This window comes from Mirounga leonina, unplaced genomic scaffold, assembly GCF_011800145.1.
Source record: "Mirounga leonina isolate KUSES-001 unplaced genomic scaffold, KU_Mleo_1.0 Mir_53, whole genome shotgun sequence".
Lineage (NCBI taxonomy): Eukaryota > Metazoa > Chordata > Mammalia > Carnivora > Phocidae > Mirounga > Mirounga leonina.
Window position 1 is genome coordinate 27,602,863 of NW_023270807.1, and position 72,089 is coordinate 27,674,951.

Consider the following 72,089-nt stretch of genomic DNA (forward strand, 5'->3'; position numbering starts at 1 on the left):
ATACTACCTATTATCCATTCATTGTTATTTAGTTTATCTTTCCCACAAACTCTAAGGAAAACTCTGCAGTGAATAAAAACATGCCTTCTCTCATTGCTGAATGCTTTAAGGATAGAGTAAAAGTGGTCTTGTGAGTTTCTGAGTTGAAATATTAAATTGCAAAATATACTTTTTGTTTTTATGATGTCACAAAGCCAAAAATCATAATTTTGTGATTTCAAATAATCTTTCTGGGTAATCTTGTCAATGCATCTTGTTTCTTGAATTGTCAAAAACATTGTTCCAGAACATTAAATCCCTGACTTCTAATATTTAGGGTGACATATTAAGATTCCTTAAAATGGTCTGATAGCCAAAATACTGTTTTCTAAACTTTGATAATTTTCTTTCATTTCCAAAAAATAAATAAAGCGACATTATCATGCATATTTTAAAACATATTCAAATACTTTAACAGAACATGAAGGAATACTTTCTCGAGCCAAACACAATATGAGAATAGATTCAGAATTCATTAGTACTTTCTTCAAGTTGAAATATTCAGCCTTACAGTTTCTGGATAATATTCTTTTTTGATTTGTTGTTGTTGTTGTTGTTGTTGCTGTATAGAGTATATAATATGGCCTTTAGTGAAGAATTGCTCCTTTATCTTATAGTCTATATTCAATCCAATGGTCCACTTAACTGCTTTAAAAGCTCAAAATATGTTGAGTCAGCAATAATAGTTTTATTATTGAGTAGCAATAATCCAGTTTTATTTTACAACACTTATACTGAAATGAAACATACAAAATTACTGTGTCATTGTGTGGAATGAAGTTGCTCCATATAGCGTTTCTTTCAGGCAAAGGAATTATATTTCTGCTTATCAATGGTTAACTCATCATTTCATTTTCATTATAAATTCAAGATTGACCTGAAAACCCTGAAGCAATTATCTTCATCAATAATCATCATTGTTATTTTTACCATCCCTATTTTACTGGACACTTTTAATGGTAACTTTCCTGAGTCTTGACATGCATTATCTTATCTAAACAATAAACAAAAGAAAGAGGTCCTATTGTTATTCTATTTTGCAGAGGGAGATTTTGAAGCTTCAAATTAATGAGGTCTCAGAGAAAATAAAATAATTAGTAGAACAAGTTGGATTTCATGATCTTGGAGAAATCTGCTTCAATGATATATATTCTTGAAATTCAACTTCTTCATTAATTGTCATAGTTAGAAAAGTCATTTTCTTTTTTTTTTTTTAATTTTATTTATTTATTTGAGACAGAGAGAATGAGAGAGACAGAGAGCACATGAGAGGGAGGAGGGTCAGAGGGAGAAGCAGACTCCCTGCCGAGCAGGGAGCCCGATGTGGGACTCGATCCCGGGACTCCAGGATCATGACCTGAGCCGAAGGCAGTCGCCCAACCAACTGAGCCACCCAGGCGCCCAAAAAGTCATTTTCTTTTATTGAATTTACTTAACTTGCTATGTTAAGCTAATTAGTTTCCTAACAAAAATATCATGGATTTATCTCACGTTTCTGAAAAAAATTATTTTTTTCTCTTATTGAGCTGTGTTTTTATACTAAGGGCATTTATAGAAGACTCATGTTTTCTTGCAAAATATGAAGGATATAACTGTTACTTTCAGACAGATCAGTAGCACTTTACACAAGCTGGGGTCCAAGTATATTTTATTTTAAAACTTAAAGTATTCTTAGATCTAGGACTAGATTTCAAAGATGATCTTGCAATGTTCCTGCACACCAAGCCTCCTGACAGAATTGCTAATGTAATCATTTCTGTGGGACAGAGCTGGGGGGTTTAGTGGTCAGCTGAAAATACCATTATTCTCTTTCCCCATTACCTCTGAACTCTAACTTCTACACTCAAATGTTTGCAACTTGAACAATCATGTAAAAACAAGAACTGATTATGAGAGACTTAATAAAAAATAGTATTTATTGCATCTATAGTGTTCGCTAGGCCCTGTGACTGATGATGAAAGCAAAAATCTAAAAGGATGTGATCTTTAGTAAGAGTTTAAAGAGGGGTCTTTTCAGTTTATGATGTATTTTGCAATTTTGAGTAATTTTAAAATTGCAATGTATATATAAAAACTCTGGAAATATCTTGTTAAAAGCATATCATAGGTGATTAAGACAGGAGTCTTTTCGTCTGGATTTTGCCTGAGTCCCCAGATGCTGACTTAGTACTTTGTAAACACTCAAGCTACTAGAGTGCATCATGTAGCACACAGACACAGTGCGAGAGGAGATAGGTTAGCAAGGACCAGAGAAGGAGACAAACCATAAGAGACTCTTAATCTTAGGAAACAAACTGAGGGTTGCTGGAGGGGAGGGGGGTGGGAGGGATGGGGTGGCTTGGTGATGGACACTGGGGAGGGTATGTGCTATGGTGAGCACTGTGAACTGTCTAAGACTGATAAATCACAGACCAGTACCCCTGAAACAAATAATACATTATATGTTAAAAAAAATAAAAAAATAAAAAGGTTAGCAGGGAGCATCTCATTCTATAAAGCTAGACTCTGTAAGAACAGAGAGCCAAAAACTATAGAGATGACTCCCTCGGAAAGTGTAGTCAGTCTCCACAAAGGGAAAGGCAGTCTTTTCCAATCCATAGATTTTTTTTTTTTTTAAAGATTTTAGGGCACCTGGGTGGCTCAGTTGGTTAGGCGACTGCCTTTGGCTCAGGTCATGGTCCCGGAGTCCCGGGATCGAGTCCCACATCGGGCTCCCTGCTCAGCAGGGAGTCTGCTTCTCCCTCTGACCCTCCTCCCTCTCATGCTCTCTGTCTCTCATTCTCTCTCTCGCAAATAAAATCTTAAAAAAAAAAATTAAAGATTTTATTTATTTATTTGACAGAGAGAGGCACAGTGAGAGAGGGAACACAAGCAGGGGGAGTGGGAGAGGGAGAAGCAGGCTTCCCGCTGAGCAGGGAGCCTGATGCGGGGCTCGATCCCAGGACCCTGGCATCATGACCTGAGCCGAAGGCAGCCACTTAACGACTGAGCCACCCAGGTGCCCATCCAATCCATAGATTAAGTGAGGGTGTCCTGGGACTACTCACAGGTTTGTCCCCTCAAATGTGGATAACTGAATTGTACCCAGGTATGGCTAGGTATGAGTTGACCTGGCAGAACACATAGGAGACTGCATCTGGAACGAACTGCACTTCCACTGATGGGGGGGGAGTAGGGGGGGCGGCAAAGACATGTAAGCCTGAGAATTAGATAAGAATTCCAAGGAAAGAATTTTATTCTTCAAAAGGAATAAAATCACAAAAGAAGGGGAGGGAAACTGGAAACATAGAGGCTCAGGGTAACATCTCAATTAGCTAGATGGCAGAAACACGTTACTCCCATGAAGGAAATCCCATCAGAGATGCCCCTGGAGGACCTGAATACCCTGCAGAAGAAACCATGAAACAGCCTGAGGTATGCACGGACTGTAGAGAAGACCCCATACCGTGTAACAATGGTTGCATGCAGGCAGGTGTGGACTCCTTCTTTTGGGGGCTTGAGGCTCACATAATTTTGGAAACTCTCTTAAAAGATTACAGAATCCTTAACATAAAATCATGTATTAAAGGAATATCTGTTTAGAATGCAGAATCACAATAAATTATGTTTCTATAAATTGGTTCTCGTTTTTAACAAGATTGCTAGAGGATTTTTTATGTGCAGTGATATTTTAAAATCGCTGACTCAGAACAACAAAATACAACCCAAACTGAAGAATTACTGTAAACAACTTAATGGGATAGACCACATCCTCTCATTATTTTGCTTTTGTCATCTGTCATACAGGTTAGCAAATAATAGGCAGTTCATTGATAGCAGTAATCATTATGCAATTTCTCTAGCAAAGTTATTTTTCTTGAACAGTTTAGGTTGGAAGCATTAGAATAAGGAAGTTAGGATTTTGGTATCTTTTTAGAGGCTTAAACATAACAGTATGTTTGATCATGACACGACAGGTCCAAGCACTACCTCTGAAAAGTGAGGCCTCGCTTAATTTTCTAATTTGATAAGTAATAAAATTATATTATTTGTTTTAAATATACTACCCTGAAAATGCAAAGGAAATATTCATTAAATGAATAATTGAAAGTAATTTTACCTAAATTGAAAGACCTCTTTGAAAAAAGGCATAAAATAAAGTTGAATTATAACACAAATGAATAAGTGGATGAGTCTATATTTTTGAAATTTATAAATGTAAGCTATTCATGCAAACAGTGTATAATATACACAAATCTTTGTCATTAATTTTCTGGAAAATATTTTGTCCATAGGCTTTAATGGGCTATCTTTGTATATGATTTTATAGAGAGAATTATTTAAGGAAATTTTACTCACTTATTTCAGATCTGGAAAAACAATGTAAACTTTTTATTCACTGGGAAGAACCTGTAATCTCAGTAACCTTAAGATAATATTTTAAATTTTTATGAAATGTCTCCTATGTGCTTTAAATTCAAAACATACATATTCTCCAGATTGTTTCTTGCTTCTTTTCTTATTTTTTTAACTTTCACACTGCCTTTTACTTTTTAATTAAACTTAGTCTTTTGATATAATTATGGATTCACATGCATTTATAAAAATTAATACAGAGAGTTCCAAAGTGCACTTTAACCATTTTCCACCAATGATAATGCCTTGCTGCAGTGTAGTACAATGTCACACCCAGAATATTGGTTAATACCAATATAGTCAAGAACAGAAAATTTCCATCACCACAAGAATTCCTCAAGTTGCACTTTAATAGCTACAACCACTTTCTTTACACCCTACCTCCTCCATTCCCCATAGCAGATACTAATCCATTCTCCATTTCTACAATTGTGTCATTTCAAGAAGAGTGTATAAATACAATCATAGGATATGTAACCTTTTGTGATTAGCTTTTTTACACTCAACCAAAATGTATGGAGATTAAGATAGGTTGTTGCCTATATCAATAGGGCATTCATTTTTACTGCTGAGTCTTACAGTAACAGTCTTACACAATTCACAGTGCTCACCATAGCACATACCCTCCCCAATGTCTATCACCCAGCCACCCCATCCCTCCCAACCCCCACCACTCCAGCAACCCTCAGTTTGTTTCCTGAGATTAAGAATTCCTCATATCAGTGAGATCATATGATACATGTCTTTCTCTAATTGACTTATTTCGCTCAGCATAATACCCTCATTGCAAATGGCAGGATTTCATTCCTTTTGATGGCTGCATAATATTCCAGTGTGTGTGTGTGTGTGTGTCTCTGTGTGTGTGTGTGTGTGTGTGTATCACATCTTCTTTATCCATTCACCTGTCGATGGACATCTTGGCTCTTTCCATAGTTTGGCTATTGTGGACATTGCTGCTATAAACATTGGGGTGCATATACCCCTTCAGATCCCTACATTTGTATCTTTGGGGTAAATACCCAGTAGTGCAATTGCTGGGTTGTAGGGTAGCTCTATTTTCAACTTTTTGAGGAACCTCCATACTGTTTTCCAGAGTGGCTGCACCAGCTTGCATTCCCACCAACAGTGTAGGAGGGTTCCCCTTTCTCCGCATCCCCGTCAACATCTGTCATTTCCTGACTTGTTAATTTTAGCCATTCTGACTGGTGTGAGGTGGCATCTCATTGAGGTTTTGTTTTGGATTTCCCTGATGCCGAGCAATGTTGAGCACTTTTTCATGTGTCTGTTGGCCATTTGGATGTCTTCTTTGGAAAAATGTCTGTTCATGTCTTCTGCCCATTTCTTGATTGGATCATTTGTTCTTGGGGTGTTGACTTTGATAAGTTCTTTATAGATTTTGGATATTAGCCCTTTATCTGATATGTCATTTGCAAATATCTTCTCCTATTCTGTTAGTTGTCTTTGGTTTTGTTGACTGTTTCTTTTGCTGTGCAAAAGCTTTTTATCTTGATGAAGTCCCAATAGTTCATTTTTGCCCTTGCTTCCCTCCTTTGGCGATATTTCTAGGAAGAAGATGCTGTAGCTGAGGTCGAAGATGTTGCTGCCTGTGTTCTCCTTTAGGATTTTGATGGACTCCTGTCTCACATTGAGGTCTTTCAACCATTTTGAGTCTATTTTTGTGTGTGGTGTAAGGAAATGGTCCAGTATCCTTCTTCTGAATGTGGCTGTCCAATTTTCCCAACACCATTTGTTGAAGACACTGTCGCTTTTCCATTGGACATTCTTTCTTGCTTTGTCGAAAATGAGTTGACCATAGAGTTGAGGGTCCATTTCTGGGCTCTCCACTCTGTTCCATTGATCTATGTGTCTGTTTTTGTGTCAGTACCATACGGTCTTGATGATGACAGCTTTGTAATAGAGCTGGAAGTCCGGAATTGTGATGCCACCAGCTTTGCTTTTCTTTTTCAACATTCCTCTGGCTATGCGGGGTCTTTTCTGGTTCCATACAAATTTTAGGATTATTTGTTCTATTTCTTTGAAAAAAGTGGATGGTATTTTGATAGTGATTGCATTTAATGTGTAGATTGCTGTAGGTAGCATTGACATCTTCACAATATTTGTTCTTCCAATCCATGAGCATGGAACATTTTTCCATTTCTTTGTGTCTTCCTCAATTCCTTTCATGAGTATTTTATAGTTTTCTGAGTACAGATTGTTTGCTTCCTTTGTTCAATTTATTCCTAGCTATCTTATGGTTTTGGGTGCAATTGTAAATGGGATCAACTCCTTAATTTCTCTTTCTTCTGTCTTCTTGTTGGTGTATAGGAATGCCACTGATTCTCTGCATTGATTTTATATCCTGCCACTTTACTGAATTCCTGCATGAGTTCTAGCAGTTTTGGGGTGGAGTCTTTGGGGTTTTCCACATAAAGTATCATATCATCTGCAAAGAGTGAGAGTTTGACTTCTTCTTTACCGATTTGGATGCCTTTTATTTCTTTTTATTGTCTGATTGCTGTGGCTAGGACTTCTAATACTATGTTGAATAGCAGTGGTGATAGTGGACATCCCTGCTGTGTTCCTGATGTTAGGGGAAAAGCTCTCAGTTTTTCCCCATTGAGAATGATACTCACTGTGGGTTTTTTATAGATGGCTTTTATGATATTGAGGTATGTACCCTCTATCCCTATACTCTGAAGACTTTCGATCAAGAAAGGATGCTGTACTTTGTCAAATGCTTTTTCTGCATCTACTGAGAGGATCATATGTTTCTTGTTCTTTCTTTTATTAATGTATTGTATCACATTGATTGATTTGTGGATGTTGAACCAACCTTGCAGCCCAGGGATAAATCCCACTTGGTCGTGGTGAGTAATCCTTTTAATGTACTGTTGGATCCTATTGGCTAGTATTTTGGTGAGAATTTTTGCATCCATGTTCATCAAGGATATTGGTCTATAATTCTCCTTTTTGATGGTAACAGTAACCTTACAGGCAATACAATGGCACTAAATTCATATCTTTCAATAGTTACCCTGAATGTAAATGGGCTAAATGCCCCAATCAAAAGACACAGGATATCAGATTGGACAAAAAAACAAGACTCTTGGATATCCTGTCTGCAAGAGATTCATTTTAGACTCCTTTTCTATTTTTGAGAAAAGATTATGTAGAACTCTTCATTAAATAATTGGTAGAATTCTCCAGTGAAACTCTCTGGGCTTAGAAATTTCTTTTTTTAGGAATCTTTCAATTACAAATTTGTAGAAATTGCTACACATAGTATATGAAGGTGGCTATGTCACTGCATTCTGAGGATATTTATTATGATCATATTGTTTTTCATAATAATTTTACATTGAGAAAAATAGGTATCTTCTTATTTTGTTAACACACCTTTTTTTATTAACAAACTTAGATATTTTATGTCAGTTTATTTTTATTTTCTGCTGGTTTTCTATAAATTTCCTTTATATTTTATTAATGTAGTAGTAAATATTCCCTAATTAATTTATATATACCAAAGATAGAATATTTTGTTTCACTTATAGGACATATTTATTCACTTTTCCTTGTGTCTTTTAATTTATATTTTCTTTTTTTTTAAGATTTTATTTATTTATTTGAGACAGAGACAGAGAGAGCACAAGCAGGGGGAGAGGCAGTGGGAGAGGGAGAAGCAGTCTCCCCACTGAGCTGGTAGCCCGATATGGGGCTTGATGTTGGGCTTGATCCCAGACCTGGAGATCATGACCTGAGCCGAAGGCAGACACTTAACCATCTGAGCCATCCAGGTGCCCCTATATTAATTCTCTCTGACATAAAAATACATTTACTATATATCTAGTTAAATCTATTGTTTTTATGCTACTTTAAAAAGTAACTTATGTTTAGAAAGAGTATAAATTACTAATATGTAAAATAATATGAACACACTTCAAAAACATGCTGACTGAAAGAAGCCAGGCACAAAAGAGTACAAAGCATCCATTTATGTGAAATTCTAGAAAAGGCAAAACTAATCTGTAGTGACTGAAAGCAGATTAGTGGCTACTGGATCTGGGAATAAGTGCAGGCTAGATTGACTAAAAATATCATAAGGAATGTTTTTGGGGTGATAGAAATGTTCTGTATATTGGTTATAGTGCTGCTTACACAAATCTATGGATTTGGCAAAACTGATCCAATTGCAAGTGTTTTGTTGCATGTCAATTGTACTTCAATAAAACTAATTTTTAAAAGATGATAAATAAGGTGCCTGGGTGGCTCAGTTGATTAAGCGTCTGCCTTTGGCTCAGGTCATGATCCCAGGGTCTTGGGATTGCATCCAGCATCAGGATCCCTGCTCAGCGGGGAGCCTGCTTCTCTGTCTCCCTCTTCCTGCCACTCCCCCTACTTGTGCTCTCTCTCTGTGTCAAATAAATAAATAAAATATTTGAAAAAAAAAAGAGGAAAAAATAATCCTACAACAGGTAGAAGTCCTATAAATATAGCATGCATTCTATTTTTAAAATGCTATTTTAGGGGCACCTGGGTGGGTCAGTTGGTTAGGTGTCTGCCTTCGCTCGGGTCATGATCCCGGGGTCCTGGGATTGAGCCCCGCATTGAGCTCCCTGCTTGGTGGGAAGCCTGCTTCTTCCTCTCCCTCTGCCTGCCGCTCTGCCTATATGTGCTCTCTATCTCTCTGTCAAATAAATAAATAAAATCTTTCAAAAAATGCTATTTTACTCTTTAATCCATGGAATTTTATTTAATTTAACTTTTGGGATTAATATACCATTTCTTTTTTTTTTTCCCATATAGGTCAATATCTGATCAAAGTTTATGAATCCTCAATTAATCTATCATGAATATTAGTTTTTACTGTATAGACTATAAATTATATTGATCTATGCCAAAGTGGACTCAAATGTTTATGGTTTCCTTGACATTGAATAAAAGATTTTAGCATACAAAATTTGGACACGGGTGGCTGTGGGTATGTCTTTCTTCAGATTCTTAAGCAACTTCAAGATATGGAAAATATTAATAACTACTTCCTATAGGGGGTATGATAACTCATAGGTACTTTGTTTTTTTTCAATAGCATATAATGCTTTGACATTTCTTACATGTGGAATTTGTGCCATGATAACCACTGTATCTCTACATATAGTTCATACAGACATTAATGAAAATCCACATATTATCTGGAAATATATCTTTCAACAAAATATAGAATAAGAATAAAAATTAAACACTTCCTTCCCCTCTCTTCCTCGGCGCTGCCTGCAGAGGTGGCAGCCATCTGTTACTGGGCATCATGGCTGCCCTCAGACCTCTGGTGAAGCCCAAGATGGTTAAAAAGAGGACCAAGAAGTTCATCCGGCATGAGTTAGACCGCTATGTCAAAATTAAGTGCAAATGGCAGAAACCCAGAGGCATTGACAATAGGGTGCACACAAGATTCAAGGGCCAGATCTTGATGCCCAACGTTGGTTATGGGAGCAACAGGAAAACAAAGCACATGTTGCCCAATGGCTTCCAGAAGTTCCTAGTCCACAACGTCAAGGAGCTTGAAGTGCTGCTGATGTGCAAAAAATCTTACTGTGCAGAGATTGCTCACAGTGTCTCATCCTAGAACTGCAAAGCTGTTGTGGAAAGAGCAGCTCAACTGGCGATCAGAGTCACCAGTCCCAATGCCAGGCAGCCTGCGCAGTGAAGAAAATGAATAGACAGCTTGTTGTGCACGTCCTATTTGTGTTAATAAAACCATAAAACTGCCATCAAAAAAAAAAAGAATAAAAATTAAACAGAACCTAGTTTAATGGAAATATATTTTCTATAAGAGAGAATTCTGAAACCATGTGAACATTAAAATTAATAGCTTATTTTCATTCTGCAGATTAATCAACAAAAGGCATCCTTTGAAAGTACCAACAATGGTGAGGTTGATTTCATAGTGGTTTCCCCATATAAATCATTCTACCATAGGGAATATATTTTTATAACAGAACCTTACTGTTTTAGAAACCTTTCAGTAATGATCATCATGTTAGAAGAAAATTATGTTCCTTAATAAATGAGAATCAATTTTAGGAAGATAAATACATTAAGCCTTCCATTAATTATTTCTAAATCAGTTTTAATAAACAAATGCATGTGAACATGTATTTTTTTTGTTGTTTTTGCAGAAGTTGCTTTATACAACTGATTATTTTTACTTCAGATTTATCATGTGTTATTCCCACATGCTCTATAAATCTTTGAGAGTATTGTGTGCATCTTTCTGGTGAAAAATAAAGTGGTATTCATACATCCTAAGGTGCCAGAGAGAAAAGCTTGGTAGTTTAATCTTTGTAATGTTTTATACTAGGGGGCCATTTTCCTTCATTTCCCCCTCTTCTCTCTCTATCCACTGGTTTAATTATCAATAGACACAATGAAGAGTAGATGCTACATGAGCCGCTCATCCTGAAATAGATTCTGTGAGAATCTGCTTAATAGTTTTACGGTCCTGAGCTACATGTGAATCTTCTTTTAATGACTAGAGAGGTATTTAGAAACTAATTCAGTAAAACAGAATTAAATTCTTAAGTTTCTTATGTAAATGTCTTAAATTTGCCAAACTAATAAAATAATATTTATAGAATCTGAGGATGATCACAACATATGGAAATATGTGTTTTTCTTCAAGATAGTCCTTTTCAGAAAATTAACAACTTTTCTTATGATTATTTGGTATAATGTTTTTAATTTCTGTCCTATTAAGAAAAGCTTTGAGGGACACCTGGGTGGTGCAGTCAGTTAAGTAACCAACTCTTGGTTTCGGCTCAGGTGGTGATCTCAGGTCTGAGATCAAGCTTACATTGGGCTCTGCACTCAGAGCAGAGTCTGCTTAAGATTCTCTCTCCCTCTCACTCTGCTCCTCACACCCTCCTCTCTCTAAAATAAATAATTAAATCTTAAAAAAAAGAAAAAAGAAAAGCTTTAAGTTATAGTGAAAGTGCACTGGGCTCAAGGGTGGAGGACCTGGGCTTTAATTCTCCTGTGATTTCTATCAGTGTGCTTTGTAGAAATCTGTGTTGAAGGCTCCACATTAACATCAATAAAATGACAATGAAGCAGTAGGCCATTGAAAACTACATGTTTTAAGGTCAAAAAGCGTGTCTTTGGAGTCAGGATACAGCATCAGATTGAAATCTTAATCTTTAAAAATTCAATTTCTCATCTATAAAAGTGAAAACAACAAAACTCACTTACCTTATTAGTATAGTGCATGTCATATAGTGAATACATAATAAATCTTAAACTGGATTTTTTCTTCTGTTTTCATCCTTCAAGAAATTTGAGAAATTTATATAAACTTTATTATTGCTGCCTTGGAGAAACACCATTCATAAGAAGCATAGCTTTACATCTCAAGAGAAAAAAGTTCAATTTTATTTTTTAAATGAGATTTGAGATAACCCAAAACCATTCATACAGACCGATTATAGTATGAAAGGTTAATGTATATTTGAATAAGATCTGGTATATTTGTATGTAAAGTTCACAATAAATGTTGGTTTAATAGGCTCACTTCAAGATAGGCAATCTTATAAATCATGATTGAATAAACTTTTCTAAAATTTAAAATGTCTTCAACATTTAATGGCATTAGGGAAATTCATTAAAGACTAAAGATTCTTAAAATATAATACAATATATTTTATCCCTTGTAAGACATCACGGCAGTAACAACTAGTTATGAAATATTTCATTATATTTAATAGTCTTTAATAAAGCACTACTTTAGTTTGAATATTTTCCTTTTTTATTTCTTAATGAATTTGATTTTATATAGTTTTCCCCCTAGAAGATTTCAATACTCTAATGTTTAATTGAGTAGAATATGTAAAAATCTCTATTAGTTTTGCAGAATATATGTATGGACTTTGTCAGCAATGATCACCACATATTTAGATAAATTTGTTTTGGCTAAAATTCGTTCCTGAATTTTATCTTTAATGTTTTGTTTGTTGATATGGTTCAGGTACTTTATTTTGATAGCTAGTATCATCTTTTTCATTCTTAGAACAACATTGACTAGCACAGTATATGAAACAATACAAGTGTTCAATAAATACTTTTTGAAGAATAAATAAGCAAATGATAAAACGATTAGATGAGTGACTAAATCTTTAGAGCTGACAAAAAAAAATAGTTCCATTATCTGTCAACATAAAATTTAAACTACTGGATAAAATTGAATATTCTTTTTGTTTTGTTTTGTTCTTAACCAGTGTGAAATATCTGCATGTTCAGATTCTCTCTCCCTCTACCTGTCCATACAACTGAGAAAGATAAATGGAAACAGTACTTTATCTTTTTGCCTCTGTCCTATTTCTGACCACAAAAACTGTCACTGTGATCTATTAACATTGTGGATTTCTTTCTTCAGTCCAAGTGACAAGATTGCTATTTTTGAAATAAGTTCTATCTTTTTGTTACAGGCACCATGAATGATTAAAGGTTTCAGCACTGGAAATTACTAAACCTTTGTCTAAGAATATAGGTGATCTTAAAGTTGACTTATTACAATAAGAAAGAAAAGTAGAAATTTCACCTCATCTGTCTACTCAAAATGTACAGAGTATGATATGATGGGTATAATGAAAGGCAGGGGTTATTCTTTTTCTACTTTCAGTGGAAATTTCTTTTATGGAACAGAGAAGCGCATTATCCAAAGTCTAACTCTTAAGAAAGAAGAGGATGAATCTAGTGAAGGAGTGTAATTCCTTCAGTCTTGTCATATATGAAATTTCCAAATATATCTGTTTTTCTTTTGCTTTATGTTTCACATAACAAACAAACAAAAAATCACTGTCTTACTAACATATTAATTCTGCTCTTAGTAAACCAAATTGTGCTTTGTTTTGACCATCTTGGGAGAACAGTTAGAGGCCATAGAATTCCCTAAAATATGTACTAAATAATTCAAAAAAAGAACAACATCTTATCACATAATGTGGTAAACAAAATAATTTTAGATTTAACTTTTCAATGGGGAAGCTCAATATTTTAAGATAGCAAATTTAAAATTTCCTTACTGGGGCGCCTGGGTGGCTCAGTTGGCTAACCATCTGCCTTCTGCTCAGGTCATGATCCCAGGGTCCTGGGATCAAGCCCCACATCTTCGGGCTCCCTGCTCAGTGGGGAGCCTGCTTCTCCCTCTCCCTCTGCTGGCCCCCCTGCTTGTGCTTTCTCTTGCTCTCTTACCTGCTCTCTGTCAAATAAATAAATAAAATCTTTAAAAAAATAAAGTAAAATTTCCTTACTGTACTGAAAATGTTGTTACTCTTACTCAAACTCAAGAACAATGTCAAATTGTAATGCTGGTACTAGATAAGCAATGGACATATAATCTGATATTGTTATAGTAGATAACTTAATAATCCTAAATTTTCCTGTGTATAGTCAGGCAGACTCATACCTTTGTACAAAATACCATCCTGAAACATTGAGCTAAACTTGAATATGAGAAATTTGAACTACAGGTTTGCTTTTTTTTTAATATAAGACTATGAATCCCAAATTGCTAAAATGTGATAAACTATACAAAATAATATAAAAAATATGTAAAATTCATTAAAATATTTTTTAACAATAGAATTACTTTTCTAATAAAATATTGTCCAGAAACTCAATATGTAAGACAGATAGTTAGGCTACTATGGTTGAGTAGGAAGTGAGAGGGTTGGAACACCTGTGTGGCTCACTCAGTTAGGCATCTGCCTTCCACCCAGGTCATAATCCCGGAGTCCAGGGATTGAGCCCTGATTGGGCTCCCTGCTCAGCAGAGAGCCTGCTTCTCCTAGTGCTCTCTAATAAATCTTAAAAAAAAAAAACGAAGTGAGAGGGTTGAGTGGAACTGAGGGTTAGCTTCCTTCATCTGCTTGTCCCCAATTGCCCTCTCCCATCTTTAAATCAAGAGACTAATGAAAAACAATTTAAAAGTCATTAGAAAAACCTATTTAAAGTACTATGCATAAATTGTTGCTCTTAAATAGCATCGCTAAACCTGTCTATCAGGTAGTGATAATCATGTGTTAACTCAGGTGACGGATTCCTTTTATTCAAGTATCCATTCTCAGAGCCTTTGCTAGATAATGTATAGTTTAATTTCCAGGGGAAAAAATAAATGTAGGTTTATTTCTACTCTCCTTGAGTATGGACTGGCCTGTGATTTGCTTGACCAATAGAATGTAGGAGAAGTGATATCATGAGACTAGGAAAGGTAGGCCTTAAGCAATCTTGCAGCTGCTATGTTAACACTGTTAGGTGATTTCCCGTTGGTGGCCACAGCACCATGAAAGTGTTTGAAATGAAGGGACCACTTGGAGAGAGAGAGCCCCGCTGTCCTAGCTGAGCCAGGCCTCCAGTCCACCACCCAGCTAAATGCAGTAGCATAAAAGAACCTAGGGAGGGTAGATACTTTCCTGTTTGCACATGACTGAAAGATTTCTTGAGACATAAGCTGGGCAGATGCACAGGGACTTTTAGGTACTGGACCTGTGTGACTATCATAATTAGTGTGACTAAGACAATCAGTATGTCTGTGTTTGTGGGTCCAGACACAGCAGTCAGTATATCCAGAGTATTATTCTTTCTAGAGGGATCAAGGTGTCAAATGACCTATAAAACCAAACAGGCATATATCGGAACTCCTCAGTTTAACCAAACTGTCAACATATCAATAGAATACATTTCTCTGTAAGAAACATGTACTTTGCTTCACACTGGCTTAAATAATAAGAACAATTATTTCACATAAATGTGTACCCAAAGTTAGGACAAGTATCAGGATCAGTGGATCTAGCCATTGAAAAATATTCTAGAAGTCTTTGCTCTTTGTCTCTCCAAACTGCCATCTTGAATACTACCTTCTTTCTGTGGCTGATTGACTTCTGATCATAATACTGAGTGCCAAGAGCAACTGGGGTAAGAACTCTTCATTTACAGAAAGTGGGAATGAATTACTTATGGGGGAAAAAAAACAACAATAAACTATTATGAACCTTTCTAAAAACATCCAGAAAACCTTTTGTCTCATTCAGCCTATTAAGATATGAGTCCATTCCTAATTTGTCACCACCAAAGTGGGCAGAATTGCTCTGATTATTGTACTTTATCAGGGTTAACCTCTGGGTTTTGGATGAAGTCATTTTACCTTGAATTACACAAGTTGTCAAAACAGAATGTGGAGACAGATTCCTGAGGAAGAAGAAGATAAAGAGTATTAGGTGGTAAAATAATATTCATGTTAGTCTATTTGTTATGGTTCTGAAAAGGTCTATAGTGATCTGTATTTGAAGCCTATCAGTCTGTGCAGTGTGGCAAGTCTACAGAGTTCATCATTATGTCTAGATTGCTTAGTCTCTCTGGGTCTGAATTTTTCCCATTATATATTTATTTACTGAGGTATGATTGATATGTCACCTTATATTAGTTTCAGGTGTACAACATTTGATATTTATATATATTGCAAAATGATTATCGCAACAAGTCTAGTTAGCATCTGTCACCATACATAGTTTCAATTGTTTTTCTTGTGATGAAAACTCTTAAGATCTACCCTCTTAGCAACTTGCAAGTATGCAATATAGTATTATTAGTTTAGCACCATGCTGTACATTACACTCCTATAATTTATTATATACTTCTCTCATATATTCTTGAACGCAGATGAAGTCTTATGAGTTGATCCTGAGGGGGATTTAAAGGTGAGAGGAATGTTTTAGAATCATTTTAGAACACAGGCTCCATAACCTAGCATTGTCCTTCTAATTAGGGAACTCAGTCTTTTTAGTGGTTAAATCTCCTAATTCCACCCAATTCAGTTCTGTATCCAGGCTTTCATGGAGTGTTGAGTTGTTCCAGCCATGGATCATGGATTAAACCCACTTTGCCTCTTCGAGCACTAGCAATTTTCATCCTATGCTTCAGGAAATCTGAGTGGCAGGGCTTCTCCCACAAGTGAGCTTCTCCTTGCTTCTAAGCTCCGCCATGTCTTTGTTGCCAAAGGACCCCAGATGTGAAGGTCTACATAGCCATTCTCCCCAACTACACTGGGTTGGGAAAGTGAAGGATATTATAAGGGCTTATTGTAGGCCTTGGAATCAGAATGACTTGAAATGAGTCTTTGTGTCTCCACATACTGGTTCTCTGGCCCTAGGGAAAATGAAATCTCCAAGCCTCAGTTTCCTCATTTGTAAAAATCAAGATAATAATAGTACCTAATTATGATTTTTGTTTGAGGTTTGAATGAGTTCATGCATAAAAAGTCACAGTAAGAACAATGCTTAGCACAGATTAATGACTGGGCACATGCTTATTATTATTGCTCTCCTGCACATTTTGCACTCTCTAGCTCTCTCCCTCTCTCTCACACACACACACACAGGTTATTCATGTGTAGAATATTCAGATATATCTTTCCAAGGTTCAGACTTATATTGTTTCCATGTCATCACTGGTTGTTTATTGATTGGATTGATTGAGTGAAAACCCAACTCAGCTGAATCTGGGGAAACATAATAAAAACCATGATCAGCTGAATCTCAGAGAAACATGGCTAAGTACTTTATATAGAGAGATAACATCACAATTTGCTAAGTCAACTAGATTTGAAACCTCAGAGTAATTGTTTACCACTCCCTCTTCTCCACAACCAATTAATTCCTAAATCCCACAGATTTTCATTCTGTAAACTCTTTCCCATCTGTTCTTTCTCTTTGATTTCCAATTCTATCATCCTAGTGCTGATCTGCATTAACTCTTTCCCAACCAAGTTTATTGCCTTGTCTCCAGTGTTTTCATGCCAATGTATTATACAGATTATCAATAGTGCCATTGCCTTTTTTTATTTGACTTAGCCCTTATGTGGTTGGGATGATATATTTTTAGATAACTAAGGTCAATTTGGCTTGCCAAATTATACTAGTTACTCTTGATATTTCCACTTTAGGAAACTGGGTATGCATGTCTCCACTTTGCTCCCAATTTTATTTTCTGAAGAAGGATTATTAATATAGAGGAAAACAAAATTCTGCTTTCATGCAGAAGTGCAAGTCATGATTTCTCCCAATTTTAGCCCTTTCCAATACAGTAAAAGCTGACACAGCATAACAGAGGTGAGAAAGGATATTATTTGTAAACAGAAGAAAACTGTCACTGGGAAGTTCATCCTAACTCACAGTATCTTTTTGGTTAGGAAGTGATCACTAGTCTTCTGAACTCTCATTACAGTCTCATTTTAATATGTACATATTAACAATAACAAAAATCATAATCCCATTGATTAAAGATGACTTTTTTTTTAAGATTTTATTTATTTACTTGACAGAGAGAGACACGGCGAGACAGGGAACACAAGAACGGGGAGTGGGAGAGGGAGAAGCAGGCTCCCCGCCGAGCAGGGAGCCGGATGCGGGGCTTGATTCCAGGACTCTGGGATCATGACCTGAGCCGAAGGAAGATGCTTAGCAACTGAGCCACCCAGGCGCTCCATTAAAGATGATGACTGTTAATAATTTATAAAATTATTTTTCTGTGAAAATATTAATTAATTAATTAATAATATGCACACACTATTTCTCACATATCAGGTTTTAAGAACATAGCTCCTAGACACCTTTCCAGCCCAAAACATATGTGACTTTTCAGACCCAGCTATAGGCTATTACAGTTGTTTTAGTAGGCAGAAAAACGGCATTCCCCACACTAGACTTGGTAAACAGCCACTGCATTACAGTCTCTGAATCAGGGAGTTGCAGTCAAGGACTCAGGCCTACCCGCAGGTGATGCTCTTGTGCATATACATCTGTATTCTTAGCTCAGAGGACCTCCATTCAGAGGCCATTTGATTGAGGGCCTTCTGTTGAGACTTTCTTTAGGTTCCTCTGCCTTAACTTCTTATTAGGTGGAGTGGGGAGAACCTTGAAGACATCTTTTTCCACATTAACTATTCTACTTTTCATTTCAGTGCATCACCCTCTCCATCTTACCAGCTCCCAAATCTTTTAAACAGTAGAATCCTTTTGCTTAAGGCCCCTCAGCAGTGAGACACACTGCATGCAGTGCCAAGGGGGGGGGATGGAATTGGGGAGTTGGCACTTTTGCCAGTTTAGCTTCTTGTTTATGCTATCACAATAAATGATTAAATTTATTCTTGTGTCAGTATATTATCTGAGGCCTGTGGTGGAGGCTTCTAAGCTTCAGCTTTATTTAGTTTTCCTGGCAGCTGGTACTTCCTTGCTGTTTTTGCTGTTGAGCAAGGCTGTATGATTAGTCCCAGTTAATATGTTATTGTACAAGGTACTTGTATTACTTCCAGGCTTGGCATTTAATTTTCTGTGACTGTTTCTTCCTTTCTCTACTCTTTTTCTGACAAGGAAGAAACACTGTTCTGCATTAGACATAACCAAGAAGTAAACTTATAAAATCACAATTCCAGAGTTCACTTACTCAGCGTAACCTGGCCACCATGTTTAATAAAGTACCTCTGTCCCTGTATCCCTGTTAATTTTAATTATAGGGAGGTATGAAAATAGGATATACAGATGACAGATTCTGATCTCGGCCAATTTATAATAAAAATATACTTTAAAATGACATTCCTTTAATATTGGAAAAATGAAAGATTTTAATATTTTCCGTTTCCGTTTACAATAATTACATAATATACATTATAATATAATATAAATATAAGAAATCTTTCTTTTCAATTACAAATTCCCATTCATAACTGAAAAAGTTAGTTATTTTCATATGCATTGACTTCTAAAATTTTTATGCATACTAAATCAGTTACATGTCATTTATATTGAAAAAATTTTCCCAACCTGTCATTTGACTCAATTTTATTTATCTCAGGCATTTAATGTAAAGGTGGTTTTAATAGTTATACAGCTAAGGGGGCGCCTGAGTGGCTCAGTTGGTTAAGCGACTGCCTTCGGCTCAGGTCATGATCCTGGAGTCCCTGGATCGAGTCCCGCATCGGGCTCCCTGCTCAGCAGGGAGTCTGCTTCTCCCTCTCCCGCTTCCCCCTCTTGTGCTCTTTCTCTCTCTCAAATAAATAAATAAAATCTTTAAAAAAAAATAGTTATACAGCTAAAAATTCTTGTTTTTGTTTTGTTTTCCATTAGTCATTGTATTAATCTGCTTAGGCTGCCATAACAAAATACCATAAACTGGATGGTTTCAACAGAAATTTATTTTCTCATAATTCTGGAGGCTCAAGAGTCCAAGATCAAGTTGCTTTCAGTGTTGGTTTCTAGTGAAACCTTTCTCCTCAGCTTACAGACAATGTTTTCTTGCTATGTCTTCACATAGCCTTTTCTCTGTGTGTGCATGGAGAGAGACAATTCTGATGTCTTTTCTTATATAAGGACAACCATCCTATTGGATTAGGGACCCATCCTTAGGACCCCACTTAACCTAATTACCTCTTCAAAGTCCCTGTTTTCAAATACAGTTATACTGGGGATTAAGTCTTCAACATGTGAATTTTAGGTGCACACAATTGAGCCTATAACATTCTGCCCTCTGTCTCTCCAAAACCTGTCCTATATTTACCCCATCCCCACACCTCAAAAGTCTTAACCCATTCCAGCATCAGTTTCAAAGTCTCATTTAAATATCATCTAAATCATGTATGGGTGAAACTAAAGGTATGAGTCATCTTGAGGCAAAATTCTCTCTAGCTGTGAACTGTGAAACCAGACAAGTTATGTGATGCCAAAATATGATGGTGGGACAGGCATAGGATAAACATTTCCATTCCAAAAAAGAGGAATCAGAAAGAAGAAAAGGATGATGGGTTCCAAGGAAATATGAGTCAGGCAAATGCCATTAGATCTTAAAGCTTGAGAATAATCTTAATTGACTCCATGCTGTAGTCACTAGGCTCATTGAAGTGGTAGCTCCCACCCCAAGACTCTAGAAGGCAGCCCTGCCCTCTTGCTCTGGGCAAAGCTCTCTCACCACTAGTTTTTTTGTAGTGTACCCCCTGTCCCTGCTCCCAAGGCACTGGGCAGAGGAAGTCTGGCCCACTGAAGCGAAGCAGGTAGTCCTAATCCTCTGAAACCAAAGAGGAAAAGCCTTGTTTTTTCAGGCAGTAGGCTCTGGGTCTGTGGTGGGAGTGGCAGCCCTAAGGATCTGAATCACCTTCAGGGTCATTCTTCCCTTTTCTTGAAAGGAAATGCATGCCAACAGCTAGATAGCTCTATTGTTCTATTCTGTAGAATCTCAGCAGATCCTGAAAGCCTTCCTTTATGTAATACCTTCTCTATTCCCTCTGGTCTAAACTGGCAGTATCTCTGCTGGTATAATCCCATTTCTGTTCCTGGCTTCTGTTGAGATGGCTAATTAACATCATGTATAATCTTTTTATGGAGTGATTGTGCAACCACATGCTTTATCTTTTTTTTTTTTTTTTTTGCGATATGGATAGGATGAGAATTCTCCAAATCTTGCAGTTTGGGTTCCTTTTGGATAGAAATCTTTTCAACTAAATATCTAAGTTCATTACATTCTACTTTCCCCAAAACACTAGAACAAAATTCAGTCAAATTACTTGCCATTTTATAACAAGGATCGCCTTTCCTCCAGTTTCCAACACCATATTCTTCATTTTGAGATCTTACCAGAACGTCTAATGTTCATATTTTTACCAACATTCTGTTCTTGATGGAATATATAATCTCTAAAATGATAGAAGCTTTCTCCACAGCTCCCCTTTTTTCTTCCTGAGACTTCACCAGAGAATTGCTTTTAATATTTATTTAACATATATTTAACAAAATACCACAGGCTGGGTGGCTTAAACACCAGAAATTTATTATTTCACAGTTCTGGAGACTAGAAGTTCAAGATCAAGGTGCCATTAGAGTTCATTTCTGGTGAGATCTCTCTCCTCAGCTTGCAGACAGTATGTTTTCTTTCTCCTGTACTCATGTAGCCTTTTTTGCAAATTCTGGTGTCTCCTTTTCTTTTTATAAACTACCATTCTGATGGAATGAGGGCCCCACCCTCACGGCCTCATTTAATTCTAATTACTTCCTTAGAGACTCTGTCTTTATTTACTTATTTTTTAAAGACTTTATTTGAGAGAGAGAGAGAGAGCACGAGCAGGGGGGAGAGCGGGAAAGGGAGAAGCAGACTCCTCACAGGGCAGGAAGCCCCACACGGGGCTCCATCCTAAGATCCTGGGATCATGACCTGAGCTAAAGGCAGACACTTAATGTACTAGGCCACTCAGGTGCCTCAAGAGGCTCTGTCTTTACATACAATCACATGGGGAGTTAGAACTTCAACATAAGAATTTTGGTAGGGACGCAATTCATTCCAAAATAGTTATGCTTAAAAATTCGTGACTTGAAGATCAGAAATACATTTATTCATAATTTTTCATGATTTCCCATGATTTTAATTATTAATTTCATTTTGTAGTAATCAGTTTGGTCATGGCTATATTGTGATATCAAAGAATTTTTGAAATATCATTGATTTAATAAATAAAGTTTACATCTCATTTTCTGTAAATTTTGCTTTGGGTTCTAAAGCTTTGCCAAGTCTGTCTCATTCATGCACAAAGAGCTGGAAGAGTATGCACTAGCTTTGAGATGCTTCAGCCTGGAAGATTGTACCACCTATAAAAGGAGTTGAAAATATACGTGATGAGTAGTAAGTGACTTCGCCACATATATTTTTTTCTGATTATAAAAGAATAATATATCATAATATTTATAAATCACAAAAGGTAAAATTGAAAAAAAGTTTAAATACTATTTTAATACCAAGAGCTTTCTTTTACCAGTTCATAACATATGACAAGGTTTAAGTCAATTGTCTCCAAATATTGCTGATTTGGACTAACACCAACAACATTTTCTTGGTTTACACTTACAATAGATATATATTTATATTGTATTATATGTTTTACATAATATTAGACCTAAGATATTATGTTAACTATAAAACGTAGACAAAAGTTAAAATTTAGAAAGGTTAAGATATAATTGAACAGTTCTAGTAGGTCTGTCTTAGTCCCATCAAACCATATCCAAGATTAAGACGGCTGCTCTACATGACATTATTGTTTTTTTTTTTTTAAGATTTCATTTATTTATCTGTCGGGGGGGAGAACAAGCAGGAGGGGATCAGCAGGCAGAGGGAGAAGCAGGCTTCCCGCCAAGCAAGGAGCCCAATGTGGGGCTTCATCCCAGGACCCCAGGACCATGACCCAAGCCGAAGGCAGACGCCCAACCAACTGAGCCACCCAGGCACCCCTACACAACATTATTTTTATGAAAATCAAATGTGAGAAGACAAAAAAATTACTGATAATCAGCCCTCTCCCATTTCTGGCTGAGTTGTCTGGGGATTCTCTGTCTCACAATGTTTGCAAGAATAGAATTACTACTGATAAGACAGGGCAATGACTCTGGCTGCCTCACAAGCCAAATTAAGGAAATGATAGATTCCCTTCTGGTGTTTGTAACTCCACACCCTAGAAATGGAAGCAGTCAATAGGGGTGAGTCATGTTGTCATTATACCTTTTTTTGGTGTGTTTGTACAATTCTCGTTCAGAGAGACCTGCACGTGATATGTAAGCCAAGAATTTCCTGGTAAATCTGTAGGGGTTCTTGAGATTAGTGCTAAACCTATTTTATTCCTGCAAATGAAAACAATGGTGGCAGCTTCTCCACCTTTTTCTTCCTTATTCATTTCCATTGTTGAAATGAAGGCATTGGTTCCAAAAGACTTACCTCGAAGCGCTAGCAAACTGCACATTTGTTCACAGATAAGCTTACAGCTGTTCCCATGGAATAATCACTTGTCATTTCTTTTTCACCTTCCAAATGTCTTGAGAGCACTCTCATTATCAGATTTTAACCAGAACCATATGGCCAAGAAAATTCTGGCAAAAGCAGAAGATTGCTTAAAATAGTAAGTGATGCTTAGTTAAAACAGACAATATAACTTAATACAATATGTCAGAGACAATGGGCAAATCGCACTGTTACATAGTTTGTTTACCAACATGCTTAACAGAGTGTTTTCTGACTCTCCTCATGTGGTTGTCTCTGTGGATAGTAGTTGAACAGGAAAAGTGTGTGACCCAAGGAAGTGCATCAAGCAAGCTGATCATATTTACAAACAATTTCCGCTTCTGTATGTCTGTGTGATTTATTCCACTTAGCTGTCTATATTGCTTTGCTTTGATTTGTAGTGAAGGCAAGAGTCAACATCTGTAAGAATGATTTTAAAAACGTGAATTTATTCTTTGAAAAATATGAAAATAGTTATTTCATTGCTAAATTAGGACAAATAGGTAAATTGTTTACATTTTTCAGTATAAAATTTTATGATTCAATTATTAAGAAAAGAATGATTTTAGGGTAGACTGCATGATTACATTTTGAAATACAAAAGCTAAGTTTAATACTCATCTCCATAGGAGGGCTACTGACTTTCTCAGTTCTAATTCATGGCTGCCTATAATTTCAACTTGATTTTCATTATCCAAAAAATACTGCTGTGAATCCTTATTACCAAAAGCAATTGAACACCACAAAATGGCCAAAATGTAAATAGGTAAAGAGAAGAAAATAAACCACTTGAATATTTCAGTACATATACATGCTATAAGAGAAATATTCAAATTAAACTTCTCCCCAGGAACCGAATAAATATACTATTTAAAACATAAAGTAATTGGGAAAAGAATATACCCCGCATTCATGGTCAGCACTGTCATTATGTAAAATGTAAGGAGCCTTCAAGAATATATTAAAGGGAATGTAAATGCAACATGCTCTTTCCAGTGTGACATAATTAATCTGTGCAACAGGTAGGATATACATAAACTTCATGGCTTTCCTTTTAAAGAACTCATTTGTATGCACTCCCTATTAAGTTTTTCAGAGGAAAAAGAAATTGTAGTAAAACATTCTCAAATTATCTATAAAGTTTATGCAGACATTCTAGAAAGCATTGTTTATAAACCAGCCCTACTATATAAGTAAATTCTACTGAATTTTCTGGATTGGCTCCATGCAGATATAACTATAAAAATCGAATGAGATCTTACTTTATTCTAATAAAGTATCTAGAACCCAGATCAGTGACTTAGAATTCAATTCAGACAAGCTCCCTTTCTTAAAATTAAACATACTGCATTAATGAAAACATCTTAAAATGCACTTTACAAAAAATAAAATTTTTTTTTTCTTTTGCCACTGACGGTAATTCACTTGTGAAAAACTAACAGAATATATGCCCCTACAAATATCATCAAAACCTTTTAAAAGGTCACATAAAGTAATTAAATTAAGTGGTAACCACAAAAGCTAATGCTGCCTGGCAATCATACTGTATTTCCCTAGTCCTTCATTCTCTAACTCTTCTAAAGCACGACTTCAAGTGCCTTCTCTTTCTCCTCAGAGTCTTGATATTTCAATTCCAATATTCAGTCCAAGTGCAATCTTACTATCCCCTGAGGCACTGAAACAACCAGGAGAGAGCTTCCAGAAATTACCACCACCATATCTGATACCCACCAGCCTCTCTGGTCATAGTTTTGCCTTCTTTCTCGTTTATTTCTTTAACTAAACTACACTAAATCTCGTCCTTGTTAATCCTCTAAAAGGCTATCACTCCAGTAATTTTACCATCTCCTACTCACATTATCAAATTTTCCTTCTTTTCTAGATCATTCTTATGAACATATAAAAATGTTGTCTTATTCTCATCTTATTACACTCATTGATCCTAATCTTCCTTTTGTAACTGGTCCATTTCTCTTCTCCTCAGCTTCCAGTAACACTTCTCAGTTGGTTGGGTAGAATATACTTTTGTCTCCTATTAATCAATGTAAAATTCTCTCTTCAGTGCACTGCAGTTAGGCTTTTGCCACCGCAGGTCTATAGAGGGTTACAGAGATATGGCCTCCAAAGTCCAATGGTCAAATCCAAAGTGTTTATGTTACTTTGTCTTTCTTGACTGATTAACTTTACCCAGAAAAAGCATTTTTTTTTGTGCCTGAAAACACTTCATTCACTTAGGTTCCAGGATACCATATTCTCCTAGTTCTCCTCTTGCTTTACTTCCTACTCCTAAATCAATCAACATATCTTTTTTAGCAAGTCCTCTTAATAACAGTAATTTAATTATTTGCTTGGTAAAACACTGCTGATGCCATAATTGCTAACATAGCCATTGTGCAAATAATGACTAACTCATACTTGATTAACAAATTTTATAAAAGATATGACAAATCCCTGAATCAGTTTTTGCATTATAGTCTAAAACAACAGTTCTTATTCCCAGCCATTTAGATCAGATAAATAAAACAGGTCATTTTCCCCCCATATCTGAAAATATCCAGTAGAAATATCCTGATACATATAAACTAGTTTGCTTCTACATATAATATAATCAATAATTTATAATGTCAAAATGGAGAATCTTTAAAAATTGTTTATAGTATAAGATTTTATCTATTAGTAACTTTCCGAACTCTATTAGGTTATTTCCTAAAAATGTGTGCACAATATGCATTCTAAACTCTGTTATTAACATCTTGGGAGAGAAATGAAATTGTGTGGGGAAGAAAATAAGGAATTGGAATTCCTATTATGAATTGGCATGATGCAAGCTTCTATTCATACTCACTTTTTATTTCATTTTTTAAAGATTCATTTATTTATTTTAGAGAGAGAGAGAGAGTGTGAGAGCATGAGAGGGAGGGGCAGAGGGAGAGGGAGAGAGAATCTGAAGCCGACTCTGCACTGAGCATAGAGCCAGACATGGGGCTCGATCTCATGACCATGAGATCATGACCTGAGCCAAAATAAGAGTCAGGTGCTTAACTGACTGCAACATCTAGGTACTCTCTCTTTTTATATAAGTATCACAATTCCATTAGTTGGTTAATGTTGTTCTCAAGAGGCAAATGCCATCACCTTTCACATATAGAAGCATAACTTAGAGATATTTTTATTTTAGAAAAACACCCACAATCATGGAGGTGGGAAGAACAGAGAATACCTAATCATTCTGTAGCATCTGATTCTCAAATCTAGTGTGTGTGTGTGTGTGTTTTCAAGTTCATTATACTTTACATCTAATATGTTAATATCCAGAACATTTGTTACATATTGGCATTTTCCTATTTCTGTATATTTAATGATATTGATATTTCAATATACATTGTCCAATCTACTCAGTTTTTTAAATCAAGAAATATATGACATGCGGGGCGCCTGGGTGGCTCAGTCATTAAGCATCTGCCTTCGGCTCAGGTCATGATCCTGGGGTCCTGGGATCGAGCCCCATGTCGGGCTCCCTGCTCCTTGGGAAGCCTGCTTCTTCCTCTCCCACTCCCCCTGCTTGTGTTCCCTCTCTCGCTGTATCTCTCACTGTCAAAAAAAAAAAAAAAAAAAGAAATATATGACATGCTCACCTTCAGAATGGATTTAGTCTTAAAAATCAATATTATTGATTTTTTATTAAATGACTTATTTTACTATAGTTTCTCATATGAAGTAGTTCAATGAACTTCAAATACTTAGTGTGTGCCATAAATTAAGGGAGTGTTTAAGAATTTGAGAGGAAGGTAAATTTTTCATATTTTCATAAATATGAATTATTAGGAAGAGATATAATAAGAGCGAAATTTTTTCTTCAGAATAGATAGGGTTATATAAGACCCTAAATGGAAAACTAGATTGCATTCCAATTTTTTTAGTTACATTTGAAAGCATTTCTCCAATATGATATTCCCATCTGAATATAAGTACAAAAGGAGGATGTTTCTGTTTATGATGGATAGTACTATCTTAGTAAACTTAGGGCTATAAGTAATGACTAAATTACCATCTTGCTTCTAAGCATCAAAACTGCCTATGAGCAGTAGGTTAAATTTTTTCAGGCCATTAGTATGAGATTGAGATGAGTTCCAACCTACAACCACAAATATAATAAAAATCCCATTAAAAAGAAGATAGCCTGAAAATTTGCTTTGTTCTCAAAATTCAATATAAACATTAGTTCCAAATCAACTTAATGACAGAACTAAGAAATGCCACTTTGGTATTAACATTTTCTTTTTAAATATGGTGAAGTGTTGAAAAAAATAAAATAACATTATTTCCTCTATTTCTGTATTTATAGCTTTTCTGTAATAAAACAGGAAAAATTTAACTCACCACATTCTAATAAGGCTTAACTATGTTCTATAAATAATCCATTAATATAATGAGGCATAATTTTGGTTGAATTGAGTAGGCTTTTATGTTATTCCTAGCATCATTCTTGATTTTTACACAAATAATTTCAGGGGTAAGGTCAACAAAAATATTATTTAAATATACCTTTTGATTTTAGAGTAGTTTAGAATTAGAGAAAAATTGTGAAGATAGTACAGAGTTCCCATATATTCCAAACACAGTTTCCCCTGTTATTAACAGTCTCATTTTTTTTTAATATATTTATTTGATAGGGAGCGGGAAGGGCAGAGGAGAGAGAATCTCAAGCAGACTCTATGCTGAGCACAGAGCTGGACATGGGACTCGATCTCATGACTTTGAGATCATGACCTGAGCCAAAACCAAGAGTCAGACGCTTAACCAACTATGCTACCCAGGCGCCCCCAACATTCTCATATTTTAACCACAATTTGTTACAATAAATGAACCAACATTGATAAGTCATTGTCAGTTAAATTGCATAATTTATTAGGATTTCCTTGGGTTTTACCTCATGTTATTTTTGTCCCAGGATCCCATTTAAGATTGCACATTACGTTTAATTGTTATGTCTCCTAGGCTCCTCTTGGCTGAGACAGATTCTGAGACTTTCTTTGTTTTTGATGAACTTGACAGTTTTGAGTAGTATTGGTCAGGTCTTTGGTAGAATGTTTCTTAACTGGTTTTGTCTGTTTGATCAAACTAGGGTCATGTTTTTGGTAGGAAGCCCACAGAAGTAAAACACCATTCTCATCACATCATCACAGTGGTACATACTATCAACATGATTTATCACCATGAATGTTAAACTTTATCACCTGGCTGAGATAGTTTTTGTAAGGTTGGTCTACTGAATAGTTATCCTTGATTTCTTCCTATTTCCATATTGTATTCTTTGGAAAGAAAAGAAATCAGTAGGCTCAGACCACACGTCCTTGAGGGAGTAATATCTGCATAATTTATTGGCATTATTTTGCATGGGAGATTGACTTTTTTCCTTATTTATTATTTTATTTATATCAGTTTGGACTCATAAATACTTATTTTATTTGGGGGGTTATAATCCAATTCTACTCTATTTTATTGTTTAGATTATTCCACTTTGGGTCATTTCAGTCAGTTTCTATATCTCTTTGGCATATTCCAATTATTCTGCGTGTGTTTCTTTTGAGCATTTTGTTGTTTCCTGGCCCTAAAAAAAAAATGCTTCAGGCTTATCTCATTTATTCTCTGCCTGAGTACAGGAATCAATCATTTCTCCAAGGCAGTATTGGTTCCTTCTTCTTCTTCTTCTTTTTTAAGGTTTTATTTATTTATTTGTCACCAACTAAGCCATCCAAGCGTCCCTGTATTGTTCCTTCTTATTGAGGAATGGCTTTAGAAACCAAAATCTGAGTGCCAGCTGTGCTTGTTCCTGCTTGGGATGTTGCTGGGGTGTTGTGGCTTCTAGGCCCTTTCAGCTGACAGAGCAATAAAATAAATATGTGTATACTAACTCATGCATATACATATATCTATATACAAATTTCTATGTGTAGCCATCTCTGTCTATTTTATGCTAAGCACATAATTGGATTGATGTCTCCAATTCTAATCCATTTTGGAATGGGTATTCTAGAATTCTAGCCCCCACCCTGCTTATGAATAACCTCTTATTCCAACGTTGAGAAACCTGACATCTACATATGCCACCCATTTACTCAATTGTTCAATTTCTAATATATAAATATAGAAGTAACAGCATTGTTACTGGCAAACAACTTTATCAACAAGTTTGTGTACAATTTCTTTAACCTTTAGTCTTACATAATCTACTGATTGCCGATGTTACCTACATTGGCACCTTTCCTCTTACCCTGTTCAATGAGTTTGTTTTACACATTTGTAATACAGTCGGATGTTTTTGTTACATGTCTTATTCTGTCTAGGGATCCCCTGACCTCCTAAATGATTTTTTAAACATTTTCATACATCTAGGTTCAATCTTTGTGCTGTAAAATTCTATGGATTTTGACAATTGCAGAGCACTATGTGTCTATCCACCAATACAATATAGTACAGAATAGCTTTACTGCCCATCCAAGTCTCCTGGGCTTCACTATATAAACCTTCAACCTTTACACATAAACACCTGAAAACCACTTACCTTTTTCTGTCGACATGGTTTTGCCTTTCTAGAATGTCATATAATTTGAATCATACAAGTAGTATTTTCTGACGAGTTTATTTCATTTAGCAATATGCATTTAAAATTCATCAATGTAAGTGTGTCTGGATAACTTACTTCATTCTGTCATGAAATAGTTCATTGTATATACGTACAACAGTTTGTTTATTGATTCACTTATTGAAGTACACTTGATTATTTCCAGGTTTTGGTGATTATGAAAAAAATGCTATAAACATTCACAATTCATTTGTGAAAATACCTAGGAACATGATCACTGGATCATATTTTAAGACATTTTTACCTTTTTTTTTAAGATTTTATTTATTTATTTGACAGAGACATAGCAAGAGAGGGAACACAAGCAGGGGGAGTGGGTGAGGAGAAGCAGGCTACCTGCCGAGCAGGGAGCCCAATGTGGGGCTCGATCCTAGGACCCCGGGACCATGACCTGAGCTGTACCATTTGACATTCCCACCAGCAATGAATGAGAGTTCCTGTAGCTTTATATCCTCACCAGCATTTGGTATTGTCAGTTTTTTGCATTTTAACCATTCTAACAGGTGTATGCCAGTATCTCATTTTAATTGGCAATTCACACATAACGTATGATGATATAATTCTTTTCTGATGCTCATTTGCCACCTGTGCATCTTCTTTAGTGAAATGTCTGTTAGATCTTATGAACATTTTTTTTTTAATTTGGGTTTGCTTTCTTATTGTTGAGTTTTAAACATTTTTGGTATGTTTTGCGTTATAAGACCTTTATCACATATATGTTTTCCAAACAGTTTCTCCAGAATTATGGCTTGTCTTTTGATTCTCTTAGCAGTGTCTTCCACACAGCAGAAGTTAGAAATTTTAATAAATTCCAAGTTATCAATTTTTTTTCTTTTATGGACCATGCTTTTGGTGTTGAATCTAAAGGCTTATCACAGAACTTATTGTCATACAGATTTCTCTCACAGTTTCTTGTACATGTTTTATAGTTTCATATTTTACATTTAATTCTATAAACCATTTTGAGTTACTATTTATGGAAGGTGTAAGGTCTTTGTCTACTTTCATTTTCTTGTGTATAGACGTCGAAGTCTTATACCATTTGTTGAAAGACTACCCTTCGTGTATTGAGTTGCCTTTGTGCCTTTTTTGAGGATTAGTTAATGATATTTGTGTGGGTTTATTTCTGGGCTCTGCATTTTGTTCTTTTGATCTGTGTCTCCTCTGTACTTTCATCATTATAATACTGTATTATTATAGTTTTATTATAAGTCTTAATATTGGATGGCATTATCCCCCATTTTTTTTTCTCCAGCATCATATTGAATGTTTTAGATCTTTTGCCTTTCCTGTATGCTTTAAAATCAATTTGTCTTTATCTATCAGATAACTTGCTGGAATTTTTTAATTGGAATTGTATGGAATACATAGATCAAACCGGGAAGAATTGCATTTTAAGAATATTATGTATTTCAACTTATGAACACAGAATATCTTTTCAATTTTTGTATCATTTTTTATTTCATTTCATCAGAGTTTTGTAGTTTCTGTATATAAATATACCATATATTTTATTAGATTTATATTTAAATATTTAATCTTCGGTGTTATTATAAATGGTATTGTTATTTTTTATTTCAAATCCCCAATATTCATTGTAATATATATAAGGTGTTTGACTTTTGTATATCGAATTTTATCCTTTGACCTTGCTATTATCTTTGCTTGTTAGTTCCTGGAAATTTGTTTTGTTTTGTTTTGTTGCTGTTGTTGCTGATTTTTAAAAATATATTCTACATAGCAACTATATCACCTATGAAAAAGACAATTTCATTCCTTCTTTTCCAGTCTGTGTACTATTTATTTCATTTTTTTCTATTATAGTAGTTAGAATTTTCAGTGTGGTATTGAATAGAGTGATGAGAGAAAATATGCTTGCCTTGTTCCTAATCTTAGAAAGGATCATCCAGATACCTTTCATTAAATATCACTGTAGTTTTGTTTTGTTTTTTTTTAAATAGATGTCCTTTATTAAATTGAAGAAGTTCTTGTCTATTCCTTTGTTGAGGCTTTTAGTCATGAATGGTGTTGGATTATTTAAAATATATATATTTTTTTTTTTCTGAAGAGAGAGAACAGCAAGAATACCTCTGGTTTTACAATAATAGGAGCAGGCATGAAGCACCCCAGTTTGGCCTCCTCTCCTTCTGGGTCCTACTCCCTTATTGTCTTGTGATTTGCTCCTGGGAACAATTTTTAAAAACTGGCTTTCAGGAGGTAGAGTTAAGATGGCAGAGAAGTAGGGGGACCTAGCGCTTTCCTTGTCCCTTGAACATGGCTGTATTGAGGTCAGATCACTTGGAACACCTAGGAAATTGATCTGAGGTTTGGAATAAGGATTTCCACAGTTGGAAGGAGACAGCATGGCAGGTGAGAGGTGTGTGGAAGTGAATTGGGGGAGAGAAAAGCTGCCATGCTGTGGAGGAGAGGGAATCCTTTCTGCGGGGAGATAAATGGGAGAGAGAGAGGTTGAGAGAGTGCAGCTTCCGTTCGCACAAGAAAACCTCTCAGACAACAGACTGGGGAGCTGGGGGAACTGAGTGGCACAGGTGTTTTGCAAACAGTGAGTGTCACTGAGACTCTGAGCTTTTGGAAGGGCATGACTTTCACCAGAGCAGAGCTATAGCATCTGCTCCTGGTGAGAAGGATGGCTCTGGCCTGGGGGCACCCACAAGTTGGTGAGGGATCTCCTGGGTCACTCTGGGAGAGATCATTCCCTTTCCTGGAGTACCTATGGAAGAGGGTATCCTTCCTCTCCAAGGACAAAAGGCCCTGCAGGCGCCAGCAAATGGCCATTCATTGGCAGGGCAAAGAAGTGCTAGCAGAGGGTGCATAATCTGGTCATTGCTTTTTGCTGTTTACACCATAGATTTTGCCCACTGTGCAGGCATGGGGCTGTTTTTGTGGGACAGAGGGCACTAGTCAGAGCACAGATAGGCTCTAATCTAGAGGAGGGAGCAGATTCAAGGGGTGCTGGCTACTTTAAGATTTGGAGTTTTGAATCCCAGCTGTGCCAAAAAATAAAAGGCAGGAGAGCTGTCACATGGGGCATGCTGACTGCCCTTCACCTTTCTCTGAGGGCTTCCTGAACAGCGGGGGCTGTGAGATTCCCCGTCTGTGGAGAGAAAGTGGGTTAGCACCATTTTACCCTTGCTACCAACACGGTTGGACTTCAGAGAGCAACACAGTGGCTCCTACCTCCACTTACATCAAACCTAGCCCCCCTGTGCTTGGCAAGTGTTTTTGTTACTGGGGAGGATTGACTCTGAGCCAGCACAGCATATCTCTCCCCCAGGCAGCATGTCACATGCACATGAGTTGAGTCTACTGATCCTATAGTGCCTCACGGCGTCCCCTTCAGTTCTAGTGGAAATAGGACCAGGCTGTATTTTTTTTTTCACTTTCTTTATCTTCTTTGGAATCAGGCTTATATTTTTTTATTTGTTCGTTTGTTTTTTCATTTTCTTTTCTCTCTTTCTTTCTCTCTCTCTTTTTTTTTTAGACCCAAAGACACCTCCAAATTGAAAGTGAGGGGGTGGAAAACTATTTATCATGCTAATAGACATCAAAAGAAAGCTGAAGTAGCCATACTTATATCAGACAAACTAGATGGCACCCAGCAAAATGCACATTCTTTTCGAGTGCACATGAAACACTCTCCAAAATAGATGACATATTGGGTCACAAATCAGCCCTTAACTGGTACAAATGATTGAGATCATGTCATGCATATTTTCAGACCACAATGCTATGAAACTTGAAGTCAACTGCAAGAAGAAATTTGGAAGGACCACAAATACATGGAGGTTAAAGAACATACTACTAAAGAATGAATGTGTTAACCAGGAAATTAAGGAAGAATAAAAAAAAAATACGTGGAAGCAAATGAAAATGAAAACATGACAGTTCAAAACCTTTGGGATGCAGCAAAGGCAGTCTGTGAGGGAAGTACATAGTAATACAGGCCTTCCTCAAGAAGCAAAAGAAAAAGTGTCAAATACACAACCTAGCCTCACACCTAAAGGAGCTGGAAAAAGGACAGCAAATAAAGCTTAAATCCAGCAGGAGGAGGGAAATAATAAAGATTAGAGCAGAAATCAATTGTATAGAAACAAACAAACAAAAACCCAGTAAAACAGTTAAGTGAAACTACAAGCTGGTTCCTTGAAAGAATTAACAAAATAGATAAACTCCTAGCCAGACTTATCAAAAAGAAAAGAGAAAGGACCAAATAAATAAAATCACAAATGAAAGAGGAATGATCACAACCAACACTGCCAAAATACAAACAATTATAAGAGAATATTATAAGCAATTATATGCCAACAAATTAGGCAATCTGGAAGAAATGGATAAATTCCTAGAAACATGCAAACTACCAAACTGAAAGAGGAAGAAATAGAAAATCTGAACAGACCCATAACCAGCAAAGAAATTGAATCATTAATCAAAAATTTCCCAACAAACAAGAATCCAGGGCCAGAAGGCTTCTCAGGGGAATTCTACCAAACATTTAAAGAAGAATTAATACTTATGTTTCTGAAACTGTTCCAAAAAATATAAATAGAAGGAAAACTTCCAAAGTCATTCTATGAGGCCAGCATTACCTTGATTCCAAAACCAGACAAAGACCCCACTAAGAAGGAGAATTACAGACCAATATCCCTAGTGAACATGGATGCAAAAATTCTCAACAAGATCTAGCTAATTGGATCCAACAGTACATTAAAAGGATTATTCACTATGACCAAATGGTATTTATCCCTGGGCTGCAGTTGTGGTTCAGCATCTGCAAATCAATCAGTGTGATACACCACATTAATAAAAGAAAGAATAAGAACCATATGATCCTCTCAATAGAGGCAGACATAGCATTTGACAAAATAAAGCATCCTTTCTTGATAAAAACCCTCAACAAAGTAGGGATAGAGGGATATAAATTTAAAGATGGTTCCATTCTGAAAAATCTATGGAGTGATAGATAAGAAGCATAAAATAGACTGAGAAGAATCCTGTCATGTTCCACTGGGAGATATATTTTACCCTTCAACAGCATATTAGAAGTGCATGTTTTAAAAATGGAAGCAAACTACACTGTAATTTTCTCCCATAAGACACATTTCTCAGCCATGAGCAGAATTTTGTTCTTGGCAAAGGTTTGGTTTTTATGCTTTGTATTTTGTTTTGTTTTTTGTGACTGAAAAGTTCATGAGTCTATCTAGTATTATTATTTGTACAAGTAGAAATTGGCACACAAAATTTTAAATCACATGGTAAGAATAAGAATAACTTACTTTTCACAATGGTTTTATTTGGACAAGAGAGGTCATATTTCCCCATAATATATGCCACTATGTTTAATCATAATTTAAAAATAAACCAAAAGCATTGCTGAAATTATCCAAAAAATTTGAAGTTGAAATACCAAGTATGAAACTTATTGCTAGTCCATGCTGGAAGTTTTGTTAAAAATCAACGCAAAATTATTCCATTTTGAACTACAACAATGAAGTATTAATATTTACTTTCCACTTTTGAAATATACAGTGATACTTCAGTTAACAAAGGCACATTTTTCTTTAATCAGGCAATGTATTTTGAGAAGTATTAGAAAAAAATTCTGCTTGGTGAATGATTGTGAGACTTTGGACATGAAAGTTTTTACTATTTTTTGCTTCATTTCAGACACTAGCAAGTAATAATAATAATTACATATGTAATTATGTTTAATTAATTTAATTATGTAATAAATATGCTTATTTTGCTAACTGCCTCTATTCTCCCTATTATTTATCAAAACTTCATTAAAGTGCTAAAAAAATTATCAGAAACTTATAATATCTCTGCATGGGCAATTATTTTGAGATTTTTACAACTCATGTAGACAGAAATAGGTGTGCTTGAGTCATTAATACTGGAAATGATTCCTGGGCTTTTCCTTAATATTACGACGAAATGTAAATTTATAGAGCTGCCATGACAATTCATAGCTCTCCTGAGCTCAAGAACAGACAAGCTATATATCAAGAGAGAGCTGTCAGCCTTTAAACCTTATGGAAGTCATCATAAAGCCCATGCCTCGAGTGCATATTTGTCTCCAAATAAATCAATTGGAAAATGCATAAGTAAATCAAATGAAGTAATTTAACGTAGCATCAGTACTGGGACTGATCACTGGGAGTGAAGCGTAGATAAAACTTTCAAGACTTTAAACAATTTAGTGTTGACATGATTTTTTTGAGGTGAACCATCCCCAAAATATCAAGAGTGCCTTGGCACTTGGGACTACAAAGAATAACAAAATATAAAAGTAGGTGATTCTCAAAATGATGGAACTTCAAATCATTTTTTAAAATCTTTTTTTTTTTTTTTTTAAAGATTTTATTTATTTATTTGACAGAGAAAGACACAGCGAGAGAGGGAACACAAACGGGGAGTGGGAGAGGGAGAAGCAGACTCCCCGCCGAGCAGGGAGCCCGATGCGGGACTGATCCCGGGACTCCAGGATCATGACCTGAGCCAAAGGCAGTCGCTCAACCAACTGAGCCACCCAGGCGCCCCCATTTTTTAAAATCTTATTTCAGAAAAACATGGGGGTATCTGTCTGGCTTAAATTTACCAATATGTAGGAAAATTATTCACTTAATTGATACTGAAGTATCATTTTTCTTTAATTTATTTCAAGTGTATAACATTATCACAATTAATACAATACATTACAAATAAAACCTAGCGGATTTCAGTGGGTTTCTACAGAAACTGCAAAAGTGAAATTATTGTCACCTATTAAAAACATTATTATCTGATGAAATTAATTCTATCACAAAATTTTAGAAAGCATGCAATAAAAACAGATGTTTGAACTTGCATTTGGAAGGATTTGCTGATGGGGGCTTTATTTCATTCAGTGTAGTGCTAATTTTTCTTCTACGAAATTAGCGAAAGAGGATCAGATAGGGAAATAAGCTCGAAACCCGAGTTTTTGAAAGATTTTTGGCAAATTTTCATTGGAGGTGTTAGATAACAATTAAAAGAATTAGGAGAATCTCTCAGAATAGAAACACATTTTTAAATACAAGAGCATGATGAAAGCATTCTTACATGAAAAACAGTTGAGCCTTTTTATTCAATCTTTAAGGGCATAGATCTGTCACTTTCATTCCTAGTCTACTTCCTTTTATATAGCAGGCATTTAATAAAGAACTAATAAAAAGCTAAATGATTGAATCTAAGCTTGGTGTGTACAATCATCATTCAATACTTCTTTTTTTCTATTTAAAGACATTCATTGTGACATTGGTACAAAATTACAAAATGGAAGCCAGTTATTGTACAAATTGACATAAATTATAGTATGTTGAACTATTATCTTTTTAGTCGATTTCAGTTGAATGTATGGCTGATAAAATTTGCTGAAGTCTTGGATGAGGAAATTGGAATGACAACTACAGAGCTATCAAAGATGACTTTAAGAAGGTTGATCTTAGCAATTAAATGATGGTATTTGTTAATGAGACAGGCAAGCAAGAGAAAGATGTACTTGGGGAGGGAAAATCCAGAGTAAAATTTGGGGCATGTACTTTTAAGTTTTCTTTTAGACACGCTAGTGTTGACGTAAATACGACAGTTGAATATACAAATCTAAGGTGAAGAGAAAGAGTGCAGGTAAAAAAAAAAAAAATTATACATGCTCAACAAAAAGAATGTAGTAGAAGAGAAACGATAGGTAGTGGACTGTGTGGGAGGTTCTTAAAGAGGGAAGGAATAACAATGCTATGTCTATTACAAAGAGAACTAGGATCCGATCATTGGATATGTCAACAAGTGGTTTTTGTGACTTTCAAAAGGGTGGTTTTATTGAAATTATAGAGTAAAAGTTATTATGTACATTTTCTACCTCATTAAATTTTAAGTTTCTTGGTGGCAAGGTTAGTGTTTTTGTTTGTTTGTTTTGTTTGCTTTTTAAGGTTAGTGTTTGTTTTTTTTTTTAAGATTTTATTTATTTATTTGAGAGAGAGAGAATGAGAGAGAGCACATGAGAGGGGGGAGGGTCAGAGGGAGAAGCAGACTCCCTGCCGAGCAGGGAGTCCAATGCAGGACTCGATCCAGGGACTCCAGGATCATGACCTGAGCTGAAGGCAGTCGCTTAACCAACTGAGCCACCCAGGCGCCTGAGGTTAGTGTTTTTTATCATGATGTTATCCAAGGTAAATTGCATGGTGGTTTCCAAATAAACACTTAATGAATGTTTTAGGAAAATGTATTGAGGGATGTGAAGATGGAAGAACAGCTCTTCCCTTCGTTTTCAAACTGATATACTAATTTGCCTATTTTAAGTTTGTCTAAAATTTTTGCAGAATTACAAGATGTTAAATCATTCACTGTATTTTTAAATACTCTCATTGAATGATGATGCTTCTTTTTTAAAAAAATTATTTATTTGAGAGAGAGAGTGAGTGGGGGAGGAGCAGAGGGAGAGAACGTTTGAGCAGACTGCCCGCTGAGCACACCAGCACAGGGCTTGATCTCAGCACCCATGAGATCATGACCTAGGTCAAAACCAAGAGTCAGATGTTCAACCAACTGAGGCACTCAGGTGCCCCGACTACACTTTTTAACAAGGATAAACATAAAAATGCATTTAACACTCATAGAACTTCAGTAATCTTTTCAGGGCTATTTGCAAATGTTTATTTTCCTTCTAGGCAATTTCTTAGATTTGGATGAAATCACTTATTTGACTTGTACTGGCCAAAGAATTTTGAGTGATGTTTTATTTCTAAGGCAGTGTATGTAATTGACAATTAAAAACTTTTTCTTTAACCTCTTTTACAACAACCAACACTTTCCAGATAGCGGCTGCTCCAGCAAACCAGGTCCCAGAGTGAGTCCAGGAGATAGAGCAAAGACTTTCTAGATGACCTGCAATAAAATAAACACAAACAACAAAACAACACAGAACAAAAATATTTATTGTTTGAAGCCACAAAGTTTGGGGAATATTTGCTACCTCAGCACAATCTAATCTATTCTGATTGATAAAAATACAAATTTGCTCAAAATGCTTACATATTTAAACTACTTTGCCTAGATGATAATTTGAATTAATATTATATACTGTTTCTCTCAGTATATTTACCTTTCCCTTATTGCTTTCATGTGGTTAGAAAATTTTATTCTTTGTTGCTGTATAAAAAGTATGTGGTAGGGAAGAAATGAAAAGTAGGGTCAAAACATTCTGCTTTTTGTACTTTTTTTTTTGAGAGCGACAGAGAGAAAGCATGTGTGTGGTGGGGTTGAAGGGCAGAAGGAGAGGGAAGAGAGGGAATCTTAAGGAGGCTCTGCATTGGGCATGGCTCAAGGCAGGGCTTGATCTCATGACCCTGAAATCATGACCTGAGCTGAAATCAAGAGGCTAATGCTTAGCCACCTAAGCCACCCAGGCACCCCTGCTTTTTGTATTCTAAATGCCTTATCTCTTGGGAAAGTGTAGTATTAGTGAAACAGGTAAAAGTTGGGGAGGAAATTTAGAGTCATAAAAATACTACCTTGGAGAAGCATTTATATGCGTGTAGCTTTAGCTTTCCCTCCAAGACAAAAAAAAAAAAAAAAAAAAACCCAAAAAACAAAAAAACAAATTCTCTGGATGACTAGAACAAAGTGTTCACTACATTGGCAGTACAAGAGGGAGACGGAAAGTGAGGGAACTGGTTGCATAGTAGCTTTAGGTAAATGAGATGATTAGGTTTTAAAAATGTATCTTAGGAAATTGTGCAAATACACTGAACTCAAGACAGTGATGAGAGATGGGTTTGCAGAAATATATGTTGCCTGAATATCAGCCCTACTCCTTCAGTCCTCTGGTCTTCTGTAACAAACAAAACTGTGACACAATCTCTTTTACAGATGGGATCATATGTGTGGGCCAAGTTTATCTGCCAATTCAGTGTAAGAAAGCATTAGATTAAAAGCTATTTAAAATAAGGTTTTAGTTCTTGAATACCTGAATCTGAGTATTGCGGTTGAGATTCATTACTGTTATATATATCGATAAAATATGTAACACCTTTGATTTGTATTTGTCTAAAACAAACAAATTTGTATTTGTATCTGTCCAAAACAAAGACTGTTATCACACTAATAGAGATAATAATGTCAGTTAAAATTTCTATTCCTGTTAGAGCTTATAACACCTTCTCATAAACATTATCTAATTTTCACAATATCCTCTAAGACTAGTAACATTGCTATGTTTAATTGATTAATGATAAGCTAGATGTATATTTCTTTTCATGTGGAGGAAGGAAATCAGGTAGTGAACAGCAATTTTCTCAGATCTAGGTTTTAGCCAATATTACAATAAAATAAAAAATAGGCTGTTTGAAGATACAGTTTCATAATAGAGAACTCATCTTATCTGTAAGAACCTATTAGATGTGATGAATCAATTTAGCTCTCATAAAAAAAAAAATGTCTGAATCTGAGGGTATCCTTTAATTTCTACTTGAAGGCACATGAATAGGGATTTAAATAATTTGAAAAAGCCACGCTGGACAGAGAACTTTCAGTGCTCATCCAACACTTCTTTCTTTGCCTACTCTACACTCCTCTTCATTTAAAAAAAAAAAACCAAAACCAAAAAACTCCTCCCATTGCTCAGCATATAGGATACCCAAGACCTAGGACACACGATGGGCCTTCCCTTGCTCTTCTTCGTCCTGGGTCAGCATCTAGTAAGGCTTCTCTCCACTTTTTATATGGTTCTTTCTTATCAAACCTAAATCTCAAGGGTAAAGCCACGTGAGACTACTTCTGGGAATCAACCATCTATATTCAGGAAGAAAGAGGAAGCCTCACTTAAATTTATTATTTAAATTTTGTGCTCTAAATATTTAGAATACTATGCATTTGAGTAGACTGTACTCAGTTGTTAAAATTAATACTGTTCCCGATTCTGTAGACAGTCCTTTTGTGTACAGCGGCAAGAGTTGGAACCCCAAGGGAAGTTGGGGTGATGATAAAATATGGGCTCCAAACCTCCACCTTGAAACATATATATATTGTTTTTACATACTATTCCTTACCATTAAAGAACTCGTAAGTTCTATTCCTGTAATTAAACTATATGTTATATTAGAATTTGGGTCAATAGTGAACACAACAAGTAAACGCAAAAAGTGATAATATTTTTTCTGAAGATTTTACTTGAAGAATACTGATGCCTTTACTGCTTTTTAGATAGTATTTTCCATAATCTCTTTCATGGGATTGATCAAGTGCATCTTGCTCCAGCAGGTTATAATTCCGTTTGAATTCCTAGTTGCCATAGAAACAACTGATTCCCAAAACACTTTTTTTTTTTTTTAAGATTTTATTTATTTATTTGAGACAGAGAGAATGAGAGACAGAAGGGTCAGAGGGAGAAGCAGACTCCCTTGCCGAGCAGGGAGCCCGATGCGGGACTCGATCCCGGGGATCCAGGATCATGACCTGAGCCGAAGGCAGTCGCTTAACCAACTGAGCCACCCAGGCGCCCCCCCCCAAAACACTTTTAACACTTAAGATTATACTTAAGGGAAAATGATTGTACTAATTAAGATTTTTACATTGGAAACTAAAGACCTTAAAATATTTAGCAGCTATGACAAATTCCACATTTTCAGAGTGAATTTTTATGAAAAGAACATAGAGTGCTGGTATGTTTATTCATGTTGAATGAAATATTATTTGATCTTACATAGAAAATGACACATTATTTTTCTAAAAATAAGAAATTATGATTTGTCATATGAATTAAATATAATCATATGGTGCAAATAAGACATTAAAGATAGTGAAGACAATTTCTCTCATCTAGAAAGTCAAAGAGTTACAAAGGAACAGGGAGTTATTTTAGGGAAAAGATCTGTCAGCTAAAAGGCACAGCGATACTGTATGTCTCCTAGCATTTTTCTCATAGGCAATCTCACTGACCTGAATATTTACATTTCTTTAAATATGGAGGCACAGATTCTATGAGCTAATGGTGTTAATGATATCAACTTCAACATAAATGGTTCTCTAAGAATGGTATTAATACAGTAATTTCTACAGCACAAAAATTAGTAAAAATTGCTTTTTAACCATGATACAGAAAAACCTGAAAATAAATTAATTTTGGAAAATTATGGCAAGTTTTAAATAAATTATAGTACAGCCCCTCTGGGATAGCATATGGCCACTGAATGGATTCTTTCAGCATGCTTGTAATAACATGTATAATGGGTAATAAATCAAAAACTAATGTGCATTTTTTTCTACTGCCTTTTTTGAATACATGACCTTTACCCTTGTTCAACCAATTTGTCCTTTACAAGAAAATTACAAGACTATTTTCTTGAGAATCAGTGTTTAAACAATTCTGTCTTCCTATTTGAGCTTCACAAACTGGCCTGGGGAGTTATATGTAATAAAAACGTTCAAATTGGAAGGAGAGGAAATTTCCCTTTCCTGGGGAAATTTATAGTAGAAAGAAGAGAAATGTAGGTGAATCAAATATTTAGATGTGTTCTCTTTTTTCTTCTTTGAGTTTCAGATTGAGATGCAGATGTTAGCTAGGATGAAGGTAAGACAGTGCCACACGCCCCTAATTAAGAATTATATATATATATATTATATATATAATATATATATATATATATATTATATATATATTATAGACTGTTAAATGTCAAAGTGGGGAAGTCAAAGTCTAATGAAGGGGACAAAGTTATTTTCTTAGAGAGGCAGAAAGAGATAGAGGGAGAGCAAGCAGAAGCTGAGAAAAAGAAACACTAGCAAGTATTCCCACTTTCAGGGTGAGGTGGCCACGCTGATTTGGGAGCCAGCCAGTTTGCCTCTTGGCTAGCCACAGGTAGACTTGTTGACCACAGAACCAAGGTGACAGGTGGACCACTGGGCTAGGAAGCTGAATGGAGGTTGTGACAGACTCAGAGCCCACAGCTAGGAAGGCCTGAGGAGAACCAAAATTTGCAAACGCAAGCTAACAATTGCATTCTAAGATTTTGCCTGAGTGAAGTAACAATGAGTTTACAAGTTGCTGATGTCCGCATCAGAGGCCTGCAAGAAAGCCTGTGACTAGACGATGCTTTTAACACTCCAAAACATTTATTTAACTTGGATTTCCACTTAATCACCTCTCATTTAATAACACTGTTTGATGCCCCCCCCATTTTTGTTACTAACCCCCACCTTTTAAAAAATCAGAAGAAAATATGTTTCCCCCCCTTGTGGAAACAAGGGCTCTAAGTTAAAAACAATGGACATGGGGAAACACAGATAAGATCTTAATCCATCCTTAAAAAATGTTCGCAATCCTCAATAGGTTGGATCTCCTTCTATCTATTCTCTAGCATTGTCTTTGAAAAAGTAAAAATATAAGGGAAAAACTGAGAATGTTAGCTATATTTTCTTGCAGGCTTCAAATTGGACTGTCTTCATGCTCACTACTTTTTCCTGTTAATTCCTCTTTTCAAATCATTTTAATCCCTTTAAAATTATTTTTTAGAAATTATCTTTTTGTAATTGATGCTATTTGTATTTTCTTCATTTTATTATAGTTTCTTCTTTTCTTTTGTGCTACTTATTTCTGATTTGAAGACCACATGTTTGTTTTAGAAAATTTAGAAACTATCAACACATTATACATATCAAAAAGAGAAATGAAATTATCAAATACAGTGGTTAGTATTTAATGTCCCTTCTTCCAGTTCTTTTACTTATCTGTGTGCAAATTTATAAATACAGACAGTGCTATATACATAGTTTATATGTATGTCTAATATTCCATCATATCTATGTATAAATTTTTAGATGAATTCTGAAGATGTAATTTATTGAGACATTTTGGATGAGTTGAAGTTTAAAAAAAAATGGTAACAGTACAATTGAATTCCTATTATGTGATTATTTTCGGAAAAAGGGGTCTTAGCAGAACACTGATTTTCCTGACTTAGTATAAGGACCATTTCTTAACATTTTCTTAACTCTAATTAGAAATAAAATAATATAAAATATTTTTTTAAGGTTTCTAGGTAATGATACATCATGTGTCAATTAATCCAGGCAGTTTCTTATATGGAAGAGAAATTTAGAAAGCTTTCTATACCACACCCCACCACCCCTTCTCAAAAGGGATAAGCATGGAGAATTCTCTTTTTCAGATTAGGAAAATATAATCACCTAGGGTTCTTTATACTTGTTAAACACATGCTTTATAGCTGATCATTTATTTTCCTGCCTATGCAATGTGACAAAGAAAAATGAGTGTTGGATTAAAGAAATCCCTTGGTAGTAGAATGGTCTATTTATTTAGCTGATTAGAAGCATGAAAAACAGACAAACTAAGAATGTAGAAAGGCAAAATAGACCTCTTATATCTGAGGAAAGCTACCGAAAGACAATTTCAACTCAATACAAATAAAGAAAAAGATTGTGGCAAAGGAGACAAAGCATGACCTGCAAAAATTTGGCCCACAACAAATTAAGTAAATAATTATAATTACCACTAGTTATTGAATTACTACAAGCCAGGTACTGAGCACATTTCATATCATCTAATTTATCTCTACAACAGCCCTATAATACAGGCACTGTTAATCCAAATTTATATGAAGAAATGAAGCCTGAAGATAATTTGTCCAAGATCACTGCTAGCATTTAGCAGACTTAGGGTTGAAATCTAGGTCCAACTGAGTGAGTAGACAGTTCCCTTCAATGCAGTATTCTAGTTCCCCACAAAGGAACAATGAGAATTGGCATCCCAGGAAAAGATGAGGAGTGATAATAGCAAAAAATTGTTACCTGGAACATTGATTGTTATTCAAAAACACATTTAAACATAGTTTTGTTTAAAATACATTTTAGCTGTTTCCCTAAATTAAAAAAAAAACTATTAAAAATAAAACATAAATATTTCTTTTTCTGAAAAGCAGGTGGGATTGCTTATCTCACAGGATTAGATATAGTAAAAATAAGACATGAAAATGAAGGTAAAATGCTAATTGCAATTTCTGGTCCAGAGTAACTAAATATTCACAAAATAATCAATGTAATGATATCATTGTTATAATTATACTGGCTTTGATACATCAATTTTATCCAAGTTTGCCTTAAATGTTTAAATCCTTGAAAACTTGATTATTTATGAACAAATACCCCCAAGTTTCTTAAAATATTTCACAGCAATAGATTTTTACTATTTTTCAATTTTTTTTGAATTCTATCCATTACATATTTTCCTACACGATTACTAACATATAAAGGTATTTTCTTAAGTTATTCCCTCTCCTTTGAAAACAAAGAAACACAGTTCTGTTATTTATATATATTATTAATTTGATTTAAGAAATGAAATGCCCCTTCTGTATCTGTCGCAGGATTTTTACATTGAAATTTTTACTAGTCCTATACAGTGATTCAAGTTTATACATTATAGAGCTATCTCTAAAATAGTCCTTATGGTCATCAAAGAAAACATTAATCTAACTCGTGTGTATCATGGATTTATGGGGTCTCTTCAGGAAGAATATATAATGAGATGCAAGCAATTGAAAATTCAAACTGAATTAAGAAAAACCCATTAAAATAAAGTTAGTTAAGAAATAGAAAACATCTATAACAAGAAGTTAAAAGGGGTTAAAATGACAGAGGTAATAACAAAACAGGCAAAAAAAAGTTATGATAGGAAAAATCAGCAAAAAAAAAAAAGAAAATAAAATATTGCTTCCAGAAGTGATTTAGAGACAACAGGTTTAGGTAAATTAAAGGTAAAAACCCCCCAAAAATCTATAATTTTTATTTTTTTATTTTTTTTAAAGATTTTATTTATTTGACAGAGAGAGACACAGCGAGAGAGGGAACACAAGCAGGGGAAGTAGGAGAGGGAGAAGCAGGCTTCCTGCTGAGCAGGGAGCCTGATGCGGGTCTCGATCCCAGGACCCTGGGATCATGACCTGAGCCGAAGGCAGATGCTTAACGACTGAGCCACCCAGGTGCCCCAAAAACCTATAATTTTTAAAATAAATATGTAAAATAATTACTTCACTAGGAATAACATTTAATAGTTAATAATGATGCTAAATAAGACTTCCTTCTAGGAACCATATCTAAGGCTTCTAATTCTTGCAAATTTTGTTTTAATTATTATAAAAATTATTAATTTTTTAAGATTAGACAGTATGTATATTGATAGAATTACCATGTAAATCACAAGGTTTTCAGCTAAATGTGAATTTCAGACAATGAGTGAATAATATTTTAGTATAAATAAAAATAAATATATTATTTGGGACATGATAACTGGTGTACTGTATTTTTTTTTTTTTTAAGATTTTATTTATTTATTTGAGAGAGAGAGAATGAGAGAGAGCAAGCACATGAGAGGGGGGAGGGTCAGAGGGAGAAGCAGACTCCCTGCCGAGCAGGGAGCCCGATGCGGGACTCAATCCAGGGACTCCAGGATCATGACCTGAGCCGAAGGCAGTCGCTTAACCAACTGAGCCACCCGGGCGCCCCAATAACTGGGTGTACTTTATTTCTATTTGCTATCTCTGGCAAGCTTATATAGGAGTCAGGCTACACAGCAGTGAGTTATATTTCAGTATAAATTTGATGCTTCACTAATGGTTAAGGACCGTATTTCATTATTTTTTGTTTATTATTTATATATTGTCATCTGTAAATGAATTGAGGTACCATATATTAAAAACAATCTATTTAAGAGTTTTGGGGGTCTCTCTTTACCAGAAAACCTAAAATATATTTTTAGGACCAGATGTATAATATAATTTAGAGAAACACAATGTACCAAAGATTTAGGCAAAATATGATAAGGCAAAGTCAACACTGCAATGAATATTAGAATTCAAGTCATACAGGACCCATATTACAGGCTAAGCAAATGAGAAGATCAAATATCTGAGCAGGAGGTAAATCAAAAATCACCCACACAGGGCACCTGGGTGGCTCAGTCAGTTAAGTGACTGTTTTTGGCTCAGGTCATCATCTCAGGGATTCCTGGGATCAAGCCCTGAGTCGGGGGGAGGGGTCGTCTCTCAGGGAGGTCCCTGTTTAGCAGGGAGTCTGCTTCTCCCTCTTACTCTGCCCCTCCTCTCCCACTTGTATGCACTCTCTCTCTCTCTCTCTCCCTAAATAAATAAAATCTTTTAAAAAAATCACCCACAGATTCCAAAGGATACAATGATAAAACTGATTTATTGCACTGAAATGAAATTTCAGAGCTCAGGCAGATAAAGCAGGTAAAAGTCACTGGAGCCTAAGAAAACAGCATGATCAGCCAGAGTCAAGGCCAAATCATGACAATTTCAGCCCCAAAACAATCTCAGGATAATAGGTTTGTAATCCCAAGTGAAAGTAGATAGTACAATCATTAGATTTAATTGCAAGAGTCTAGTAGTAATAAACGGTGTAGAATTTTAAAGGAAAGGATCAATCTTGACAGTGCAAGGACTAAATTTAATAATATAAATTTATGCACATAGTGGTTCATATGTGAGTATGAAGACATAATCTTTACTGGGAACATCAAAAGTTTAAAAATAAAAATATGAAAGAAATGAGCTCATTTTGAAAGAAAAATTGAACCAATTGTTAATTTAAAAATACTTATTTTAGAAACTACTATACGTACAGAGGATTAGAGTTATATTGGTGAGCAAAACAAATGTGGTCCCAGCTTCCACAGAGTTTATAGTTTAGCATTAACAAACTGTAGCAAGTGTCATAACATGAAAGGAAATTAACAGAGTGGTAATTTAGCATTTGACTTAGAAGGGTATTATGAGTTGCAGAAGATTACACTGAGGAATTGAGTGTTATCTGTGTATATAGACGTCAACAGAGGCTTGATGATAAAGCATCTTGTAGTCAATGCTAAGGATTGTTAAACTTCATCCCAAAAACAAAGAAGGGTCTTTGGAGGACAGTAAGGAAAATTCACATGGTCATATAGAGGTGAGAATCAGAGCTGAGGGGAAGAGTTTGATCAAATATCCAGTTTTAAGTGACAAGGTATCCCCGTAGGAATACCAAAAAAAAGGAGTGTATATACTAGGGCTCAAATATGTGCAAGCCTAAAATTATCTTGAAGCCATTGTTCTTCTTCAATTACTTTTACTGAGGAAGAATGAAGGAAATAATTCTCAATGATCATTGAAAGGAATGGAACTATCTAAATTGCAGTGTTAGAAATTGTGCAATACATTGCTTTATCCATCTGTGCATAGAAAATAGTTTGCAATATTAGAATGAAAATGATGGAAAATACAGATTTACCAAAAATAGATTTTTTTTCCCTTAAACACTTCAGAAACACTGGTTATATAATGGTCAGTTTGGTTCTTTTCCATTCAAGATAGAGCATTCTGAACATCTTTCCTAACTCAGAGAAGAAATGCAAATATTATGGTTTCTTTTACATTCACATGGGGACATATTTTCTAAAGGGATAGATACAGATAAACGGTTACAATTAAAAGACTGCATTAGGAAAGGAAGACAGGGAGGGAAGAGGGGAAGAAGGGGAGGGAGGCAGGAAGGGTAAATATTGACACATTGAAAAAGTATTTGAATTAACTATTGATTTTTTTTTTTTAATTACCTCCTGCTAGTCTAAAGTTTGTGTTTTGTTTCTCTTTCTCGCTGTACTTAGCTAACCCTTATGGCTGAGGTTATTGAATGTCTTAAATTGTAACCACCTATCTCTTGAAGACTTATCCTGTTTTTAAGCATACTTGGAACAATTGTGAAAAATGATGTTTTGATACATGAGGAGTGACAAGAAATATTTATGTCAGATTGCTATGAATATTTCTGCATCCAAATCAAATGAGCTACTTCCAAGTCCTGATTTTATGTTAAGTCTGTAGCATGCAGCCCTAAAAAAAATATAAAGACAAATCTAGTAAAATATACACGAGGTACGTTAAATTAATTACTCTTTTCTCCAAAATGCCGTAATGTAGAAGCAAACATCAAATACAATCAAATCACCAAAGATTGTTTTATCCATTATACAAAAAGAACAAGATTAAAATAGTAAATGGAAATCAATCACTTATTTTATGTGAGAGGTTTTCCCCTATCTATAATGTCCTCATTCTGCTCTCTGCATTTACCAGGTGTTTTGTAGAAGTTTTTCAGTGTTAATGATTTAATAGGTTGGCTTCTATCCTTCCAGATGCTTTTACATGCTTAGCAGTCATAAAGTGTTGTTTTGGTTCTCCCCAAATTTACATTTCTTCCATATAGTGCATATTTTGGAACACTGACTCTCGCACAAATGAGTTCCAATTCTATTTTGAAGACAAACCTCCCACTTCATTGTTTTTGTTACCCTCATTTTAGGATATACATTTTAACAGGTATGTCAACATAGAAAAAATGGAATTATGCAAACAATTTGGGAGTCAGATGGTATTTCTTTAAAAAATGTATGTTGAGATTCTGAATGTCATGTTTGACTACTGAAATCTCTAAGTAGCTCCCCCCTTATCCTAGGATAAATTGTTCAGTTTGTATTTTCACGTTGCCTATATAGTTAAAACCCAAGGATCTAGAAAATAGCTTGCAATATTGCAATTTCCCCCCCTGATTTCTCTAAATGGATTTTAAGGATTATGAAGTTCTTTGTTAACTTCTTTAACTCTTACATTCATTAAGTTACCATTAGTGCTACTCAGAGATGCTTGTGCCTTCAAGTTAGTTTAAATTAAACCCTAAGAACTTAATGGTGAGACAGTGGAATAAATATCATTGTCTATTTAGCCAATATTATGTCTCTCTCAATGGTACAAAATGAATATTTTAAGGGAGGCTTGGAAGTGTCCTTCAAGGAAACATTTTTGAAATTGTAGAGAGCACATTGAGTTGTCCTACCTCCTTGTTACCATTTGGAATGAAGAATTCAATTAGTGGGGGGAAAAAAGACATATGAGGATGAGAAAGAGGAGAGTATATGGCAAAGAACAGTTAGAAAAAGAGGTAGGTGAAGGAGATCAATAAGTGTAATAGAGTCATGTGATTGATTTCCTATAAAATTTCTGTAGTGTCTATAGTACACGCAAAACAAACCACACTCTAATTGTCAAGATAATTGAAATTATCAGTTGTATTAGGGTTCTCCAGAGAAACAAAATCAATAATATAGATGCTGTAGATATAGATACATACATACATACATACAAAGACAGCAAGAGAGAATGACAGATAACAGAGATATAGAGCTTTATTATGAGGGACTGGTGTATGGATTATGGAGGCTGAGAAGTCCCACAATCTGCTGTCTGCAAGCTAGAAACCCAGGAAAACCAGTGGTGTAGTTCCAGTCCACACACGAAGGCTGGAGAACCAGAGGAGTCAATAGTGTATGTCCCCATCTAAGCCTGAAGACCTGAATCTGGGAGCACCGATATCTAAAAGCAGAAGAAGATGGATGTCCTAGCTCAAGCAGAGAGCTCATTTGCCCTTCGTCTGCCTTTTTGATCTATTCAAACCCTCAACAGCTTGGATGATGCCCATGTGTCTTGGTGAGGGTGATCTTTCATCAGTGTATGGATTCAAATTCTGATCTCTTCTGGAAACACCCTCAAGGATCAGACAGATCCAGAATTAATGTTTTTACAAACTATCTGAGCATCTTTTAGTCTAGTCAAGTTGAAACACATGAGATTAACCGTCTCAGCAGTAGTCCAAATTTATATGGTGTGATGTTATTTACACCTTGTATAATCTTTTCAAATTGCTCAATACAAACAAAACATCTCCTGAAAAAGCCTGATACATAAAAATCAGAGAAAAGAAAAGATGAGGTTCAAGCTGAGGCAAAGTAAATACCTGGAAATAGTTGTTGTGGAAAGTAGAAGCAATTTGTATATATACATATAGTATATATGTATAAATTTATAATATATACAAAGAGCAACAGATTTATATATATATAACTAAACATTTAACTAAAATTTTGAACATTTAACTAAAATTTATTGAATGACCAGACATTTTAAGACCAAGTGAGGAAGATAGGCTAAATGTCAACTTTCATGAGGCTTACTGTTTAGGACTTCAGTAAGCTCTAGGAAGATAAGATATAGCCACAAGAAACACAGGTACATCTATGGTAAAGGTATGCTAAGTTGAAAAGATGGGGATGATATATCTGGCTTAGTGAGAAAAGGAGAACAATGAGCTCTGACATCAACAAGATGGTAGAATAGGAGGTTCTAGTCCTCATACTCCCTCATAAAACACCAATTTAAACAACAACCTATGGACAAGAATGCCTTTATGGAAATTCAGAGGTTCCAGTACTTCAGTGGAGCAAAAATCCTGAGAATAGATGCATTGAAGAGAGTAAGAAATTGTTTCACTTTACTTCTTGGTCTGATTTCTCCCAGGAGGGAAAGTGAGAGTGAAGTGCCTGCCCAGCTTCTCCAGCCCTGTGGGATTTTGCTCAAAAAGTCCACTTATGTCTTACCTGACCCAAGACACTAAGATCAGCACAGTTGAATAGTCTGGAGACAGGAGGAGAGAAAAGTGGCCAAGATTCACAGCAAACAGTGTGTGGATCTCAACAAACAGCTGCAGATCCTATTAACTGACTTATGGACTCCACCAAGAACCTCGTGCACAAAATTTATAAGGCTGCCTCATGGCGGGGAGACCCCCACGGCCAGTTGATAAACACCCCTGGCACTCTGCATGGTTCCCTTCTGGTAGGTACCCTATAGTGTATGCCTCATGAGTATGAGCCTCCACAGATGGCATGTGTGAGGACCTTCAGATAGCTACAGATATAAGCAGTGAGCTTGACCTTGCTGGATTGGGAGAAGATGCACAACCTTGAACTCTTCAGGGCACAGACTGAGGAAAAATAAACTATAGGCTTCTCAAGCACTAAGCTTGACTTTGTGAAATTGAGAGAGGGGCACACAATCCTAAGACTTCCTCCCAAGACAAGAATAAGAAGAATAGAGCTGGTACACTCATAGAAAAGGTCTGAGAGACCAATAATAATATTTACTAGCTAATAAAATAAAATAAAATAAAATAAAATAAAATAAAAGAGTTACCAAATACTCTGAACTTAGGTAGCTGATACTCTGCTAAGTGTATGCATTACCTAATTAAATCTTATCAATAACCTTGTGCAAATGATATGATACCTCATCATATAGATGAGCAAAATGAGCCTCATAAATGTGACATTATCAGACAATGGTCATACACCTAAAAAGGGAAAGCAAGGAGACTTGAAGACAAAACATGAGAATTCAAAAACTTTAGTTTCAATTTCAGTAACATATAGCTTCAAATAATTGTAAATCTACGTTTGATGAGATTAGCAAAAAAGAAGAAACAATTCTGATTAGGAGTGTCTATTGGAGTCTTCTATAATGGAGTAGATTGGAATTTGTTGTTCAGGTAATGGGAAGTCACTGGAGTCTTTAAAACAAGGAGCAGACATAATCAAACATTTTACTTTAAGAATGTATCATGTCATCATATTTTATCATATACCAGAAGTATTAGGGGCATAAGTCATAAAAGTGAAAGAAAGATAACACAGAGAAGAGTGTTGATTGTGGCAACTGAGGGAGAGGAGAGAAATATGGAACCCAGAGCCCTGGCATGAACAGGGCAAAAGGAGGAAAGGATGCCTGCTATCCAGGAGATAACTTTTTCTTTCAGGTAAATAGCTGGTGTTTTATGAGACTCCTCTCACTGATGACTAAAAAAACTAGTTTATCCTGACCTGTGGTATTCCTAAGTTCAAAATTGACAGGATTTAGGTCAGAAAAAAAAAAAAAGAAAGAAAGAAAGAAAGAAAGAAAGAAAGAAAGAAAGAAAGAAAGAAAGAAAAGAAAAAAAAATGCCTCTTGAGTTTATCTGTATCTTTTTTTTCTTTATATTTGTAGCAAGAATTACTATCAAACTCTACTCATTGGGCCAGAGACCCTTGTGGTGTTAGTGAAGGCCTTGCCCCTCATGTAGCACACTTCTTACACTTGTGAGTTCATTGACCAGTATCTGTATCGTTTTTTTTTTCTTTTTTTTATAAAACTATCATCTAACTGATATTTTCTGTGACATTTGGAATTAAAGCTCTTAAATCCAAGGAGTTGGGGGGAGAGGCTATATTATATTATGTTTAAGAAGTTGGTTCCAGATTCAGTTTCTGGTTGCAATCTCCACTGAACCACGTACTAACTGTATTGCCTTGAGAAGGTTACTGGCTATCTCTAACTTCAGTGAAACTACAAATGGTTGTTGTGAAGATTAAATGAAGTAGTGTGGAACAAGTAATAAGTTTATTGTTGGCACAGAGTCACAGCCTAAAAATGTTGGAGATACTCTTTTCAGTATGTATGTACACTTAATCCATTTTTTTCTTGAGTTTAAAATATATTGACTTTCAATGTATCAACAACAAATAATGATGTATTGATTCATTCAACAAATATTTATCAAGTGTCTATATACATAGCGGTCACCAGTAACAGAATTTTTTTTTTAAAGCAAAAAATTATATTTTTATTTCTTGAGTATTTATAAAGTTAGTCACCAGGAAGGACTTCCAGAATGGCATTGTAAATACCTCTGAAATTCTACTCCTTTTTAAAAGCAATGGTAATACTGACAAAAACTGCCAAAATCTTTGGTACTCTGGAAGTTAACCAAAGGCTTATAACAATATAAGAAGCTGTAACAATATGAGAGGCTGTTTTAAAGAAAAGCAGCTGCAAAAAGAGAAGTGAGTGTTACAGCATTTTAAGTTGTCCTATTTCCATCCTCCCATTCTCAACATCATGGTAGTCTCAAAAAACACATACATATATACATACATATATAAAATAAAAGAACCTGACAATTACAGCACCTGTGAAACCCAGCAGTTGAGCACCATTGGAGGATGAAGAGCAGGTGACTGAGGAGGCAATAACAGGACAAACAAGAGGCCTACCAAAAAACTTAAACCTGGAGAAAGAGATGTCCATATGGAACTTTGAAATCAGAGATATATTCCTGGAAATCTAGAAGTCTTTATGCACATGCAGGGTTGTGGTCATGCCCAGGAATGACCTGCGAAGGCCATTGTCTTTTCATCTCTTGCTGACCTTGAGGGTTTGCATAAGCAGGAAGTGAACAACAGGCAAAGATGGAAACTACATGATAGAATCTTGAAGATAGGATCCAAGACAAACATAGAATCCCTCAGAAAAAAAAACTAGAAGACAGCGGTTTAAGGAATTTATGGAAAACTGCCCAATCATTAGCAGACAATTAAACTAACTTAGCAGAGACTTCAATGGCATGCACGTCTTTACAGAATGTAGGAAAGTTGTCAACAGCAGCATCATGAAAACAATAAATAGCAACAAAAAGAAATCTTGGAGAAAGAAGTGGAGGATATGATTTCAAGAGGTGCTAGATTTTTAAAAAATGTGTAGGTCCCAACAAAAACATTAAAGACACTCAAAAGACAGGAAAGCATGATCCATACACGGAGAAAAAAGTCAATCAAACTGTTCATGAGATGCCCAGATGTTGGAATTACTAGAAAATACATTAAAATCAAAATTAGTTTATTGAAAATAGAAATAAAGTATGGGGCGCCTGGGTGGCTCAGTCGTTAAGTGTCTGCCTTCGGCTCAGGTCATGATCTCAGGGTCCTGGGATCGAGCCCCGCATAGGGCTCCCTGCTCAGAGGGAAGCCTGCTTCTTCCTCTCCCACTCCCCCTGCTTGTGTTCCCTCTCTCGCTGTGTCTCTCTCGGTCAAAATAAATAAATCTTTAAAAAAAAATAAAATAAAATAGAAATAAAGTAACAAAACTTTACCTTAGCTATTTTTTTAAAGAGTAGACTCAAATCACTAAAATCAGTAATAAATAAAACAGGGTAAATTAGGGTGCCTGGGTGGATCAGATGGTTAAGCGTCTGCCTTCGGCTCAGGTCATGATCCCGGGGTCCTGGGATCGAGTCCCGCATCGGGCTCTCTGCTCCTTGGGAGCCTGCTTCTCCCTCTGCCTCTCTCTGTCTCTCTCTCTGTCTCTCATGAATAAATAAATAAAATCTTTAAAAAAAAAAAAAAAACAGGGTAAATTACTTCCAACTCTAGGAAATGAAAAGGATCATGAGAAAATATGAATAATGTGTGTAATAAATTAGATAATGTAGCTGATTTGAAAAATTTCTTTGAAGGCAAAAATTACCAATACTGACTCGAGAAATATAAAATCTGACTAGACCTAAAACATTTTGAATTAATAATAAAAAAACTTCCCAAAAAGAAAACCTAGTCCCATATAACTTTACTAGTGAATTCTACCAATTGTTTAAAAGAAAATATTAACAACTTCACAAACTTCTAAAAATGGATGAGGAGAGAGAACTTCCCAAAACATTCTATGAGACCATTATTACCCTGGTACAAAAATCAGACAAATACATCCTAAGAAAACTACAGACCAATATACCTATGAATCTAGATGAAAAAATCCTAAACACATCTGTGAACTAATACTCAAAGATCTCCAACATATGATATGAAGAAAGCAAGGGTCAAGAGTCACTACAATGTTTACTATATTCCATATTTTTTGTAATAAAGAAGTGAAATGAGAAAAATAAAAAAGAAAAAGAAAATTAACATCATACTTATACTTAATAGTGATAAATTTAGCATTCTACCCCTAAGATCAGGAAAAATACTTTTGTGTCTGCTCTCATCCCCCCCTTTTTTTTCTAACGATTTTATTTATTTGAGACAGAGAGAGAACATGTTGGGGTGGGGGGAAGGGGCAGAGGGAAAGTGGGAGGGAGAAGCAGACTCCCTGCTGAGCAGGGGAGCTGGACTCTGGGTTCCATCACAGGATCCTGGGATCATGACCTGAGCCAAAGGCAGACACCTAACCAACTGAGCCACCCAGGTGCCCCTCTCATCCCCTTAATTACACATTGTTCTTGACGTTCTAGTCAGATTACTAAATAAAAAGAAATAAAAGGTGGGCGCCTGGGTGGCTCAGTTGGTTAAGCGACTGCCTTTGTCTCAGGTCATGATCCTGGAGTCCCAAGATCGAGTCCCGCATTGGGCTCCCTGCTAAGCAGGGAATCTGCTTCTCCCTCTGACCCTACACCCTCTTGTGCTCTCTCTCTCACTCTCTCTCTCAAATAAATAAATAAAATAAAATCTTTAAAAAAAAAGAAATAAAAGGTGTCCTGATTGGAAAGGAAGAAATAAAACTATATTTGCAGATTATATGATCCTTTATACAGAAATTTCTAAGGGTTCACAAACAACTTTTGAACTTATCAAACAGTTCAGCAAGGCTATAGTATATAAAATCAACAAACAAAAATCAATTGTATTTCTTTTTTTTCTTTTATTAAGATTTTTTTTTTTTCTTTGAGAAAGAGAGAGCAGTGGGGAGGGGCAGAGGAAGAGGGAGAATCTTAAGCAAGTACCACACCTACCATGGAACCCAACACAGGGCTGATCTCACAACCTGGAGATCATGACCTGAGCTGAAATCAAGAGTCAGACGCTTAACCCACTGAGTCACCAAGGTACCCAAGAAAAATCAATTGTATTTCCATGCATTAGAAAAAAGAAATGCAAAAATGAAACTAGGCAAATAATTTTGCTTAAAATTTAGCATAAAAAAAACCGAAGGCTGAAAACAAAGGGCAAGACTGTACATTGAGAACTATAAAACACCACTGAAGCAGATTAAAGAAGGCCTAAATAAATGTGTCACATGTTCACAGCCTGGAAGACTTAATATTGTTAAGATGGTAATACTCTCCAAGGTGATATAAGATTCAAAATAATCCCTCTAAAATTCCAAATGGCTTTTTGCAGAAATTGATAAGCTGATCTTAACATTTATATAGAAATGCAAGAGATTCAGAATAGTCGAAACAACATTACAGAAGAAAAATAAATTTGAAAATTTGAATTTTGAAAAATGAAGACTCACATTTCTTCAAAGCTTTGAGACTACAATAATCACAACATGGTGGTGCTGGCATAATGATATATAAAACAATGATAGATTTGAGAGTTCAGAAATAAATCCATACATATATGGCCTATTGATTTTTGACAAGGATGTCAAGACAATTAAATAGGAGATAAAATCATTTTTTTAAAATAATGAGACAACTGGTTATCTGCAAAAGAATGAATTTAGAACAATATCTTAAATCATATACAAAAATTAATTTAAAGTGGATTATAGATTTAAATTTAAGAGAGAAAACTGTAAAATTTTTAGAAAAAATATAGGGATAAACCATGTGACCTTGGATTAAACACAAAAGATAAAATACATTAAATATCATCACAATTTTAAAAATATTTTGCTTCAATAGATACAATCAAAAAGGTGAAATTACAAATCACAGAATAGGAGAAAATATTTGCAGATCATATATCTGATAAGGGACTGGTATCTGGAACATATAAAGTACTCTTAAAATCATGATAGAAGACAATCCAATTAAAAAGTAGGCAAAGGATTAAATGAATATTTCTCCTAATACTGTATAAAAATGGTGAATAAGTACATGAGAAGATGTTCAACATCATTAGTCAGTAGGGAAATGCATATGAAAAGGGCAATGAAATGTTTCTTCAATCCCAATAAAATAGCTGAATTTAAAAAGTTAGACAAAAACTAGTGCTAATGAGGATGTGGAGAATTTTGAACCCTCATACACTTCTTATAACACTGTAAATGATGCAGCCACTTTGGAAAACAGTTTAACAATTCTTCAAAATGTTAACATAGATTTCCAGCAATTCTACTCCTAGGCATACACCAAAGAGAATTGAAAACAAATGCCCATATGCAAGTCTGTACATAATTCACCAAAACAATGTAATTCATAATAGCTGAAAAAATAGACACAAGTATCTATTAACTGATGAATAGATAAGCAAGTGTGATATACCCATACATACAAGGGAATATTATTGGGCAATGAAATGGAAAGTAGTACTGATGCATGCCACAACACGGAAAAACCTCGAGTATATTATATGCAATGAAAAAAGCCAATCACCAAAGGTCACACTTTTTATGATTCTGCTTAAATGAATTATCCAGAATAGGCAAATCCACAGACAAGAAAGTAAGTTAATGATTTCCAAGTGCTCAGGGGAGGCAGGAATGAGGAGTGACTGTTAATACATATTGGGGGTTTTTTTGGGAGGAGGGTGATGAAAATATGCTAAAAGTAGTGTTGATAGTTGCATAACTTTAAACATACTGAAATATACTGAATTGTACACTGTAAAGGGAGATATTGGTGATATTTTATTTTATTATTTTTATTTATTTATTAAAGGTTTTTTTTTATTTATTTGAGAGAGAGAGAGAGAGAGAGAGAGCACAAGCAGGGGGAGGGGCAGAGGCAGACAGAGAAGCAGACTCCCCACTTAGCAGGGAGCCCGATACAGGGCTCCATCCCAGGACTCCAGGATCATGACCTGAGCCAAAGACAGATGCTTAACTGACTGAGTCACCCAGGTGCCCCCAAGTTGGTGGTATTTTAGTTATCCCAATAGCCTATTATTTTTTTTAATTACTATAAAGAAAATACACCTCGGGGATCATTTTGCTGTGCAGCTTTAATGTTTCAGATGTAGATTAAAAAAAAAAAAAAAACAGCTGCTACTCAAGGCATTATTTTATAGAGTATCCAGTTTAATATTATATTCACTTTTGATTACAAAGGCATATGTTATGTGAGAATTTCAATCCTCATCAATATTAACTACTCCATTTTCCCATGATAACCCCTTGGTTCACTGATGGATGACTTACAAATTAGTCAATAAGTACAGAAATCCTTAAATTCTTTGTTCTTGAATCTGACCATCAAATATCTCTTGGGTCAGAATAAGAGCAGTAATAACCAGGGGTGTCTGGGTGGTTTAATCGGTTAAGCATCTGACTCTTGATCTGGCTCAGGTCATGATCTCAGGGTCTTGAGATCAAATCCCATGTCGGGCTCCATGCTCAGCGGGGAGTCTGCTTAAGATTCTCTCTCTCCCTCTCCTTATGCCCCTCCCCCCAAAATAATAAATAAATAAATCTTTAAAAAAAAAAAACAGTAATAACCAGACTACATATTAGTCCTTCCAGTTTATATATTTTTCTGATTGTCTTTTGGGGATTTGTATCATAGAAACGCAGATAAAGAGAAGAGCACTGAGGATTAAGGATCTCTAGTCCAAGAAACAAAAGCATTCCTAATGCTCCATGACAGCTATAGTTAATGGCCAAACACCTTTTATCACTTAAGGAACTTGGAATTCTGAGGAGGAAAACAATGTTGGATAGAATCTAGAAAAAGAGAGTAAAAAGAAATAAAATCTTAAAAAAAAGGGGAGGTGCCTGAGTGCTCAGTCATTGAGCATCTGCCTTTGGCTCAGGTCATGATCCCAGGGTCCTGGATCGAGGCCCGCATTGGGCTCCCTGCTCTGCAGGAAGCCTGCTTCTCCCTCTCCCACTACCCCCTTGTGTTTCCTCTCTCACTGTGTCTCTCTCTGTCAAATAAATAAATAAAATCTTAAAAAAAGAGAGAGAGTACAGAAAGCCACCAGTCCCCTTCTCTCTTATTTTTGTCTGTCTATAAATTAGAACATTCTTCCCCTGGACGTATTTGGTAATACTGGAAAGTATGGTTTCTGACCTTCTCTCAGCCTCATATCACTATACCCTATAGATTAATACCAAAGATGGTGAGACTGGAAAAATGTTCTGTACACACATTTTCTCATTTCTAGCTATATTGCCCTGTGGTTGGCACTCATTTAGTACTCCTGTCTTCTGTAAAGTAAGCACACTGGAGTCATGGTTGGATTCTGCTTACTGGAGGCAAATCCGTGGCAAATTTCTAATGCTACACACTGTTGGGGGTCCAAAATCTATAGGGCAGATATTCCTAGTTAGAGCTGAATCTTCTTCAGAGACAAACTCTCTTTTATGTGAATTGTCCCAAGATCTAAATTAGAGGATCCAAGGTATTAGCAATGCAGAAGAACACCGCTGGCCAGTGGAGAGCCACTTTCTCTTTTATAGCACTAGCAGGAAAAAAAATGTATCTATGTTACAAATAATTTTGCAAATTAGAAGAGGGTGGATATTTTTGAAATCCAAACACTAATTCAATAAAAAATTCACATTATGTTATAAATACACAATTATTACAGGCATATTGTCTCAGTTCCTGGTAGCAAGAATTTAATGTCCATAAAAAGAACCAAACTTAAGGTAAAGCTAAGAGTCTACATAGAAATGCAAGGAGATGCTAGGAACCTATGTCTCTGAAGACAAAATTGATCCTCTGAATTAACAGACCTTGAAGTTTGCCTCCTAGTGTGTGAGTCATTTAGTCTTTCATTATTTAAGATCTTTAATCTGAGTTTTTTTTCTTCATTGAAGCATACTATATCTCAACTGATTCAAGCTACCATCCTTGGGGACCTACAAGCACAGATTCTAAAATATGCAATTATTTATGGGGAAAAGTAGAACTATAGACAATAAGGATCTCACAATTCCTGTCTGAAAACTTAGTTGTGAAGTTGATTAGACTGCTGCATATTCTACATTATTTCCAGGCCAGGAGTCAACCAAGACTACAATATTTCTGTAAATGGTAAGAAAATTATAGGATGTTGGCAGGAGCTTACAATTTTTTGTGGCCTTTGGCAAGTTGTAAATGAATGCGGCTAGTTTCATCTAAAGGTGTCTATCTAAAAAATGAGAGTTCATAAAGGACATTTTTGGTAAGAGGACTTTTCTGCCTGTGACTTCAATACAAGTTGACTGAAATTTTCATAATTTAAAAAAGTGGTGGAATAGGAAAAGCTTGAAACCTCCATGACATCTAAAACAATTGAATCAACAAACATAACCTAAAGTTTGCCCTACTTCTGGAATTTCTAACTGGAAATAATGAGAGCATTACTTGCGGGGCTTCTTTGAGATTGGGTTGCTAATACTTCCATTGGTCAACATCTTAACTAATACAACAAGCAGTTTATCTGCTTGCACAGACAAGTTTTAACTTTGGTGTTGGACTTCAAAATAATTGAGGGTTACTTCTTTGCCATGTTTGCTTTTATATTTCCAGTAAGTCACACAATACTTATAACATGTTAACATTCAATAAATGGTTGTTTAGAGGGTGGATCTGGCAAGAATTTGGCAGAGTAACAGAGCCTCAGATAAAATGCGGAGGTTTGGTATTACTGAGACATGTCAGCTAAGAGATGGTATCTGTCCTTTGATGATTGGCATGGAAGCTGGAGATGAGCCTGTGACATTTAGAACTCATTAGTAGATGTAGTCACAGGACAAGTCAAGACAAGGCAAGGAAACTGATGAAGTGTCTGAGACATCGTGTGATCTTACCCTGATCTACATAATTAGTCCTACAGCTTTGAAATACTAAGGGTCATTAATCATCCACATTAAACCTTGTTGCAAAGTAACCTCTGCTGACATTGCTGAATAATTAACTCTTCTTGAATTTGCTACTAGTTGCTATAGACCAGATAGTACCTGTTGGTGAGTTTGGCTTCCTATTAAGCACAAGTCCTGAGGCACTGACACAACCCTGGCCGTCACCAGGACCATATTCACTGTTTGCCACCGGTGTCTTCCCTGTTTACTTCCTAATGAGGGAAACATTGCTCACACTCACGGACATAAATGGAATCCAAGTAAGAAAATGTCTTTGGGGGAAAAAAGAGGCCCAGATATAAAACAATAGGAAGTGGTCAAAATCATGTTTTATCAGCTAGCATTACTATTAATAGATAGTGTAATATTTATTGAGTTAAGCAGACAATGTCATGTGCAGTATAGTCCCAAATTCATGGAACCAAACACTATGTCTCCTTGTCTTTGTGTGTGTGTGTGTGTCTGTATGAGTATAAAATACTATTTCACTGAAAAAGGATAACTGGCAGAATGTAATCCTAAAGTGTGTTTTGTTTTTAATTTTTGCTTTTTTTTTTTTTTTTTTAAAGATTTTATTTATTTATTTGAGAGAGAGAGCATGAGAGGGGGGGAGGGTCAGAGGGAGAAGCAGGCTCGCCGAGCAAGGAGCCCAATACGGGACTCGATCCTGGGACTCCAGGATCATGACCCGAGCCGAAGGCAGTCGCTTAACCGACTGAGCCACCCAGGCGCCCTTTAATTTTTGCTTTTAAATTCAGCTGGGTTAATATTGTTCCTTTGTACTAGGAAGAGAACATTGTCAGTTTTCATACATTCTTATAACTCTAAGATAATACAGGCCCCTCTAGTCAGGAATTAAAATGGCTAGCCCAATATACTAGTAAATATTTTGAATGGTTTCAGTCATGGTTTCTTCTCTACCTTTCCTAAACCACCGCACCCCTCACTTGCATGTGAGTAAGTTATGAAGCCCACATACAGGAAAGGAGTGATACATATTTCTCCTCCTTTCATTTCTTGCCTTTAGGTTCATTCTCCACTCAGTTTGGTTTTGAACCTTTGGAGCTGGAACACACAGACAGTGAAGAGGCAAGTAGGCAGAAAGCTCACAGTTAACAAATAGTGTGAACAGATACCATACTCTGTGATCTGGGGAACTGTATAACCCTATGCTCTGACATGACTGTTGTCATGTGTTCTCAGAAAACCAAGTTGGGAACCTATCACCTTCAATTTCCTATGGTTTCTTCCTGGTTCATTGCTTCCCAATGTATCTGTCCCTGTTTATCTCATAATACCTCTAGCTACTCTCTGGTGAGGTCTGTTCAGATTTGCTCTTAGAAAAAAATCCCACATAGCCTCATGGTGATACCACTTGTGACTCATACCAGATTCATAGGCAACAGAAACCTATCGCTTGCCTTAACAAAATCTGAAAATGTGGGATGATGAATCCAGCCATCCAAATTTGGTTTCCCTCTCAGCAGCTAGACATGAAACTTTGATTTTAGATTTGAAAGGTGAAGGATAGACCAAATTCAAGCTCTATGAGTTATTCTATTCAAGTACCTTTTAAGAGGCTTATGATGAAGAGCAGGAACAACAAACCATTACCCTCATTAAAATGGTGAGGCTCATACCTCAACAACAACAACAAAATAATGTACTTCTCTCCATGCTTCTTTCCTTAGAATTTTCAAACTCTTTTAAATTGTGGTTGGTTGCTGCTGGAGAACAGCTTCCTTCCACAAACTTCAAGTGTGGAAGTTGGCTCACAGGTTTTCTGTCATTAACTTTTTACAATTCCAGCAGAATATAGTGTCAATTGTTACCAAGCCTCAACTGAAACTGATCTTATGTTTCAAAATCTATCCCTTTCTCTTTTTCTAAGTATATATAAGTAGGTGTCTTCCCAAATATGAAATTCATTTTTACTGATATGTTTATACCTAAGTTACCTTCTTTACTGCCAGGATTCTGATACACACCTATAAAAATAAATGATCAAAATTTCCAGCCAAGGTAGAGTGGCATGGATGATTTACCCTCACTTTTGAAGTGGAAACAAATAAAGAAACAAAATGGACATGATGTATGAAACACGGTTTCAGGCAATTATACGTTAGGCAATAAAATAATTCCTGAAAGGAAGTGAGCCCTAAAATTGCCCCAGCTCACTGCCTTGACAGAGTGTCCAAGGCACAGAAGACAGAAGGTGAACTAAGGCAGAGGCTGGTGGACTCCCCGTTTTGAGAAGATAGAGATGGAAGACAAGGCAGATCAAGGTATCTTAAACTCACAGGGCAAAGTATCAGAGAGGAGAAAGCTGCACAGAGAGAACCCTAGAGTAATCAGAGGGTTCCCCTCAAATCTTCAGCTGACTACTGATGAACACATATGTGTCAAGAAACTATGTGAGGCTATGGGAAGAACTGGAGAGAGAAAGAGAGAGAGAGAGTAGAGATATCATTGGACATAGTACCTGAGTCTCTAAGAAGGCCATGAACTATTCACATTCCTATCAGCCTGGATGGAAAATTTCTTAATTCAATAGGGTATTTGGTGGAGTGCACCAAATGATATTGCCTAGCAGTGAAGCAAAATTAATCTTGAAATAAAGTGTGTCTTGATCTTACTGAACAAAGCATAAAACAAGATCTCTAAATGATCAAATTGTTTTGAAGTTAAGACTGTATTTTAAATAAAATATGAAAAATATTTATGGAAAAATTTAAATGCAGATTAAATTAAAACAAATTTTTAAAAAATGGAATATAAGGAGTAGGATCAGCCAAGGGTTAACAATAGAACAAGTCATAAAAATTATAATCATCTTCGGGGCACCTGGGTGGCTCAGTTGGTTGAGCCTCCAACTCTTCATTTTGAATCAAGTCATGATCTCAGGGTCCTGAGATGGAGCTCCACGTCAGGCTCTGCACTCAGCAGGAAGTCTGCTTCTTTCCCTCTCTCTCCCTCTGCGCCCCCTTGCATGTACTCTCTCTCTGCCCCCCCTTGCATGTACTCTCTCTCTCAAATAAATAAATAAATAAATCTTAAAAAAAAAAGTTAAAATATTATAATCATCTTCATTTTGTCTCCTGTAATTAAGACTTCTTTTCTTCATCTTGGGTTTGGAGTTTTATGAATCAATTCATTTTCCTTAGAGTTTTAGAAATTCTTAAAGTTTCAGAAACCTGTATTCTATAGTTCAGTTCTTGTTGGGCTCTTTTCTATGACTCTCTTTAATGAAAAAGCGTGTTTGCCTGCAAGTCATTGTAAATGTTTTCAGAGAAGACTCAAGAATAAAACAATAACTGCCTGTGAGTAACAAAAGATTTAAAAATACCCATGGTTAAAGATCTGATGAAGTTTACCAAAAAATGCTGCAATTAAGAAGCAAATTGTTATTTTTGTGATGTATGATATTGTAAAATAATCATTGGAAATATTACTGATATATTAAGACATCCTGGAATTTTAGGAATTTCACATAATGTCTGGAACACTTGTACTAATAATGCAGACCCATCTAAATATTGTCTAAGAAGGTTAAACATTAGTTTTTATTTGGCAATGTTTCCCATGCAATTTAACATATCAAATAAGCCTAAATAAATTACTATTTCTCTTTTTATAAGAGTGAGAGCATTTCTTTTGAGATCTTCCAGGGAATCTCTGGACAACCCCAGACGTAGAGGTCAAATAAACTTCAACCAAAATTTTAATAAAAGAGATGTTTGTTAAAAATGTCAAGATATTTATTTATTTATTTATTTATTTATTTATTAAAGATTTTATTTATTTATTTGAGACAGAAAGAATGAGAGACAGAGAGCATGAAAGGGAGGCGGGTCAGAGGGAGAAGCAGACTCCCTGCTGAGCAGGGAGCCCGATGCGGGACTCGATCCTGGGACTCCAGGATCATGACCTGAGCCGAAGGCAGTCGCTTAACCACCTGAGCCACCCAGGCGCCCAAAAATGTCAAGATATTTAAAGCCATTTATCAAACAGGACCACAGACCACTGTCAAACAATTTTGGTTATCCACTCAACCAAAGTGAGTTAAAAAGATTTAAAAAGCAAATAAAGTTACATAGTTGTAAAACATAGCTCTTTTAATATTGAAAAAACTTAGTTTTTCTAAGTAATCAAAGACCTGATAAAGACAAGGTGAAACAGAAATATTTCATAAGACACAAAGTCTTTGTTTCTTAGGTAGATTACATTAAAGGTCAAGAAAAACCTTGTATAAGGTTTAAGAGTAAGCCAATAATCTAAGAAATTTTGTAATTTTAAAAGAGAGGAAATTAAACCTTAGCTTTGTATCAATTCATTTTTTTTTTGAGCTCATTTAAAAACCTTTATAGAGGTGCCTGGGTGGCTCAGTCGGTTAAATGTTTGCCTTTGGCTCAGGTCATGATCCTGGACTCCCGGGACCAAGCCGGGAATCTGTCTTCCTGATCAGCAGAGAGCCTGCTTCTCCCTCTGCCCCTCACCCTACTTGTGCTCTCCCTCTCTCTCTCTCTCTCTCAAATAAATAAATAAATAAAATATTTAAAAAATAAAAGCCCTTACAAATAAATATAGTCAATCTTAGCCAGCTTTGACTTCACAACATAAAATTTATTTTCCACAAAACTTCTATAACATTATATATCCATTTAGGTTTTATCTTTTTTTGTCCCCTTTCCTATTCTGGAGTAACCAGTCTTTTTATTTTGGAACAAAATTACTATCTTTTCTCTTTAACAAAAACACATCCTGTATTTTTTGCATACTCTTCATATAAAAACACATACCGTTTTCTTCACATAGTTTATGTAAAAAGTTCTTTCCCTTTGCTCATATTGTTTTTAGTAGTTTTATTTTTACATATTGATGATAAATTTTAACTATTAGTAACTTTACTTTCTAGTGAAAACTGGGAAGCAGGCAATTGTGAAGTCTCTATTCTCTATCACACATTAGCATCTTATAGATTAGCAAATTCATAAATACATAGTTATAAACTTATAATTTATGTATATATATTATAAACATTATTGGAGACAATGTCATAATTTGAGAGTAAAATTTTTTGATGTGGTGAAAGACATTATAATAGCCTCTAATATCCCTTGTCTCCCTGTAAAAATTAAGAAGCCAAAAGTTGATAAATTTAAACTTACATTTAGCAATCATTGTCTCACTATATTATCTTATTTGGAAATAATTTATTCAATGAGTATCCATTATTTAGTTTAACTTAGTATAAATTTTTCTTTACATTCATTTAAATTACTTTGTAACAATTATTCTTAGATTATACATCAAACAGCTAACCATCATCTGAAATTATTTTTCTTCTTGACAAATTCTGTAACATAGAGATAGAATGAGTTTATTTGACTAGAAAACCCAGGTAGAAAAAGTTGTATGCTTACATTAAATTCAGTGTTGACAACTCTGAAGACATACCTGCTTTTATTAAAATAAATAAATAAATAAAAAACCTGGCTTTTATCTATCAAAGAGTATTCTAGTTCATGCGAACTTGAAAAACATTGGGTTAGTTTCTATATTTCTGAATTTTTTGGAATATTTATTTTATATATGGCTTATTTTTAAAAAACCAATTAAATAGAACTATCTTTAAAAATCACTTATACCATAATATACATACATACATATAAATATATATATAGACAGAGCTTTTACAGCTTTCATTTGAAAGTTTTAGCCATATCTAAGGTACAAATAATACAAAACTCAGAAGAATAGCTGAATCTAAATTGTATTTATTGTAGGTGGACTAAGTTAAGATTACTTGCTCAAATGGCCGAAGTTTTTTTCTAAAGATTTTTTATTTGCATGCTATAAAGATGTTTTTAGTGCTATTTTTGGAGCCATCAGGTCTTTTAGAAGCTTCTAATCAAAGAATACATTCCATTCTGTTGCAAATGGCAAGATCGCATTCTTTTTATGGCTGAGTAATATTCCATTGTACATATATCTTTATCAATTCATCTATCAATACATACTTTGGTTGCTTTCTTATCTTGGCTTCTGTAAATAAAGTGGAGGTTGGTTACCCTCTACAATGATTGGTTATTACAGTGGAGGTTTCCAGATTGCAGGGGATTGGTTAAGAGTGATTATATCAAGGGCACCTGGGTGGCTCAGTCATTGAGTGTCTGCCTTTGGCTCGGGTTGTGATCCCAGGGTCCTGGGATCAAGCCGTGCATTGGGCTCCTCGCTCAGTGGGAAGCCTGCTCCTCTCTCTCTCACTCCCCCTGCTTGTGTTCCCTCTCTTGCTGTGTCTCTCTCTGTCAAATAAATAAATAAAATCTTAAAAAAAAAAGTGATTATATCATAATGTTTTTAGGAAGATGACTTAAGTTTCTTTTATGATTATCAGAGGCATTTATAAGAATTAACCTAAGTTTTGCTTATGTTCATGAAATAAGCTAGATTTAGTTTTGCTTGCTTACATGGCTTACACGGTTTTGTCTTCTCAGAGAATTCTCAAATCCAGTCTTCATGGTGTATATAATTTTTAACAATAGGGGCTCTTTTCCCATTTCCTTTATCAGAGAGGCAAGTTTACTCCAAGAATTTTAGGTGTGTGAGTTTTCCCACTGCATAGCATGAGTATAGCTCCATAACTGAGGTTTGCCTCAGTGTAAGGCCAGGGAAGAAAAAGTAGGAAAACATCCCTCGCCTTGTCTCATATGCACGCTCAAATGAAGTTCTCTCCACCTACTGGTGCTGCTAGAGCCTTTTTTCACCTTTCCCATTTCTGTTCCCGATGTTCTGGTCAGAAAGATGGGCTCCTTGCCAAGGCTTTGTTAATTACACCTGCCATGCATGAGGGGAACACAAGCAAAAACTCTTTGTCACCATTTTTGTTTTTGTTTTTCTTCCAATTTTAGCTTCCTTCACCAATTTGCCTGTTAATATTTGCTTTTCAGAGTCCTTGAGTATAACCTCTTATATAGGTAGGAAAGTACTTTGGTTCTTCATTAAATATCATTACTGTTAGTTACATGGTCAAAGACTGGCAATTCAAAGACTATGTATTCCAGGAACTTCTTTCATGATCTCTTCACATCTTTCAAAACACAGTTTTTACAAGGAAGGTTCCTGAGGAGGGCCCTCCTTCCCAGGGAACACTTGACCTCAGCTGTTTCTCATGAGATCTGCCCCAGGACTCTATCCCTGGAAATCAACTAGAGAATCAAAAACACCTCTCCTAGCTTCTGCTTTTTGTCTTTAATTTCCTATTTGTATATGAAGGGAAGGGCGGGGGAGGTGGGATTTCACTCTGAGCTGCCTGAGGAAGGGCTGTGGAGTGGGTCTTGTCTCCTGAATTCAAGTTCAGAAGGGTAAGTAGGTTATTTATTATAAACTACTTGAACCTTTCTATTAAGCCACAGTTTCTCTTGTGCTTTACTATCATGAAAGAAAGTTAGTTTCAGTCATTATAAAGTAGCTCTCTTGTTTTTCTTTTAACTATGTTTCAGTCTATAGGCTAAAAACAGTTTTGGTATACATTGGGGAAGATGTGGTGACATCTCGCTGGGCTATATAGGATTGAAAAAAATAAATTTGAAAATACGCCTTAAAGCCTAATACATATGATGGCTCAAAATTGTTAATTCAATCTAGCATGAGAAAAACATGATTTAATAAAATGTCAAACATGGTAATTTACCACATCAAAATAATCGTTGCAAATAAATCCAAATACTCAAAATGGGGCTATAAAAATGTTTTCTGTCGTGAGGTTAACATTATTTGATCTTATTTATAAATTTTTCTCTAATCGTTGTCAGTGTTTTCTCTCCATATCAGGTAATTAACTTGACTTACTTTGCAGCATTGTGTTTAATGCTTGGTTACTCTTCATTGAACAGTTTTTAAATGCATTTCATTTTCCTTATTGGGATTTGGTAAATTATCCTGTTAAATGTTCTTTCAAAATGACCTTTAAAGGCCTCTAGTGTATCAGTTTCTTCACTGTATTGATTTCATTATGCATTAGCTGAACCTACTATTGCAAACCCATCAAAAATACTGTTTTTATTTTGTTTTGTTTGTTTTTGTTTTGCAGTTTCAGTTTTGGTATAATAAACGAAAATATTCTGCCCTTAGAGTTTACTCAAATTATTAGAATTTTCATGATAATAAGCAATTATTTCTTGGATCTACTATTTGCTTTCTGTTGAGTATTTATTTTCTAAATTAATAGTTTAGGTGACCTCTTATAAACAGAAGAAAATCTAAGACCGTATTGGCCAAAACTGCATTTACTTTGTTGCTATAAATCCTGATCTTAAATATGGAGCACAATTTGGAATATAATAATTAGAATTGAATTAAAAATGGGCATTGTTACACAATAAGAAATTTAAATTTACCTTATTATTTTAACTTTTTCTAAAATATATTTTAAGATTTATTTAAATTCCAGTTAACCTACAGTTAATATTAGTTTCAGGTGTACAGTATAGTGATCAGCCTTTCCATACAGCACCCTGTGCTTATCAAAACAAATGCACTCCTTAATCCCCATCACCTATTTAACCCATTCTCCCACCCAACTCCTTGCTGGTAACCATCAGTTTGTTCTCTAGTTAAGAGTCAGTTTATTGGTTTTCCTCCCTTTTTTCCCCTTTTCTCATTTTTGTTTCTTAAATTGCACATATGAGGGAAACCATATGGTATTTGTCTTTCTCTGACTGCCTTACTTCACTTAGCATAATACTCTCTAGCTCCATCCATGTAGTTGCAAATGGCAAGATTTCATTCTTCTTCTGATGGATCAGTAATATTCGTGTGTGTGTGTGTGTAAGACATCTTCCTTATCCATCAGTCAAAGGACACTTGGTCTGTTTCCATAGTTGCTATTGTAGATAATGCTGCTATAAACATGGGGGTGCATGTATCCCTTCAAATTAGTATTTTTGTATTCTTTAAATAAATACTCAGTAATGCAATTGCTGGATTCTAGGATAGCTCAATTTTTTAACTTTTTAAGGAAACTCCATACTGTTTTCCAGAGTGGCTGTACCAGTTTGCATTTTGACTAACAGTGCACAAGGGTTTCCCTTTCTCCGCATCCTCACCAACACCTGTCATTCAGTGTGTTGTTGATTTTAGGCCATTTTGACAGGTGTAAGGTGATAGCTCATTGTAGTTTTGATTTACATTTCCCTGATGATCAGTGGTGTTGAGCATATTTTCATGTGTCTGTTGGCCATCTGTATGTCTTCTTTGGAAAAATGTCTATTCATGTCTTCTGCCCATTTTTTATTTGGATTATGCATTTTTTGGGTGTTGAGTTTTATAAGTTCTTTATATATTTTGGATACTAACCCTTTATCAGATAAGTCATTTGTGAATAACTTCTCCCATTCTATAGGTTGCCTTTTAGTTTTATTGTTTCCTTTTGCTGTACAGAAACTTTTTATTTTGATGTAGTTCCAAGAGCTTATTTTTGCTTCTGTTTCCCTTGCATCAGGAGACCTATCCAGAAAGAAGCTCCTATGGCCAATATCAAAGAAGTTACTGCCTGTGTTCCATTCTAGGAATTTTTTGGTTTCAGGTCTCACATTTATGTCTTTCATCCAGTTTGAATTTATTTTTGTGAATGGTGTAAGAAACTGGTTCAGTTTCATTCTTCTGCATGTCACTGTCCAGTTTTCTCAACACCATTTATTGAAGAGCCTTTCTCCCATTAGGTATTCCTTTCTGCTTTGTCGAAGATTAATTGACCATGTAGTTGTGGGTTCATTTATGGGTTTTCTCTTCTGCTCTGTTGATCTATTTTTTTGTGCCAGTACCATTCTGTTTTGATTACTAAAGCTTTGCAATATAACTTGAGTCTGGAATTGTGATGCCTCCATCTTTGTTTTTCTTTTTCAAGGTTTCTTTGGCTATTCTGGGATTTTTGTGGTTCATACAAATTCTAGGATTCTTTGTTCTAGTTCTGTGAAAAATGCTGTTGGTATTTTGATAGAGATTGCATTAAATATGGGTCACTTTGGGTAGTATAAACATTTTAACAATATTCTTCCAATCCATGAGCATGGAATGTCTTCCTATTTCTTTGTGTCCTCCTCAATTTCTTTCATCAGTGTTTTATAGTTTTCAGACTATAGATCATTTCTTTGGTTAGGTTCATTCCTAGGTATCTTATGGCTATTGGTGCAATTGTATATGGTATTAATTCTTTAATTTCTCTTTCTGTTGCTTCATTATTGGTGTACAGAAATGCAACAGATTTCTGTATGCTGATTTTTTAAATTCTGTAACTTTACTGAATTTGTATTTCAGTTCTAGCAGGTTTTTGTTGTGGTGGTTGTTGCAATCCTTGGGGTTTTCCCTATATAGTATCAGGTCACCTGTAAATAGTGAAAGTTTGACTTCTTCCTTTATGATTTGAATATCTTTTATTTGTTTTTGTTGTCTGGTGTGGCTAAGACTTCCAGTACTATGTTAAATAACAGTGGTGAGAGTGGACATCCCTCTCATTCCTGACAGAGGGAAAACTTTCAGTTTTTCCCCATTGAGGATGATATTATCTGTGGGTTTTTCATATATGGCCCTTACTATGTTAAGTTATAGTCCCTCTGAAT

At 35.4% G+C, this 72,089-nt stretch overlaps 2 pseudogenes; one reads left to right on the forward strand and one right to left on the reverse strand.

The window, feature by feature from the left end:
* The first annotated feature begins 9,697 nt into the window (after positions 1-9,697).
* LOC118000926 lies at positions 9,698-10,148 on the forward strand (annotated as a pseudogene).
* A 42,752-nt stretch (positions 10,149-52,900) lies between these two features.
* LOC118001706 lies at positions 52,901-53,042 on the reverse strand (annotated as a pseudogene).
* Between the last annotated feature and the right edge of the window lie 19,047 nt (positions 53,043-72,089).